At 35.6% G+C, this 72,089-nt stretch overlaps 1 protein-coding gene across 1 annotated transcript; it reads left to right on the forward strand.

Annotated features, from left to right (window-relative positions):
- The first annotated feature begins 1,037 nt into the window (after positions 1-1,037).
- Positions 1,038-59,683, forward strand: LOC149240038 (mitogen-activated protein kinase 6-like). Its single transcript, XM_089370039.1, has 4 exons — positions 1,038-1,610; positions 58,655-58,987; positions 59,153-59,333; positions 59,516-59,683. Exons 1-4 carry the CDS (start codon positions 1,038-1,040, stop codon positions 59,677-59,679), a joined length of 1,251 nt encoding a protein of 416 aa, XP_089226165.1. The 3' UTR covers positions 59,680-59,683.
- Positions 59,684-72,089: the final 12,406 nt, after the last annotated feature.

A 72,089-nucleotide genomic window follows, 5' to 3' on the forward strand; every position in this document is an offset into this window, starting at 1 on the left:
GTGAAGACCGAAGATACAGATGGAGAACGAAGAAAAGGGTCAAGTGGAAGCTATTGCAACAGAGGTGGAATGGCAAGCTGATAAACGAGTTCAGGGAACTTGAAAAAATTCATATTGATTTGTTAGAGAAGGAGAGACTCAAAGAAATGGAGTCACAGCAAGAAGGATCTGCTGAAATCCAGAAGATCTATGATGGAAGATTGGTGCTTGAAGCATCAAAAGAGGATGAAAGGTATTGTATTTTGAAAACTGAAAATTGTTGTGTGTTTGCAGGTTATGTAAACTTGAGGGAAAACAAGCAGTTATTGGAAACTGTCATATCAATAGGTGGAAAGATGACTACCCACATCCATATGAAGAATAAGGAGAAAAGTTACAGTAAAGTGAAGAATGATGTCCAGTCAGGTGACATCCAAAGGATAAGTCAAAAGGAGGATGGCAAAGGAATTATTGAGATCAAAGGAATGTTTGGAAAGGAAGAGATCCATTTATTTGAATATAGAACAAAGAGTTTCCTCAGGGAAACTAATGAAGCTAATACAAAACAAATGGAGAATCTTATGGTGTATTCAGAAAGATACACTGAAGTAAGGCAACTGTTTAGTGTTGTCATAAGGGAAAGGAAAAGCAATGATATGATTTTTCAGAAGTTAGAAGAAGGAAATTCACATAATCTTGTGATGCAGAGGAAAGAGCAGCTGTTAAACATGGCTGTAGAGAATTATGCAGATATTGGACAATTATTGAAGGCTGAAGCTAAAAGAGAGCAACTACTGAAGGTTGATATAGAAGACTTTGTAGATATTAAATAGTTACTAAAGATTATTTACCTTGAAGAAAGCCAGAGTAAAGAAGGACTAAAGACAGATGTTGCAGACAATGAAGTTAGTGAAGATCGTGCAGAGCTCTTGGGAGAAATTCCAAATGAGATGGCAGATTTGTGGCATGAGTCAAGTCTTTTGAAGAAGAGGCAAGAGAACCAAGGAATAAGTGATCAGACTGTACAAACATAACTGAATGGGAATGAAGAAGTTGTCATGGATGACAATAATGGAAAAGAAGTTGTCAGAAATGTTGTCATAATGAGGAAACATGGTAAAAAATTTGTGTTTAATGAATTGATTGATTCTCGTGAAGATTTATATGCAGAAACAATGCAATGTGAAGTCAATTTGAAACAAGGAGTTCATTCTGAAGATCAGATCGAAGTAAGGATGGGTGAGAATAGAATGCCTCAGAAAGATGGAATGATGTTGAATTTACAGTATGGAATTGTTGAACTGGAGATGAGTTCAAGAGATGATAGTAACATGATTAATATTGTGCAACAAGGAGTATTTGATGAAGAAGAGGTTGAAAATGAAATTTCAGAAGTAGACAGATATGATGCCATAATCCTTAAGGGTGTAGAAATTAAGTTACTAGAAGAAGAGGTATTCCAAGTACCTAAGCAAGCAGGAATAGTTCTTAGTTATCAAGAAATTTGTGGAATTGCAGGTATACTAGGAATCGAAGTAAGAAGTGATGAAGCCATGAATGAGAAACCAGAAGAACGAATTGGAATTATTGCAGGGGATCAATGGAGAAGGAATTGGCATAGGGATTATGATGTTCTTATGAAAGAACACATCCAGTTGCAGGAGAATAGTATTCATCAGCTGAGAAGTGAAGTGGACAAAGAAATTGATGAGTTGTGGGAACTCATACAAAAAAATTCCAATAAACTAAATGGAGGACAAAAGAAGGAAGGAAGATTGGCTGGAAAGAATGGTACAGGTGAAGGTAATGGTAAACTGCAAATTAAGGTGGGGAAGTCTGGCATAAATTGTGATGATGAGCAAAAAGCAGTAAGATATATGGAAGAGACAACAACAGATAGTGAGAGCATAGCTAATGGGACAATGCAACATAAAGTATGGAGACCTGGAGAACAAAAAACACCAACAACAACCAAGGACAGACTATCGAACAAAGTATGGGATCCAGGAAGACACAGATCAGAAGCACATGATCAGGAGATCATGATTATTTTAACCTTAGGAGTTTGATGCAGGAGCATCTAGGCCTAGCTAGCAATGTGATGGTGTGGTCACATGTTGTGGCTAATGAGAGTTTGGAGGAAGAATTGGTTGTTTAATTTTATTAATTGTAAAGTATGTAAGTAATTAATTGTTTCCTAATTCTGAACAGAATTGGGAATAAGTGGCAAGTGATCCTCCTTGTGTGAAAATCAAGCCAATTAGTTATATTGATTAGTTAAGGTAGGATTTGATTTCTTAAAATATAGTGAATTCCTTCATTTGTGGAAGGAAACTGTTAGATAGAACATATATGTAATTTCCTTTCTTTTCTGGAAGGGGAATTCGAGACAGAGGGACAGAGAGAGAGAGAGAACTCGAGAGAAATGTAATCCTATGGGCATCATAGGAGGAAAAGGCCACTAGCTAGAAATCAGGTCAGAGAAGGGTTGGAGAGCCTTAAGATGTAATTACGTGTTTGTATGTTTATTACAGAGAGTTGATTCTAAGTGGGAATTGTGCATTTATGAATTTTGTGTTCTGTTGTATATATGCTCCGTTTTAATGATCCATTGATTAACCGGTCAACTATTATATGAAGGTCGTATTTAAAAACCGGAGTGTGCATAGGAATGCGTTTTAACACGGAAATAATCAAAGGCAAATGAAACCAATTCAAAGGGAGAATAGATGAAGCAACACACAGTAACCGTTGGATCCATAAGATCAATGGTCCAGATCCGATTGCGGAATGGAAGTCTATTATTATCGCATCGGCGGAAGTTGTGATATCGGGATCAGGCCCTAAAACCTTGCAATCTCCGACAGCCGATGAAGCAAGGACCGTTGGATCACAAAATGGATCAATGGTGGAGATGTGATTACTAATCGCATTCGGAAGAGTCTAGTGCGAAGGATAGCAAGAACACCGATAAGCGATATCACCGATAAGCAGATATCAGCGATCGGAGGCTTTGCTGATTGGAGATCGGAGAAGGAGTAGTGCAACGGGAAAGACTTTGGACCTAGACGGACTCGATAAAGTTATAGACGCGAATGTATAATATTTGAAGTCTGGTTTAGGCTTCTGAAGCGAGCATTCCCGTGTATTCATATTTTCGATATTATGTGTCTATAATGGTCGCGATAGTGATATTGCGGTAAACTAATGGCAAAGGGGTGATGAGCAGACCCGATGGATTTATCGATGTGGGTGAATTGGTTTTGAAGTTCGGCTTTATGCTGCAGAAGCGGGTTTTCCCGTGTTTCTATTTGTTGTGACAAAAGGTATGGTCTCGGGATTTTAAACGTATAAAATGCTTCTGATATATATATGTGTGGGTACAAAGCTTCATAAAGGACCACTAAGGGTGAATGAGTCCCGATAAGTTTAATTGGTCCTATATTAAAGAAAAAGCATATGAGAACGCTTCCGATAATACAAAATTGTGGGTATAGCCCAAGGTAATAAAAGTTTTATGAGGGATAAGAGTCCCAATAAGGTGTTTAGGGTGCGGCAGCCATATGGTTGCATCAAAAGTGCACTAGGAATAAATATGAAGAAGTTAATATGGTTATTGGAGAAGATGTAAAGATGGGAGAGGTTGTGGGAATCTTGGAGAAATTCGTGGTAGATTGTGCTAGAGGTCATTTGTTCTTAGTGGAATTCCTATGTGAATGGATTGAAAGGGAGCTGGGAAATGAGTTGCAAGAAACCCAAAAGATCATTACCTTAACACGGAGATGGTTTATGCTTAAATTTTTATTGACGAAAGTGACCAGTAGAACAATAGATAATCCATGGATTTTCAACTACACTCCAGAGTCACTGAAAAAATGGACCCCCCTTTTTGATGCCAAAAGGGAGAAAATGGGGAATTCTTCAGTTTGGGTTCGCTTACCAGGTTTATCGCCCCAATGTTGGTCTACAAATGTTTTTATATGTATTAGGAAACAATCTATGAATGTATGTGGATGTAGATTGGTCTTTTGAAGATAGTGGAAGGATGGCGATCATGAGAATTCTTGTAAACCTCGATACTTATGAGGATTTGTATCTAGAGATAAATTTGACCTTTCGGTGGGTGATGCACAAACAAATCTTCGACTACGAGGGAGTTCCTTTCTAATGTCGAAAATTCCACAATCTTGGTCATGTTCTGGATGAATGTCCCCTTCCTTACAAAGGAAAAAAATATCCTCAACTGTTATGGGGTGGTGAAATCAAGAAGGATGGTGCGTCTGGTCACAATGGACAAATGCTAAGATCTTCTCCCAAAGGGTGATCGAGGCCTGTAGCTAATCCAACAATGATGCAGGAGGATGTAGCCGTAGAGGAAGGTCTAGTATCATTGCTTGGGAAAGAAAAGTAACCTACTGATGGACCATATTATTCTGGCGATTTGGATCAGGGTAATTTCTCTCCTTCCTTTCTTGTATCTAATTTAGTTAGTTATTTCAGTTCTTTATTATGGGTTCGAGAATTTCTTTCTTTTCCACAAATATGTCCCCTTTAATCCAATCTGATTCTCATGATTTGATTTCCTGTCCTATCCCCTCTGTTCCTATATCTCTTCCACCTTCTACCCCATCCTCTTATCGAAATGAGGCATCTTCCTCCTCTTCCCCATCCACATATTTCCTCAAATCCATTTTGAAGCCAAACTGTGCTAAAGTTATAGGTGGTTTGGGCCCTTCATCCCCTCAAAATACTAGTGGTTGGGGTAGGGGATGAAAATCCAATATTTCTTGTGCTAAGATTACAACCAGTTTGGATGTTGCATTCGGGAGTCAAAAGACTAGTTTTTGGGTGCTTATAGCATTGTGAGCCCCTAATGCCCCTCCCATGCCCTTTTTCATATCATTCAAGTACAGGGATTTGGCTAGTACCGAAAAAGACTAGATTTGAAGAGGTTGGTTTTGTCCTATCCATTGACATAATTTTTATACAAGAAACTCTGGGTAATGGAGATGTTATCGTTCAAGCTTTGTAATCCCTCCTTCCAGGATGAAAGTTTGTGGCTTATGATGCCAAAGGAAGATTGAGCATACTGGCTTTTGGTTTTAACCAAAAATACATAAGGGTTATCAGTTCATGGGGTTTGGATCTGGTCCTGGGTGCATAATTTTTTCTTTTGATTTGGGAAAGCAATTGAAGGTCATTAACATATATGGTCTGCAGCAGGACAAGGCTATTTTTGGGGATGCTCTTTTTTATTTTCCTTTCTTGAAATAGGTTAACCTTGCGGTGGGAGGGGATCTAAATTTTCTATTAGGGCCTCAGAAATTTTCGGACCTTGCACCCATCCAGATCTCTTATCTGATTAATTTTCCCACAAAATAGAGGGGCACCATCTCTGTGATGTGGACCCGCTAAAGAACAAACCTAATTGGCGAAACTAAAGGATTGGTGAGGTTAGAATTATAAGAAGGATTGATCGTTTTCTTATGGTGGAACCTCTGTTGTATTGAACCCATTATGATTTCGTCAATGTATTGGTACATGCAGGGAATATGATCACCACCCCATTTATCTGGAGTTGAAGGGGGATCAGAGTAAGCTAGGAAGCCCTTTCAAGTTTATCTCATCATGGCTAAGATGCATCTTTTCGTATCTTGGTTGCTGAGAATTGGACACCAATTAAGACAGAAGGAGAGGAGACAACAATGGCAAAATTTGTTGAGAACCTAAAGAAGGTGATGTTATGCTCCTATACCAATAGGTGTCATATTTCATGATTGACTTGATGAGCTCTGTAATATGTTCATACATTTTCTTGTTGCAAAAGTTTTCCATATTTTCAAGGAATCAAAAAATTTAAAAAATGTAAAGAGGGTATACCCTAAAAGAAAGATCAAAGGGTAAAAAGAATAAAATGGTCAAAAAATGAGAAAAAATGAACCCCAAACAAAAAGACCAGGAAAGTGTGCAATTTTAAATGCCACTACTTTTTCATTTTTTGTAATAAGCAATTGTGTGCAGCTTGTTAACTTATGCCACAATTCATGAATAGTCAAACAGCTTAAGCTTGGCTAGTTCATATTTGAATTTTATGCTGTAGAATAGAGAATAAATATCTGGCCAAACAGTGTAATCTTGGTAGATAAGTAGATAGGTAGAGTGAATAAAAAGGAGCTCAACAGCTTAATCTGAGCCCTTGGATGTAATAAGTGCAGACTTAGGTAGGCTTGCCATGTAAAAGAAAAAGAGGATTGATAAGGGTTTGCCAGTCTAAGTGCACCCAAATAAAGAAGAAAAAATGTCAGGCTAAAGTAGGTAGGGTAGGTAGATGGTGTTGCAGAATTACTTGTGATGGATAATGTCTCTAAAATGTGTCAACTTTCACTTTTATCACAAGTGCAAGGCAGACATTACACTTGATGCAGTTCAAGCAAGACAAGGTCAAATAACTAACTTCCATTCACATTTTTCCCTAAAGATTTCACTAATTTCCCCTAGAGTATTAAGGTCTTTGAAAATTAAAGGGGCTCAGAGAATTTCTCTGACTTTTAAAGAGACCGAACCCTTGGCCCAACGATTTAGGAGCCTAAGTACTTGGAATCATCCATAAACCATTCATTTGATTTCATAAACTCATTTCCTAAGTAAAAATCCTACTTTACTTAGAAAAATGCACAATATCACCTAAAAAACCCCTTTTTATCTTTAGCCTAAGTTTGAATATACGTAAAATGTTTTAAATTGGCGCTTTTACACTTCATAGTCATATTAACTATTAACACATTTAATATATAACTCCCGCACTATTTTCCCTTTTCCCATATTATTTAAATATACATAAAAACCCCCCAAATTACTATATATTCCGCTCCGGTTGAATACAACCATAATCAACGTTTCAAAAGGATTAATGAGTTAATCCGTAATTCATTAAGAACCTTAATTCCCAACCGCACCAATGGGATTAATTAACCCTCTAGGTTAATTAATAACCTTCCTAACCAATCACACTGCCCCCGATACGATTAAAATATTTTTTATTGTGTTGGGCCCGCTACAATTAAAGCCCCGCCATATCCCTCGCCCGTCCGCTGTCCGATCACTCCCTGATTATCCAACGACCGATATCAATATCGCGCCCCCCCTAGTGACTGCGCTTTAACTCGCGATCACCAGGTGGTTTTCCTCCCATACCTCCGCCACGCGTCAAGTAATCTATGGAATTGTTGGCTCGAGGCTAAATACCACCCTTCCCCATAAGCGGTGCGATAGAAACCACTTACCACCTTCTACTAAATGACAAAATGTCTCATCATTCATCCTTTCACCCGCCAATACCAACCATTTACCCGTTTAAACACAAAAACCCCAGTGTTGCTCATTTTCATCTGATTGTGCACTAAAACCCTTTGTAACCTAGCTGCACCACCTGAAGCCTCTGTTAACCAATTCGAGCATGGTTTACCTCCCAAAAATCATTTTGGACTCACTCCATAGACCTCTCAAGCTCAAATGAAAACTTTTCGACCTCCCCTACAAACCAATGCTTTCTTAGCAATTTGTTTTGTTTTACAGGTGATTAGAAGACCACATCCTTGGATAAAAAGTCTTAATAATAGTCATAAGACCCATTTACTCCAAGATTGTTATCAAATCTATTCAAACAAAGATAGAAAATACTTTTCGACCTCCCCTACAAACCAATGCTTTCTTAACAATTTGTTTTATTTTACAGGTGATCAAAAGACCACATCCTTGGATGAAAAGTCTTAATAATAGTCATAAGACTCGTTTACTCCAAGATTGTTATCAAATCTATTCAAACAAAGATATAAAATAAAACATACAGTTGAAAGACAAGCAGAAGAAACATGGAATTAAAAGGATTTACTATTGAAACAGACAATAAAAACCTAAACTACACATTGAAGGTAAAAGGACACAGTAAAGAACAGTCAAAGTGTATAAGGGTTAAAGAGTATCAAATTGAAGAGCAAGTCAAGTAAATCAACTATCGTGAAGAGAAACAACAGGGAAGACAGTTACAAAACAGAATATACAAATTCATGTCAAAGTAAAGACAGATGAAAAAACAGAGCGGTAAAAGTAAAAAGTAAACAGTAAACAATAAAAGTAAACATGAAGAAATTAAGGGTTAAACAAAGATGAAAACACTTTCACCAGCTACAATTAAGTTTATTCAAAGTAAAAGTGAAAAACAATTGAAAGGAATTTAAGGTTAAAAGATGAAATTAGAATAGAAATGGTACATTCTTCAAAAATTTCCTGTTTAAGTCATAGTTTTGCATAAACTATTGTGGCCATTCCAAGAATTATTTTGAGAAACTGAAGGAGGTTTTTGTTCCCAAACGTCCCATCGAAAAAAACCTCTCTCACTTCTTACACAGGTATTACCAAGAGAGAGATAAGTGCATGTCTTCAAAACCTATTTTTCAGTTTGTGCAAAGTCCTGTTTTTGACATCTTTTTACAAAGAATATTATGAACAACGGGAGATGAAGTTTGGGAAACTGAGACAGGTTTATCTCAAAAATATTCCTATCTACAAAAACCTCTTTCCCTTTTACATATCTATTACGGATTGAGAAATAAAAGCGTATCATTGGACCCTAAGTTTGCAGAATTTCTGGGGCATAATGCACAAAGGAAGGATGCAGTTAGTGACTAGGATGCCTCATCATCAACTAAGAGTTTCTACCAAATTCGAATTTCTCTTCTTTGTCACCATATATCCATAAACATAGTTCCAAATAGATTCATTGGTTTGGAATTTCCTTTATTAAAGTTCTATTAATGTAAAGAGTTGGAGATATTTGTGAAACTAATCTTGATATTTTTTCAAGATATTTCAGTTTACAATTAGTATAAATACTTCTCCATTTGAAGTATTTTGCGGTGGATTCCTAGACATTGTTGTAATATTGATTTTTGGAATAAAGTGTTGATTGGACCAACTTTGTGTGGCTTTGTGGTTGCTTCTTCCGGATCCATCGCATCTGTTGTTTTAGTGCATCGACGTTTCGAACCAGCCACTGTGGTTCATCATCAGGATGAGAATTATTGAAGAAGTCAGAGATGGGTGAAGGTGAATAAATAGGTGAAGATGAGGGAGCGTGCAGGACTGACAAGTTCCAGATATGAGGAGAGGTTTATTAATTAAATTTAGGATGGAATTTATTTTTATTCTAATAAAGAGTTTAATACAATTTGTATTTATTCTTTTATTTATTTGATTGTGCTTTCAGTTATGAATGGTCTTATTAGTTGATTTGTATAAATGTTTATGTAAAATTATTATGTTTAATTATTATGTTTTGATGTGATTTATTGTGTTTTAATCTAAATGCAAGTACTTTATTCTTTTTTATACCTTGTATATGTAAATTGATTGATTTAATGTATTAAGATATGTATATATTGATTTATTATGTTATGATATATATTGATATATATATATATATATATATATATATATATATATATATATATATATATATATCTATATATATATATATATATATATATATATTTGATATAATATATGTTAAGTTTTAATTTTAATGTATGTTGATCTACTATATATTGTGTGGCTTGCTGGATGAAGAATTGAAGCTAAGGACTTTTCTCAGAATTCTTGAATCAAACACCGGATCAATAAGTCATCTATACCTTGTGTTTTAAAGTTTTCCTTGTTTATAATATCATCTATGTTTCACATCTGAATGCTAAACGAAAAAGAATAATCCAGAATATGCTTAATTGCACTCTATTTTCAATTGTTATTATTCTCCATGTTTTCTTCTGAACTAGTATAAACAGTGAATTCTTAATTGCTCATGTTTCCTAGTTTATTCATCTTAATCATTTAGTAAAGAATTCTTAATTGATCTTTATTGATGGTTAGTCATGTTCTGCTCTCTTAAAGTATGTTGAAGGATTCTTAGTTGCCCTTTAACCCTTTAAGCCCATCCCATATTTAAGTCTCTAATTGTTCCCTGTTTGACTACCTTGCTCTGTGAAACCATCCTTTGTTAAGAAACCAAGTCCAGTTAAGCCATCTTCTTTGACTCCATCAGCCCAATGGACTAAGCTACTCAGTTTTACCCCTTTGCTATTGAATCTCACCACCCAAACTCAAACAAAACTCCCAAACTTCACAACTAGCCTAAAACCTTTCCAAAACAAAGCTAAACCTTAAAGAGAGAGCCCTCTCTGGATATAGATTGGCTAGATTCTGTATCTAAAAGATTGGTTTGTGGTTACCTCGGACCCCTTTCCCCTTCTTACAACTTCTGGGAAAATCTGAGTGATAACATAGTGGCAACCATACTGGGGATATGAATAATTTGTTTGTTACTATTGTTTACTTTATAAGCTACAGACGGAGCCTGAAGTTAGTCAGCTAGCCTTTGAACTGCTCTTGCTTTGCAAGTGCATAAGTAAATGAATGTTGCTTCAGTCTATCTCCGGTATAGTTTAGGGATTGAACATCTGGTTTCAAATATTTGATCAGTTCCTCTTGTCAAATAAGTCTTTAAGAAAGTTTAAATCTCATATCTGAAGCCTCTTAAAGAAATCATAGAAGTTGTTTTGAAAATTCATAAAAAAGAAAAGTAATCATAAAATACTCAAATTTTGGTTTCCTGGAGAACTAACTTTTTCTTCAGAATTTTTTTACAAGTTAAGATTTGATCTATGATGGTGGATAGGGATCAGACATACAAAGGTTAAAATCATCCACTTGGCGACTCCAAAATCAATTTCACTACTAAGACTCCATTGGCGGAATGAACCTGAAAGAACAAAACAAAAAGATCAGGTTTTTAGCTTGGATTCTTATCCAAGACATTATGTTCTTTATAAATTGATAGAGTTTTCCAATGTATATTGTATTTTAGAGAAGATTTTAGATTAATTTTTTAATTATTTTCCTTTGAAAATTGTAAATATATATCATCCTTTTGAATCTTATGATGATCACTTTCCAATCGAGAAGCCTCAAATACTCGAGACTCCCTTACTAAAAGAATCCATAATTGTTGAGAACGTATGGTGACTCAATTTTAGCATTAAGTGTCTTCAAGATGAATTTAACAAATCAACGCAGGTATGCTCCTTTGGACAGGTCAAAGATTCCAGGTTTTCCAAACCCTTTGCCCAAATTTGATTGGTCAAAAAATATTCCATTGTTTAAAGATGAAATAGGAGATGATGTTGCTTTACATTTATTAAAATTTCATATGCACATTCGAAAGTTTAAAGTCAAATTCCATGAAGATTGTCTTATGAAAATATTTATGGTAACTTTAGAAGAAAAAGCTAGATCTTGGTATGAAAATTTACCAGCCTCTAGCATATGTTCTTTAAAGCATTTTCATGCTACATTTCATGACAAATACAAGGAAAGTTATTCATCTCTATTGCTAATTCAAGACTGTTGTGACAATTTTGAAAGTTTTATTCAATATCTTGAAAATTACTATGATGATGATGATCAATTCATGGATCATGAAATATTAGAGGTTTTAGAAGAAAAGCCTTTTCAAAAAGTGGAAGCCTTGCTTGAATTATCTTCCCCTCAGAAAGAAAAAGATGATGTATGTTGTTCAGAAACCCATGAAGTTTCCCCATAGGAAACAATTCTTGTAGCACAACAAACTAATCAGAATAAAGAAGAAATTTAGTTCCCTAAACTTGCTCAAATAGAAAATAGCAATGAAAACCAACAACAGTCCAGAGATCTGGAGGTAGAGGTGATAGAGCTTAAAAGTATTGAACCACAAGACCATCTTCAACAAGTAGTGGTTTCTTCAGAAATTAAAGACCAGTCAAATTTATTTGATGAAAACCATGTCACAAATTTTCTTTCCTTGCATGTAAATGAAATAAGACAACATAATTTGATAGATCATGATCGTTCATCTAAAATTAATGAGAATTTGCAACTCCCTTGCAAGCTTTTATATGTCAAAGATAATGATAAGGATTTTCCTATTGTATGTGATAAGATTGTTATATTTGATGAAGATCAAGAGAATTCATAGCATTTGGTTACTGTAGACAATAAGGAGGAGAAACAATTGGCCAATCACTTAAATCAAGCAGAAGTTTGGAATGAGGTTTGTTTTCCTGGTACAAATCATCGAGAAGATCTTATATTGCAGGATTACCATTATCCTTTGGTCAATATATTGCAGCCTTCAATACAAGAAGAGATTAAGAATCATGAACAAACTTCTGCTAATTCCAATTACCATAGATCAGAAGATAGATTTATAAAGCAATATGTGGAGGAGAAAGCTCTTGATCTAATGTGTATGTTTGATGAGATTACTTCTTTTGATGATTTGCCCAAATATGATCAGTATGATGATAATTATGTTCTACAAATCCAAACTAACTTTACAGAGCAATCAGAGGCTAGTTTGGGGAATAAGGAAATCTAGTTTCACCAACTTGAGAATAGTGATTAGCTTGTTCATTTCAGCTATGAAAGTGAGGAAGAAAATGCAGAAAATTTGGAAATAAGTGAAGCTTCTTTGCCTCTTTATTTTGAATCATTTCAGTTTTTAAAGGGAATGTGGTATCAAATCTCTAAAGAGAAGGGTAAGCAACTTGTAGAAACTTATGAAGTTCCATTTAAACCTATATGTAATAAGTTGCATCAATCCTTCCAAGTTTTTCATGATCCCATAACTGATGAGTTTGATAATGAATGCAATCATACTTTTTCTCCATCAACAGACTATGAGAGTCAAAATCAAGATGATAATGGTTTCACCAGCCACACATTTCAATCAATAGGAGTATCATCACAATGCTCATCTGAAAGTCTGCAGGTTGGTAAAGATGAAAGTGACATTTCAGTTTCATGGCATGAAGGCTATCTAGAACAATTATATAGTTGTTTGAATCAGTTTAAAAATAGTGTGCACATTTTGGAGGATCCTTTTGTATAGTTTTTGGAGCCTACAAAGGAAAGCCAGTATTTACTTATCTTATCTTTGGTTGACAAGGGTATATTTGACTTTAGGATCTCAGTTTCAATCACAAACAAGCCCAAGCAGCAAAATCCATCAACATATATACTGCTTGAGTGGTTGCATTGGTTGTTTCATTTTACCTAACCAATAGTTAGAAAGCTAATTAGAGTAAGTAGGTAGGATTTCAGTTTGATTTAATTCAGTTTTCAGTAGATTATGAAACAAATCCTTAAAGATTTGAATCCAAGCAAAAAGCCCTAAGGTCTTGATGATTTACTAATTTGGTTTGAAGGTTGCAGCACCTTTTAGTTTCAGGTCAGATCTCAAGTTGTGCAGGAAAAGGTTAAAAATGATTTTGATAAAAAGACCAAGACTGAAGATTCCTACCTATGTTACAAGGTGCTCAAGTGGGATTCAAATAGGAAGAATAAAGGTTTGGTGTTGATTGGATAGTAACGTGTCGGAGTTGAAGCCCGAAGAGAAGGCCCTAAGCTTCACAAGTGGTACTATCATACATACAATAAAGCAATCAATAGAAGGAGATTTCAGAGCACAGTCAAAGTCATTCAGAAGGCCATCTGACCTGCTGTTCTTGACTTTCCACCAGGAAAATCCATCCCTAAGTGGAGCTAGTGTTATGCTCCTATACCAATAGCTGTCATATTTCATGATTGACTTGATGAGCTTTGTAATATGTTAATACCTTTTCTTGTTGCAAAGGTTTTCCATATTTTCAAGGAATCAAAAAATTTAAAAAATGTAAAGAGGGTATACCTGAAAAGAATGATCAAAGGGTAAAAAGAATAAAATGGTCAAAAAATGAGAAAAAATGAACCCCAAACAAAAAGACCAGGAAAGTGTGCAAGTTTAAATGCCACTACTTTTTCATTTTTTGTAATAAGAAATTGGGTGCAGCTTGTTAACTTATGCCACAATTCATGAATAGTCAAACAGCTTAAGCTTGGCTAGTTAATATTTGAAGTTTATGCTGTAGAATAGAGAATAAATATCTGGCTAAACAGTGTAATCTTGGCAGATAAGTAGAGAGGTAGAGTGAATAAAAAGGAGCTCAACAGCTTAATCTGAGCCCTTGGATGTAATAAGTGTAGACTTAGGTAGGCTTGCCATGTAAAAGAAAAAGAGGATTGATAAGAGTTTGCCAGTCTAAGTGCACCCAAATAAAGAAGAAAAAATGTCAGGCTAAAGTAGGTAGGGTAGGTAGATGGTGTGCAGAATTACTTGTGATGGATAATGTCTCTAAAATGTGTCAACTTTCACTTTTATCACAAGTGCAAGGCAAACATTACACTTGATGCAGTTCAAGCAAGACAAGGTCAAATAACTAACTTCCATTCACATTTTTCCCTAAATATTTCACTAATTTCCCCTAAAGTATTAAGGTCTTTGAAAATTAAAGGGACTCAGAGCATTTCTCTGACTTTTGGAGGGACCAGACCCTCGGTCCAATGGTTTAGGAGCCTAAGTACTTGGAATCATCCATAAACCATTCATTTGATTTCATAAACTCATTTCCTAAGTAAAAATCCTACTTTACTTAGAAAAATGCACAATATCACCTAAAAAACCCTTTTTTATCTTTAGCCTAAGTTTGAATATATGTAAAATGTTTTAACTTGGCGCTTTTACACTTCATAATCATATTAACTATTAACACATTTAATATATAACTCCCGCACTATTTTCCCTTTTCCCGTATTATGTAAATATACATAAAAACCCCCCAAATTACTATATATTCCGCCCCGGTTGAATACAACCATAATCAATGTTTAAAAATGATTAATGAGTTAATATGTAATTCATTAAGAACCTTAATTCCCCGCCGCACCAATGGGATTAATTAACCCTCTAGGTTAATTAATAACCTTCCTAGCCAATCACACTGCTCCCGATACGATTAAAATATTTTTTATTGTGTCGGGCTTGCTACAATTAAAACCCCGCTATATCCCTCGCCCGTCCACCATCCGATCACTCCTTAATCATCCAACGACCGATATCAATATCGTGCCCCCCCTGGGTGACCGCTCTTTAACTCGCAATCACCAGGCGATTTTCCTCTCGTACCTCCACCACACATCAAGTAATCTATGGAATAGTTGGCTCGAGGCTAAATACCACCCTTCCCCATAAGCGGTACGATAAAAACCGCTTACCACCTTCTACGAAATGACAAAATGTCTCATCATTCATCCTTTCACCCACCAATACCAACCATTTACCCGTTTAAATACAAAAACCCCAATGTTGTTCATTTTCATCTGATTGTGCAGTAAAACCCATTGTAACCTAGTTGTGCCACCTGAAGCCTCTGTTAACCAATTCGAGCATGGTTTACCTCCCAAAAATCATTCTGGACTCACTCCACAGACCTCTCAAGCTCAAATGAAAACTTTTTGACCTCCCCTACAAACCAATGCTTTCTTAACAATTTGGTTTATTTTACAGGTGATTAGAAGACCACATCCTTGGATAAACAGTCTTAATACTAGTCATAAGACCCGTTTACTCCAAGATTGTTATCAAATCTATTCAAACAAAGATAGAAAATAAAACATACAGTTGAACGACAAGCAAAGGGAACATGGAATTAAAAGGATTTACTATTGAAACAAACAGTAAAAACCTAAACTACACATTGAAGGTAAAAGGACACAGTAAAGAACAGTCAAAGTGTATAAGGGTTAAAGAGTATCAGATTGAAGACCAATTCAAGTAAATCAGCTATCATGAAGAGAAATAGCAAGGAAAACAGTTACAAAATAGAATATACAAATTCATGTCAAAGTAAAGACAGATGAAAAAACAGAGCGGTAAAAGTAAAAAGTAAACAGTAAACAGTAAAAGTAAACATGAAAACATTAAGGGTTAAACAAAGATGAAAACTTTCACCAACTACAATGAAGTTTATCCAAAGTAAAAGTGAAAAACAGTTGAAAGGAATTTAAGGTTAAAAGATGAAATCAGAATAGAAATGGTACATTCTTTAGAAATTTCTTGTTTAAGTCATAGTTTTGCAGAAACTATTGTGGCCACTCCAAGAATTATTTTGAGAACTTGGAGGATTTTTGTTCCCAAAAGTCCCATCTACAAAAACCTCTCTCACTTTTTACACAGGTATTACCAAGAGGGAGATAAGTGCATGTCTTCACAGCCTATTTTTTAGTTTGTGCAAAGTCCTGTTTTTGACATCTTTTTGCAGAGAATATTATGAACAACTGGAGATGAATTTTGGGAAACTGAGAGAGATTTATCTCAAAAAAATTCCTATCTACAAAAACCTCTTTCACTTTTTACATATCTATTACGGATTGAGATATAAAAGCGTATCATTGGACCCTAAGTTTGCATAATTTCTGGGGCAGAATGCACAAAGGAAGGATGCAGTTAGTGACTAGGATGCCTCATCATCAACTAAGAGTTGCTACCAAATTCGACTTTCTCTTCTTTGTCACCATAAATCCATAAACATAGTTCCAAATAGATTCATTAGTTTGGAATGTCCTTTATTAAAGTTCTATTAATGTAAACAGTTAGAGATATTTGTGAAACTAATCTTGATATTTTTTCAAGATATTTCAATTTACAATTAGTATAAATACTTCTCCATTTGAAGTATTTTGGGGTGGATTCCTAGACATTGCTGTAATATTGATTTTTGGAATAAAGTGCTGATTGGATCAACTTTGTGTGGCTTGCTGGATGAAGAATTGAAGCTAAGGACTTTTCTCAGAATTCTTGAATCAAACATCGGATCAATAAGTCATCTATACCTTGTGTTTTAAAGTTTTCCTTGTTTATAATATCATCTATGTTTCAAATCTGAATGATAAACGAAAAAGAATAATCCAGAATATGCTTAATTGCATTCTGTTTTCAATCGTTATTATTCTCCATGTTTTCTTCTGAACTAGTATAAACAGTGAATTCTTAATTGCTCCTGTTTCCTAGTTTATTCATCTTAATCATTTAGTAAAGAATTCTTAATTGCTCTTTATTGATGGTTAGTCATGTTTTGCTCTCTTAAAGTATGTTGAAGGATTCTTAGTTGCCCTTTAACCCTTTAAGCCCATCCCATCTTTAAGTCTCTAATTTTTCCCTGTTTGACTACCTTTCTCTGTGAAACCATCCTTTGTTAAGAAACCAAGTCTAGTTAAGCCATCTTCTTTGACTCCATCAGCCCAATGGACTAAGCTACTCAATTTTACCCCTTTGCTATTGAATCTCACCACCCAAACTCAAACAAAACTCCCAAACTTCACAACTAGCCTAAAACCTTTCCAAAACAAAGCTAAACCTTAAAGAGAGAGCCCTCTTTGGATATAGATTGGCTAGATTCTATATCTAAATGATTGGTTTGTGGTTACCTCACCCACTTTCCCCTCCTCACAACTTCTGGGAAAATTTGAGTGATAACAGGTGAAACAAACAATGATAGCATCGTCATCCCAAAAAAAGAAGAGGGAGGAGGAGGATTTTGTTAGGATATTCTGATACATAGGAAATAGTTAAGTATAACTTGGTCTAGTGTAGAGTTAGGTAAAGTGTGTTTATTTTCTATGTATATTTGTAACTTACAATGTGACGGTCACAATATGTTCTAGACATGAAGTGATCCAACGATTCATTCTCTCCTCGGTATTACCGACACTTGATTTGTGGCTTAACACCCGATTGGTCCATGATCTCTATTTAAAGAGAATGGAGGGCCATTTGTAGGGTGACCGTTCATGAGAGAAGCTTATGTAAATTTTCACTCTTTGATTAATAAATTGCCTGAAGTGGATGCGTTGGCTGAGGCCATGGACTATTTCCCTCTTTGAGTGTTTTAACCACATCAAGAATACTTGTGTATTGATCTGTGATTTGTTTGTGAGTGGTGTGCTTTCGTGACCCAAATCTGAAGCCGATACAACTGCATCCGATTGTCATTTCCTAGATCTATTGTTTCTGACTGGTTCCAGGCCGAGAGGACTACTCTATTGTATTAGGAGCACCTGTTCTAGTGATGAATCCATTTCGTTTCATGTGAAAAGTTTTCTGGTAGCCCTAGCTACGTCATTTTTAATATCTGTAGGTATACAATTTTTTTTGCAGTTCTAGTTATTCATCTCTCTGTTTATTTCAATTTATTTAGCTATTTGTTTTTTATTACCAAATCTATACCTTTCATTTTTGTGTTTTCTCTTTGCCCTGCGAATCTGTGTAATCTGGGCAAATCAGAAATAGAAAGGAAGGATTTTTCTCATGCGTATGCTCTTTTTTGCCACGCCTTAGTGTGATCTCGGAAAATCAGAAACATTGAGGAAAATATTTAGTTGACGGCGAAAGCTAACTTCAAGCCATAAGGTTTGGTATTTTTTTGCATGTCCGTGTTGGGTTATGTCGTTTTTTGTTTTGTAGGCAAAAAGATATTTTTCAAGTAAGCACGCACCCCAAAGCTTCAGTGAAAAAAAAAGACAACAACCAGCTCACTTGGTCTAAAGTTACTTTATGAGAATAGAGGTCTTGGGTTCAAGTCTTTCTTTTTGTTGAGTTACTTTTTCAAAAAGCACATGTAACTTATGTTTTAAAGTTACTTTATGTAAAAATGTTCTCGCCCATTATAAAAAGTGAGTCACTTATAATTCTAAAGTCTCTTTATCTTTAATTTAAGTTACAATTTAGTGAGTAGCTCATAAAGTACCATTGTAAAAGTGACTTTCACTTATTTATAAAAGTGGGTCACATAATATTTTTTTTAAAGTGAGCTAATTAGATTAAGTTTGTAAAGGGGGTAGGGAGGGGAGGAGATGTTTTTTAAAATATAACATTATCTTTCACTTCTGCACATTCACGCACTTTGTTGGCATCTTCAACAACTTTTCTTCAAAAAGCCATAACTTTTTCATCTGGAAGCCGTTTTCAGAGCCGTTTTTTTTAATAGGCCTAATATTTCGAGATCTTTCCATTGGAACACTTAGTTTCAGCGTATACAACTTTAGTTTCTGTTAAAATGGAAAGTCCATGCCAAGTTATTCTTGATAGCACCAACTACTTTCAATGGTGGTCCTACATTATGGATTTACTTAGAAGTAAAGTTCTTTACAGAGTTGCCTCAAGCCAAGAAACTAAACCTAAATATGAAGATAAGACAACCAAATGGGAAAATAGGCAAGATCAAGCACATGGGTTGATAGGGATGTCTATTTCTCTAGACCTTAAATTCCATATCGCAGAACTTGATACCCCTAATGAAGCAATGAAACAACTCACTAAAGTTTTTGGAATTAAAAATGAAATTAGAGCCCATCAACTCGAAAATGAGTTGCTTATGTTGGACCCCAATAATTTTCTTCCATTGAATATTTTTTGTCCAAGTTCAAGACCCTTAAACTTCTCTTGGAAGGTGATAAGGTTAAGAAAGAAGATGGTAGCATTATCTATTCCATTCTTACTAAGTTGCGACAAACCTACTCTGTGTTTGTTTCCACCTTCCATTCTACTAGAGAAGCCTTTATTTCTCAAGGAAAAGACTACAAGTCCCCCTCTTTTGATGCCTTTTGTGATTCTTTAATAAGAGAACAAGAAAAAATCTTACATCTTGGTCTTCTTAATCTTGGAAACTCTTCTAAGAAAGCCTTAGCTGCCCAACAACAACCAAATTCAAAGAATCCTAAGAAGCAATATCCTAAAAAGAATGGTCCTAAACCAAACAAGGGTCCTAAGAAATTTCAGTCTCAAAATGAAAAATCATTTCAACAAAATGATAAGGCAAATAAAAACAAAGGGAAGAAGACTGATAGACATTGCCACTTTTGTAATCGAGATGGCCACTTAGAATCCAAATTCTTTAAGAAGATGGAAGCCTTGGAAGCAACAATGAAGAAGCATAACATCCATTTGGAGCACTCTTCAACTTCAACTTCATCTTCAGGAATAACACTTTCTGCATGTGGTTGTCAAACATCTCAGTCAGGTTATGAACTAAATGTATCTTCTTCTTCTCATTCTCATGAGTGGCTCATTGATTCTGGAGCTTCTTATCACATGGCCAAAAACGAAGCCATGTTTTCTTCTTTAAATGATTGTAACACCAAAAATATATATGTTGGTGATGATAGATCTCTTAGTGTTGTAGGGACTGGAACTATTCATCTAGACAATGGTCAATGTAATGATGTATTATGTGTTCCAACCTTATCCCGCAACCTTCTATCTGTATATCAGATAACTCATTCAGGTGAAGGTAAAATCGTTGAATTTTCACCTCATGATGTTGTAATTAAGGACCCAAGGGATCCTAAACAGATTTTAGCTACTAACATTACTGATGATTCTACATGGTTGTATAAGTTTAACAACTTTGGGTCATCAACCCTTCCCTCGGTATTTGTTGCTCATAATGATGAAGTGAGCAAACTTTGGCATGAGCGATTTGGTCACTTAAACTATCGCTCCCTTCAAAATCTATGTAAAGAAAATATGGTGACAGGTCTTCCTATGGTATCTTGCAGAGATGGTGTATGTTCCCGATGTGTACTCGAAAAACATCATCAAGATTGTTTTGAAAAATGTGCCTCTTGACACGCCTCAACCCCTTTTGTTATGCTCTTAACCTGCAAAGCGATACCCAAACATAGAATTTGCGAAGAAAAGATACCGATAACGCAAAATATGCAAAAAAATATACCCAGAGCACAGAATAGCAATGATTTTATTATTCAGAGAGAAATGTTCACAGGCCTCTTCGAGGGGGCAACCTCCAATAGAGCAGAGCTCGATTACAAAACAAGACATAATGCTCCTCGCAGGGAGTCTCTACCCTTTATATATGACTCATACATGCAATACCATAAGCCAATATCGTGGGTTTTATTAATACCATCTATCTAATACTACCGCCCATTTACCATCTAACTAATACTACCGCCCATTTGCAACTAACTGTGGTCCCGTAATTAATTGCGGGTTAACCACTTACAAATATTAATATGGGCTTTATTGACTCTTGACTATGACGTGATCCCATGACATAAATAAGGGGGTTAGGGTGGGACCCTAACATGCCCTCCCCCTTAAGACTAGCCTTGTCCTCAAGGCTGAAGCTGCGGAAACTGCTGAAGAATAGCGGCTGGTTCCCAAGTTGCATCTTCCGGCGAGGTATCTTTCCATTTGACGAGGACCTCCTTAATCAAGCGGCCGCGTAGGTGCTTGTCTCGAGTGTCTAGAACCTGTTCAGGTTGAAGCCAGATTGATCCTTCTTCATCCAACTCAGGTAGACTGGTTTGAACTCGGCAATTGTTCCCAATCACTTTCTTGAGACACGATACATGGAAAACTGGGTGGATTTTTGCTGTAGGTGGCAAAGCCAACTTGTAAGCCACTTCTCCAATGTGCTGAAGTACTTGATATGGTCCGTAGAATTTTGGAGAGAGCTTTTGACAGCCCTTGTCTTTGAGTGATGTTTGCTTATATGGTTGCAGCTTCAAAAAGACCTGATCCCCTTCCTGAAATTGGCACTCTGAGCGATGTTGGTCAGCCTGTTGCTTCATACGGTTCTGAGCTTGATGAAGATTCTCGCGCAGGTGGGCAAGCATGGTTGCACGGTGTTGTAGGAGTTGATCCACGACTTGTACTTTGGAGCACCCCGTGAGATAAGAAGTGGGGGACGACGGAAGTTGTCCATAGACTGCTTCATAGGGAGTCATTTTGGTGGTGGCATGATAGTTGGTGTTATACCACCATTCCGCCAGAGGTAACCACTGTACCCAAAGGTGTTGTTTTTCTGAAGTGAAACACCTAAGGTAGGTTTCTAGACATTTGTTGACTGCTTCGGTTTGGCCATCTGTTTGCGGATGATATGAAGTACTGAGTTTGAGTTGAGTGCCATGTATTCTGAAGAGCTCCTGCCAAAAATTACTGGTGAATATTGGGTCGCGGTCGGACACAATAGAAGTGGGCATGCCATGCAATTTGAAGATTTGATCCATGAAAGTTTGAGCAACCAAAGTGGGTGTGAATGGTTGGGGTAGGGCGCAGAAATGAGCATACTTCGACAGTCGGTCCACAACCACCATGATGACTGATTTGTTCCCGGACTTTGGAAGACCTGTAATGAAATCCATGGAGACCTCCATCCAAATTGACGCCGGAATGGGCAATGGTTGTAATGTGCCTGGTGTGTTGACGGTTTCCCCTTTGTGGCGTTGACAGACGTCACATTCTGCTACAAAAGTAAGGATGTCCTGTTTCATGTCGGTCCAAAAAAATGATCTTCTGGTGCGAGCGTATGTCTTCTGAAAGCCCGAATGTCCTGCAATGGGGGATGAATGCAATTCTGCCAAAATGCGACTTTTGAGGGTGGATGTTGGTGATATGACGACTCTGTCCTTATAGCGAAGAATATCATTCTGCCACGAGTAGCCCTTGCTGGAATTAGGATCTGCCTGTAATTGAGAAATGAGTTGGGAGAGCCCAGGATGTGAAAAGCATTCCCTGCGAGCCTCTTCAATCCAGTGTGGAATGGGGAGGGATATTGCGAGCAGAGTAATTTCCTCCTCAAATTGGCGCGACAATGCATCTGCTACCCTGTTGTCTTTCCCTTTCTTGTAAATGATCTCATAATCATATCCCAGCATTTTGGCTAACCATTTATTTTGTTGGGGGGACGATAGGCGTTGCTCCAAAAAATATTTAAGACTGTGATGATCTGTGCGGATTTGGAAACGTCGCCCCAACAAGTAGGGTCGCCAGGTCTCAACTGCATGTAAGATGGCCATCATTTCCTTCTCATAGGTAGATTGGCCCAAGTTCTTCCCACTTAGTTGTTGGCTGGTGAAGGCCAATGGTCGCCCTTCCTGCATTAAGACTGCTCCAATACCTGTTCCCGAAGCATCAGATTCAATGACAAATGTTTTGGTGAAGTCCGGTAGTGCTAAAACCGGAGTGGAACACATGGCAGTTTTGAGAGCGGTAAATGCCTGTTGTGCTTCTTCGTTCCAAAAGAAGGAATTTTTCTTTAGAAGTTGCGTCAGGGGCTTCGCTATGCGGCCATAGTTGCGGACAAATTTACGATAATAGCCTGTGAGACCCAAAAATCCTCTCAAGCTTTTCAAGGTCTTAGGTTGAGGCCATTTTTGCATTGCTTGGATCTTTTTGGGATCCACCTTGACACCTTCACGCCCCACAATGTGGCCTAAATAATCAACTTCTTCCATGCCAAACGCACTCTTAGACATTTTGACAAATAGTTTATGCGTGCGGAGCAGTTGCAAGAGGATATCTACATGCTGAAGATGTGCTGCCCAAGTGCCACTATAGATGAGTATGTCATCGAAGAAGACCAGGAAAAATTTTCTGAGATATGGTTTGAGGAGGTGATTCATGAGGCTCTGAAAAGTAGAGGGGGCATTACAGAGACCAAATGGCATGACCAAGAACTCATAATGGCCTTCATGAGTTCTGAAAGCTGTCTTGGGAATGTCGACTTCCTTCATGCGAATTTGGTGGTAGCCTGAGCGAAGATCCAATTTAGTGAAGAATTGAGCCCCATTGAGTTCGTCCAGCAAATCGTCAACCACTGGGATGGGAAATTTATCTTTGACTGTTAACTTATTGAGGGCCCTGAAGTCTGGACACATCCGCCACTCCCCATCTTTCTTGAGGACCATGACGACTGGAGATGAATAAGGACTAATGCTAGGACGAATGACACCTGCTTCCAACAATTCCTTGATGATTTTTTCTATTTCATTCTTTTGGGTGAACGGATGTCTGTATGGCCGCACATTTGGGGGTTGGGCCCCTGGAACCAATGTGATGCTATGATCATGTTCCCCTCGCGAGGGTGGAAGTTCATGAGGTTTGTCAAAGACCATCCGATGTTTATTCAAAATCTGTTGCATCTCAGGATGAATTGGCGAAGACATGGTGTCTACTACCTGGATGGCATTAAATTGAGCTACCACTCCATGATGGCCCTTTTTTAACAATTTTTCCATCCTATGCGAGCTTATGATAGAGGGGGCTCCCGCCTGTAGTCCACGGAGGGTATGTGTGAAGTCGTTCTGCTTAAAACTCATATATAACTCCTGGAAATCCATTGTGATTGGCCCAAGAGTGCGGAGCCATTCCGCATCGAGGACAATGTCGCAACCCCCCATGTGTATTGCAAACATGTGGGTTTTCAAATGATAATCCCCCATTTGAATTTTGACATTTTCACAGCGACCTTCACATTTCATTGTGCCCCCATCTGCAATCTGGACTTGGAAGTTAGAAACTGCCCGGACAAAACAATGTGCTTCTTCAACGATCTTTTGGTGGATGAAATTATGGGTACTTCCACTATCAATCAAGACTACTACTGGGCGATGTTTAAGAAAACCCCTGATTTTGAGAGTTTGAGGGGAAGAAATTCCTGCCAATGCATGTAGCGAAATCATTGGTTCATCAGATACCATCTCCTGTTGGTTATCTTCTTCGGTGGCCTCCGGTTCCTCAAGTGGTGGATCTTCCTCGGTGGAGCTGTAGTCAGTGGCATCTATTTGAAAAAACTTGTGCTCTTTGCATTTATGACCCAGGGAATATTTTTCATCACAGTAGTAACATAGTCCTTGCTTCCTTCTTTCGGCCATTTCTGCCGGTGACACCCTTTGAATCTTAAGTGTTTGGGTCATATTGGGAGCCTGTGAGGGACGACCTTTAGTGGGGAAGTTGGGGCGGCTGGATTGGGCTGTTAATGCACGTTCCACCTTACGGGCTACCTGGCAAGCCTCGGTCCATGTGGGGGGGTGGTGGAGTAGAACCTGAGCTTTGATGGCTTCTTTAAGACCGCTGATAAAGCATTCCATGTAGAACTCATTTGTGAGACCCTTAGTGCGGAAGGCTAAAGCTTCAAAAGCAGTCATATATTCCTCCACTGTACCCGTCTGTCGAAGCTTAGTGAGACGCCCCAAAAAAGAGTCTTCCTGTTCAAAGCGACTGCGGAGAGTTTTGGCAAATTGGGCCCAATTCTGAAAATGTCCATTGGTGCCCACCATAAGCTTAGTTCCCTCATCTGTGATATGATTCAATTGGAAATACTGCTCCATTTGTGCTAGCCATGTTGACGTGTGAGAACCATCAAATTTCTACATATCCAACTTGGGAGGACGCTGACTGGGTGGTGGACGGGAGTGCCAAATGTGAGGAGAGTGGCTAGACTCACCCTCATGGTAGTTATGGCCATTATACCCCTCCTCGTGGGCTGGCTCCTTGCCTTCTGGGAATGCCTGTTGTATCTGGTTAGTCATTCCTTTAAGCTGAAGTTGTACGAAGCTACTCATTTCTTGAAGCTCACGTGTGATCTTGGACATAGCCGTTTCGAGGGTCTCCATATGGTTTTCAATTTTGTCGATCCGTTCATTGGCCATCGCTTGGGTGCGAGTTTCTACCATACACCAACCTGATGAAAATTTGGGACCGCCTAAAAATTTTTACTAAGAAATTGAATGGTACCACCTTGCTCAGCTCGTCGTCCTGATACTGATGGGCTAGGTCACCAATAAGCGTCCCGGAAGATCTCAAATTTTTTTTTTTTTTGGAAAACTCCTAACGGAGTTTTACTCCTTCCTGATCAATACTGCCGTCGCCAAATCCTCAAAATGTCAATGCCACCAAAAGTCCTGCGAAAATTATATCCGGTACAGGAACCCTTCCCAACTACTCCAATCTGGTGAATCTGAGAGATCTGAATGGTGGAACAACTGCTGCTGCTGATCTGAAATATCCGATCCGGTGGATCTGAGAGATCTGAATGGTGGACAACTGCTGCTGCTGATCTGGAATATCCGATCTGGTGGATCTGAGAGATCTGAATGGTGGAACCACTGCTGTTGCTAATCTGGAATAGAAGATGTGTGATCCCCCGATAGAAAGGGAACTAAGGTCTTGGGGAGTGTCAGGTGCTACAGATCGCAATATACATAAGGGTCTGACAGTAGTACTCGGCCCAATGTTTCAGGGCTCTAACGAAGGAGGATCGACCGTACCCTTAGCCGTCAACCCGACTACCCTATCCTACGGGCGAGTAATCTCTCTGAGTGTTGTTCTCGGTGTACTGTAGCCACAAGACGGCCGAAGGTTTATCTATGGCGAGGTTTCACGGGAGCTAGGGGGCTTCCTATATACCCAGAGGGTACGTGGAAGACAGTCCGTGCGCGGTTCTGTCTAATGCGCTACTACTCGAAGGGGTACCCACAGGGGTTACAAGGGAGTCCAACAGACGTGACCACCTCTTGTGTTTCCTGCATGCATGCCTCCCCAAATCCACAGGTTTATGCGCTTAACGACAGATCCCGTGGTTTAAAGACGCCGGAACACGTCTCTAGCCTAAAAAATTTTGCTAAAATTTGGAGATCCCACCGAGCCCTGGAAAGTGCTCTGATACCACTTGTTATGCTATTAACCTGCAAAGCGATACCCAAACATAGAATTTGCGAAGAAAAGATACCGATAATGCAGAATATGCAAAAAAATATACCCAGAGCACATAATAGCAATGATTTTATTATTCAGAGAGAAATGTTCACAGGCCTCTTCGAGGGGGCAACCTCCAATAGAGCAGAGCTCGATTACAAAACAAGACACAATGCTCCTCGCAGGGAGTCTCTACCCTTTATATATGACTCATACATGCAATACCACGAGCCAATATCGTGGGTTTTATTAATACCATCTATCTAATACTACCGCCCATTTACCATCGAACTAATACTACTGCCCATTTGCAACTAACTGTGGTCCCGTAATTAATTGCGGGTTAACCACTTACAAATATTAATATGGGCTTTATTGACTCTTGACTATGACGTGATCCCATGACATAAATAAGGGGGTTAGGGTGGGACCCTAACACCTTTACAGCTTGTGCATAGTGAATTATGTGGTCCACTTCCAGTTGTTTCATTCTCTGGCTACAAGTATTTCTTAACTTTCATTGACGATTTCTCCAGATGCACTTGGGTATACTTCTTAAAACTCAAGAGTGAAGTATTTAACATGTTCTTGGCCTTTAAGGCCTTTGTTGAAAAACAATCTAGACACCAAATTATTAAGCTAAGATCTGATAATGGAAGAGAACATGTTAACAACAAATTCATCAACTTTTGCACTGAGCATGTAATTCAAATGCAACATACTTTTCCATATACTACACAACAAAATGGTCTAACTGAAAGGAAGAATCACACCTTAAAGGAAATGGCTAATTGTATGCTTCAATCCAAAGGACTTAGTCTTATTTTTTGGGTAGAAGCAATTAACTGTGCTAATTACATAGTAAATCTCACTCCTACTAAGGTTTTAAAGAATATCACTCTAGAAGAAGCATGGAGCTCAATTAAACCAGATGTAAGTCACTTTCGTGTTTTTGGAAGTGAAGCATGGGCCCATATTCCAGATGAGAAACATAAAGCTTTAGAACCTAAGAGTGAAAAATGTATTTTTGTTGGATATTCTGAAGATGTCAAAAGATATAGACTTATTCCACTTAAGTCCAAAAGCGTTATCATTAGAAGAGATGTAAAGTTTGCTAAAAATATATCGGCCTATGAGCCTAGTTCGGCGGATGTGCCACCTCTCTCTATCCCTTCTACTTCTGAAAATAGTTCTTCTTCAGATGATGAAAACAAGGATGACAATCCTCCCGCACCTTCTCGGGATCCTCCTTCAACTCCTTAGATTCCCAAATGGGTCCGCGCTACTCAGGATGTAGCAAGTGCTCTTGCAGTTGATCCTACAGATCAACATCACAATCGTTCTTAGTTTTATAGAGCCTCTTCTTTACTGGCTCAAGCTCCAACGAATTATGATCCTGACACCTTTATAGAAGCTTCAAGCCATCTAGATTGGGACACAACTATGAATGAAGAATATCATTCATTATTGGCAAATGATACATGGGATCTTGTTCCTCTTCCAAAGGGATGAAAACTTGTTAGATGCAAATGAGTTTACAGAACCAAGTTTGGACCAGATGGATAAGTTGATAAACATAAAGCTCGTCTTGTTGCTAAGAGATTTTCATAAGTTGAAGGCATTGATTATACTGAAACCTTCTCCCCTATTGCCAAAATTAACTCTATCCGCCTTGTTCTTTCCCTTGTTGCCTCTTTCAAATGGGAAGTCCATCAGATGGATGTTAAATATGCTTTCTTGCATGGGGACTTGCATGAAGAAATCTATATGGAACAACCTCTTGGCTTTATACAACCAAACTCCAACCTTGTATGTCAGCTTAAGAAATCCATTTATGGTCTCAAGCAAGCCCCTCAGGCTTGGTATGCTAAAATGGATAACTTTCTTTTAGATACTGGCTTTTCTAGGCGTCATTCTGACAATACTGTCTACACCAAGAAAGTGGGTAAGTCTCTTATCATTATTGTTCTTTATGTTGACGATATTATCCTTACTGGTAGTGATCCCAACCTTATAAACCATGTGAAGTCCAGCCTTAAAAAGCAGTTTGAAATGACAGACTTAGGACACTTGCATTATTTTCTTGGTCTTAAGTCTTGCAATCCAAGGAAGGTATTTCCCTTTCCCAGTCCAAGTATGCCTGTGATATTCTACGCCACTTTCACATGGAAGACTGTAAGCTAGTCCCTTCTCCCTTTCAATCTGGAGCCAGACTTTTAGTCACTTGTACTTCCCCTAAAGTTGATGCTACCTTATAACATCAGCTTTTAGGAAAACTTTTGTATCTGACCCATACTCGTCCTGAACTTTCCTTTGTTGTTGGCCTTATTGCTCGGTTTATGAAAAACCCACATGAAAGTCATTGGAAAGCAACTAAAAGAATACTTCATTATGTTCAACGTACAGTTCAGTTTGGGATTCATTACAGTGCAGAAGCATCTCCTCTATTGGTTGGTTTCACTAATTCTGATTGGGCTGGTGACCCTGATGATCGGAAGTCTACTGCAGGTTATGTGTTCACTTTTGGTTCTAGACCTATTACATGGGATTGCAAGAAACAAAGTGCCATTTCTCGTTCTTCAACAAAAGCATAGTATCATGGCACTGTAGAAGCTAGTAAGGAAGCCTTGTGGCTTCGTCAGATCTTGTCAGAGTTTGGTTTTCAACAGCAACATCCGACTACACTTTGGTGTTATAATCAAAGTGCCATTCAACTATGAAAAATCCAGTGCAATATCAGCGTAGCAAACACATTGAACTACACATGCACTTCATCAGAAAGCTCATTCATGACCATGTTCTTGAAGTGCAATATTGTTCAATCGATGATCAAGTTGCAGACGTCTTTACAAAGGCTCTCACAGAGGTGAAGTTTACTAAACTTCAATTTATGGTTGGAGTTCAGGGAGTTGTCATTAAGGGGGGATAGGCTCTATTTCCCCCTTCCTTCTCCTATTGTGTCATATTTGTACATTCTTCATTCCTATCCCAAGTTGTTATTAAGGGGGGATGTTAGGATATTCTGACACATAGGAAATAGTTAAGTATAACTTGTTCTAGTGTAGAGTTAGGTAAAGTATGTTTATTTACTATGTACATTTGTAACTTAAATTCTGACGGTCATGATATGTTCTAGACATGAAGTGATCCGACGGTTCATTCTCTCCTCTATATTACTGACACTTGATCCGTGGCTTAACACCCGATTGGTTCATGATCTCTATTTAAAGAGCATGGAGGGTCATTTGTAGGGTGATTGTTCATGAGAGAATCTTATGTAAATTTTCATTATTTTATTAATAAATTGCCTCAAGTGGCCACGTTGGCTCAGGCAGTGGAATGTTTCCCTCTTTGAGGGTTTTAACCACGTCAAGAATACTGATGTATTGATCTGTGATCTGTTTGTGAGTGGTGTCTTTTGGTGTTCTATTTGAGGAACTTACCCTGTAAATTCCTACAGATTTGATGGCCATTGAGGAGGATTGGAGAGATTGGAAGCTCCCAAAACCCGAAAGGGAGGGATTTCTATATGATGAATATAACTAGAGGATTATACATCTTGAATCTTCCAAAAGAAAATCTTGGAGGAAAAGGAGGAAATATGGCATCTGAAAATTCATGCGATCTAGCTCAAGATTGGTGATGAAAATACAAAGTTTTTCCAGTAGTATGCTAAGGGTCAGAGAGTTAAAAATAGAATTTGGGCCCTAGAAAACCCTAAAGGTGGAAGACATTCATCTTTGCTGAACTAGCAGCTATGGGGAAAATCATTTTAGCAATCTGTACAAGGCCCCTCCTGAAGTGACTATTACAAAAGTCATATCTCTAGCAAGGGTATTTTCTATATTTGTCGAAAATGAAGAGAACGAAACCCACATGGAACCTGTCTCAAAGGCAGAATTACTAAAAGTCCTCCATAGTTTTCAGAGGGAGAAAATCTTGGGTCTTAATGGATGGTCAGTTGAATTTTTTATTGAGCATTATGACATCATTGGACATGAAATATTGAGAGTTGTGGAGGAATCCATGATCACTGGTAGAATACATGACCCTTTTAATGCTACTTTTATAAAGTTAATTCCAAAATTTTACTCTCCTCTATCCTTCGATGTTTTTCTACCCATTTCGCTTTATAATTGCATATATAAGGTTATTGCCAAAGTCATTGAAATAGGTTGAAGTTAATCCTATCAAAGATTTTATCAAAGGAATAATTTGTTTCTTTGGAAGGACAATAGATTCATGAGGCTATCAGGGTTTCTCAGGAAGGGATACATAGGTTAAAGGCGAAGAAGCTAAAAGGGCTGGTCATCAAAATTGACCTCTCTAAGGCACATGACAAGGTCAAATGGATATACCTCAACTTTCTAATGACTCATATGGGCTTTGATATTCCTTTCATTAGTTGGGTCATGAATCATATTTCATTTGTATATTTTTCTGTTCTCACAATGGTGCAATAACCTCTTTTTTTCCATGCACAACAAGGTTTATGATAGGGATATCCTCTCTTGCCACTATTGTTTATGTTAGTTGTTCAATGCCTTAGTAGGATCCTATTGGAAGCAAAAAGGAGGGGGGGTCTAAGTGGTGTCGTTATGGCAGAGGAATGTTTCATCACCCATCTTTTATTCGTGGATGATATCCTATATTTTTGTGATAGAACCACTCGGACTTGGCGCCCCTTAAGGAAGTTCTTTCTCTGTTTGAAAAAGGCACTCGCATGCAAGTAAACCACCAAAAATCATCTCTTTCTCCTCTCAGTTTATCAAGGGTTGAATTAATAAATGCACATAATCTCCTTCCATTTCAATCTAACACTTTTGATGAAGGTCTCAATGATCTAGGAGGCTCTAGGAAACCTCAAAAATCAAAGTTCTCAAAATTTGATGGAAACAACGTCAAGTTGTAGAGTTCGATGAGACCTTTCCAACAGCATGAACGACACCTCACACTGAGTGTGTATGACAAAGTTATTGTAGTTTGAAGATTTTAACCAAAACAATAAAAAATTCAAAGTCAAGGTCAAAGGACACATGGCATGTCCATACGGGATTGATGTGGTAGGATTAGACACGTGGTAGAAAAGGCTGACATGGCAGGCTCTAGGCGCTGATGTGATAGGTGTTGACTAGCATTAGAGAAATTTTACGGTATAAAATGGGCCTAAAAACAAAAATGTACAACCAAAATAAACTTTATAAGAATTGATAGGATTCAAGATGATGATATCAACCATGGGGGATGATTCACCATTTTTGGAATAAAAATGTAAAAAGATTAAAAAAAACTAGTTTTTCAACTCTTATTTTCAACTAATCTCCCTACGGTTTTACTCAAATTTCGAGCAAGAACACTCATTGAATATATAATTTAGTTTCTCATCCAAGGAGTACCCATGTTGAATACTTTCTATGGACCCTTCTACACGAAAATTGAGAAATACATGGAAAATGTGCTTGCAATCACATTTTTTCATGTATTTCTCAATTTTTGTGTAGCAGGGTCCATCAAAAGCATGCAACATGGGTACTCCTTGGATGAGGAACTAAATTTTGCATTAAACGAGTGCTCCTGATCAAAATTCGAGTAAAACCGTAGGGAGATAAGTAGAAAATAGGAGTTGGAAAAGTAGTTTTGCCCCCCTCTAAAATTTGATGATGTAATGTAATCTTATTTTATTATTTCCATTATTATTTTATAATATTCCTTAGGACGCCCATTTTAGAGCTCAAAATTTCTCTAATGGAATTGACATAGTGACACATGGCAACTGACTTTGTGTAGGTGATGTGGCATAGCGGCATTGGCCAATGAATGGTCACCACATGGACCAATCAAGTGGTGCCACATGGCACCCCAACCAGCCAAAGTGGTCTAAAAAATCGCGCCATACCTCCATGAATTTGTTAATGTATTGTTTATGAGTTTTTGTTTTTATCCATATATAGTTATATGAAACTATATATTGTTATAATGTTAATATATAACATTGTATTAAATCCAAAGAGGGAGGCCCACAGGTTTGACCCTGGAACCTCTCCATAAGACCATTGACTTAATACAAGATTTGCAAATCATTCTTCTCAACGGTTTTGTTGGGATATCCGCCCACCAAAACATATTTAAACTGTAGATTGTTCATTCGCCAATAGAGGAGTATGAGCGTCGAGGGAAGCGTGGCTAGGTCGAGCACAGGGGATGAAGTGACACATGGCCAAAAGTAGGCATGAATATCAAGGTAGGGAATATTCTATAGAATATTGTACCAAAATATTCCTGTAATATTCTACTGTTGTGGCACAATCTATGATGTCGAGATTCTCCGAGGGGTCCTACGGTGAAGGTGACAACCATATGAAGTTTATAGTCATTCTTCATGATTTTTTGAGAAGATTCCACTGGTGTAGTCAGAATTTGGATTTGAGTAGAAAATATGAGGGCTCATGGAAGAATCCCACATGTATCATTCATTTCTTGGCATAAGTTTCGAGGTAGAGATGCACTTCTTAGAAGTTGGTCATGTTTACAATAAAAAGTTATAGAATTGCGAGACAAACTTGTTGATGTTTTGTTTGAGGCTTTTTGAGCATTGGATGGATCATTTTGGCACGAAAACCAATGTAAGTCTCATGTATTGTTGATTTTCTCCTTTTCAAGATTTGTAAAAGGAAGAACATGTATTTGCAGATATGCTTGAGTTTGAACAACAAATTAAAAGAGGACCTTTGCCACTTGTTGTGAGAGTCTAGCCCCTTTAACTTGGAAAAAGGGAGAACGACTTTGCCACTTTATGTGAGAGAGTTCAACCCCTTTGAAGGGAGGACAATTTTATGCCACTTGTTGTGATATTTCATTCTTTTGTATTGTCGAAGGAGAACATCTCTCTAAGGAGAGACATTGCCTCATGAGTGAGAGTTTAGTCCTTGTATCAACAAAGAAGATCCTTATTGAAGAGAAGCTAATTAAGTGGTTACGTAGTTGAGCAAAGCTCAGAGACATAACTCACACATTATGGGTGAAATCTATTATCAAGTTCTGGTGCATTTGTCCATAATTTCATTTCTTCATGTGTTCTTCTTCATGTTTGATTGCACTTATGGTTATTTCCTACTCTTTATGTAAATCATTTTGAATTCATCAAAATAAAGATTTCAAATCATGTTGGTATCAAAGTAGTCTTCTTTGATGTTAATTGTGAGTGTGGCTACTTACCAGGGCCAAGCTCAAAGAGGGTGAAGGAAAACTTAAGTCTTTTAAGCTCGAGATTACATGTGCAACTTAAAGAAAGAAAATTGAGAATGATGATGTTCGCATAGAAAATGATAAGTCTTTCCCCAAATATTTCTACCAGATGTTAGACAAGGTAGACAAATTATTTACAGATTATGGGAAGAGATTGGGAAAGGAGAAAAATAAGAAATCCAAATTAGAGGATAATGTCTGAGTGAACCTAGAAATTGTAGGAGACCCTTCCGAGCCTCCATCTCCATTGCCAAGTTCAATTTCAAGTTCTTCTACCTCTTCCTCTCATTCTCATAATTCAAATGGTCATTAGAAAGATGTTTCTAAAAATCCATTGTTAAAGTTAAATGTAAAATTTGATTTGCCTATGTTTAATGGAGAATCTAATGTAGAAAATTTGAACAATTGGATACAGATCAAAGTTTATTGTAGCGTACATTAGATCAAAGAGGATGAGGTGAAGACCTAGTTAGCGTATCTTCGGCTATAAGGAACAAGCCTTGTATGGTGGGGAAGCAACCTTCAGAAAGGTAGCAAGCATAATGGTAAAATCCTTTTGTCATAGTATGAATTTACATCTGCATTAAGAGGGAAATTTTACCCATTGGGTTACACACAAAAATACATGATGGAATGGCAACACTTGAGACAGGGTAGAGGTGAAAGTGTGCAAAGTTTCACATAATATTTTTGGAAGCAGGCAATGGCATTGAATGTTCCTTTAGAATCACTAGAAAAAATTTGATGAAATATGTTGGTGCTTTACACAATTGTCTTCATCATTAATTGTTGTTATTTGATCCCACTAATTTAGATGAAGTGTGTGTGAAAGCACTTCATCTTGAAAATAGGGGAAAACATGAAAAAGAATACCATAGAAAGAAGACAACAACAACAAAGAAAAAGGAAGGATATCCCTCTTGCACTTATTGCAAGAAAGATGGGCATGATAAGGAGCATTGTTGGAAACTACATATTGAGCTAAATCATAAGAGATTTGGTAGCCAAGGGAAGAAATAAATTATTGCTATAATGCAACAAGACCTTGGTTCTGATTCATGTGATGAGATAAAGATCACAACTATTGGGATTTCAGGTGTTGCATCAGAGATGGGAAAAGCATAAAAGAATACATGGCTACAAGAACTCAAGGAAATTAACTAGAAAATTCATGCAAAGAATGCTGAGTTGAGGAAATTTCTACAAGAAGAAGAAGAGGAGAAGTTGAGATTGCAACTTCAATTGCAACCCATGGAAGAGGCTTTGGTAAAGTTGTAGTTTAATGAAGGATTAGAGAATCCATCCTAACCCGATCCAAAACTAACAACTGAGGTAAACACTGTTAATGATTCCTCAGTTTCATGGTATTTTCATTGTGATTATAATTTTGGTGCTTTTGAAATGCACATTACATGCATTGGCTTGAAGGTAAAGAAGAATGGGATATGAAGGAAAAGGCCTTGGAAGTAATGGGCAAGGCATTATGAATCCCATCAAAGTGGTAAAAATACCTCAATATGTAGGATTAGGCTATTGCAGATAAGAAGATGTAACATCCTCCAAGACCACCTATGAAGGAGACTCCAAAGGCAATAAGCAAGAGAGTCTTCAAGCAACAAGTATAAATTAGTGTAAGCTAAGAGAACATCACACCATTCCAACGATCATGATTACAAGTCATCTCCAAAGGGAGGTGGGCATTTTATAGGATGAGCTAAGGGAAATTCTCCTCTCGGGAGGTACACCAAAGATAACCATTCAAGGAAATTTGTGTCAACTAGGAAGAAGCCAAGATATGAAGACCCTTCTCCACATCAGAAGAAAAGGAAGGGAAAGAAAGTTTGGATGAAAAGAACCATTGTGACTACTGCAACAAGGGTAGACATAAAAAATCCACATGTTGGGAGCTCCATCTAGAGCTACGTCCCAAGAAGGACCAAAAACTTATGAAAGCATATGTGAAGAAAGCATCCCTTGTGTAGGAACCAATAGATGAGAAAATGGAGCACATTCTAACCCTCCATGAAGCTGCATACGAAGAAAGACAACTACAGGAAGAGAGCCCATTAGCCTGTTTAAGTAAGATATGGGTAGCATTTTTTAGTACTTGAGTGTGGCCACCATTGAAAATCACATGTTGCTTTTGCAGATCCCATATATGGGAGTAAACTTGTAAACGTGATGAAATGTATAACATCACTCATGAATGCAACATAGTGATGTTTTAAGAAATTACTAGATAGAAAAGGGTATGGGTTCTGTTGTAAATAAAAAAAGACATGTCTGATATATGTATGTAACTTTTGGGGTTTAAAAGTCCTACAATTGGGATGATTGATCTAGGAGGCTCCAAGAAACCTCAAAAATAAAAGTTCTCAAAAGTTGATGGAAATAACACCAAGTTGTAGAGCTTCGTGAGACATTTCCAACAATGTGAATGACACCTCAAATCAAGTCCATATGACAAAGTTATCGCAGTTTGAATATTTTGACCAAAATAATAAAAAAGTCAAAGTCAAATTTAGGTCAAAGGACAAGTGGCATGTACATACGAGGGTGATGTGTTAGGATTGGATGACACATGGCATAAAAGGTTGATGTGGTGGGCGCTGACTAGGTGTTGACATAACAACACGTGGCAACTGACTCTATGTAGATGATATGGCTCAATGACACTAAGGTGATGTGGCATTGGAAAATGAATGGCCACCATGTGGACCAATCAAGGGATTCCACGTGGAACCACCAACCAACCAAAGTTCTGTCAAAAATCATGCCAAACCTCCATGAATTTTTTAACATATCATTAATGAGTTTTTATTTTTATGCACATATGATTACATGAAACTATATATTGTTATAACGTTGTACTAAAACCAAAGAGGGAGGCCTGCATATTTAATCTCATGACCTCCCCACAAGACCAATGACTTAATATAATCTTCTCCAACCAGTGTTCCCAATAATTTTGTTAGGATATCTTCCCACCAAAAGATATTTAAATTTTAGATTGTTCATTCACCAATGGAGGAGTACGAGAACCGAGGGAAGCACAACTAGGCCAAGCGCAAGGGGCGAAGTGGGATGTGGCCCAACACGGGCATGAATCCCAAGGTGGGGAATATTCTCTAGAATATTCTACTAAACTATTCTTGGAATATTTTACTGTTATGTCATAGTCTACAATGCTGAGATTCTTCGAGGGTTCTTGCGGTGAAGGTGACATAACCATATGAAGTTTATAGTAATTATTTTTGATTATTCGAGATGAGTCCACTAGTGTGGTCAAAATTTGGATCTAAGTCACAGATATGAGGGCTCATGTCAGAAGCCTACATGTGTCATTAATTGCTTGGCATGAGTTTCGAGGAAGAGATGCACTTTTCAAAATCTAGTCATGTTTTACAGTTAAAAGTTGTAGAATAATGAGAAAAACATGCTTTTGTTGTGTTTGATGCATTTTTAGCATCCAATGGATCATTTTTGCAAAACAACCAATTTAAGTATCATGTATTATTTATTTTCTCCTTTTCGATATTTGTAAAAGGATGAACATGTATTTGTAGATATGCTTGAGTTTGAGCAACATATTCAAAGAGGATATTTGCTGCTTGTTGTGAGAGTCTAGCCCCTTTAACTTGGTAAAAGGGAGAACAAATTTACCACTTTATGTGAGAGAGTTCAACGCCTTTGAAGGGAGAACAATTTTATGCCACTTGTTATGAGAGCTCATTCTTTTGTATTTTTGAAGGAGAACATCTCTTTGTAGGAGAGACATTGCCCCATGAATGAGAGTTTAGTCCTTATATTGACAAAGAAGCGACTATGCATTTGAGCGTAGCCCGAAGACGTAGCTCATTCATTATGGGTGAACTCCGTTATCAAGTTCTGGTGCATTTGTCCATATTGTCATTTATTCATGTGTTTATTCTTCATGTTTGATTCCACTTATGGTTATTTCATGCTCTTTAAGCAATTCATTTTAAATTTCATCGAAGTAAAGATCCTGGATCACTCAAATACCTAGGTTTTCATTTAAATCCAAATGACTACAAAACGATGGATTGGCACTGGCTGCTTGCAAATATTGAAAAATGGCTAAAAGCATGGAGGTTTAGGTGGTTGTATCAAGTTGACATGTTGATTCTCACAAAATATGTGCTTGAAAATATCTTATTATTTTGGACTTCTTTTTCATGGATCTCAAAAGGCATTGTATCTTATGTGCATAAAATATGTTGCAGTTATTTGTGGGCAGGGAAAAAGGAAGGTAGGATTTTTTCCTGGGTAAAATGGGATAAAACATCTCTGCAAAAGGAGTGGGGAGGTTGGGGCCTAAAGAACATTCACTTATTCACAAAGGCTCTAGCAATGAAGGTGGGATGGTGATTTATATCCACAAGAAGTCTTTGGACATAATTTGTTCATCGAAAATATATCCATCCCTCATCTGATATTGATTGGATTTGATCCCCGGAAAATATCATGCCTAATGTCTCAATGATCTATAAGACTATGATACACTCTTTTTAGGTCACTGAAAAAGGTATGGTATGGAAAGTTAGAAACCGGTAAAAGGTAAGGATTGGTATTGATCCTTGGTTTGGTTGTGGAGAAAATTTCCCTTTTTCCCCTAAACTGATTGATTTTTTACACACCAATGAGAGGTACACATTGGCTCATATTGTGTATCATAATAGTACTTCCATATGGGCATAAGGGTGGTATGACACATATCATATACATCTTCCTTAGGAGTGTATTTAACAATGGAATCAATTTATAGTTGCTCTTAACTCATCTCATGTGCGCATCAAGGACATAGAAGACTCACTTTTTGGGCACATGCTCTTGCTGGAGAATACACTCTAAAATATGGCTACATTTTTCTTATAGATGACAAAAAACCAGAGAATCTTTCATGGTGGTGGAAAAATTTATGGAAAATCAAATCCCTGACCAAAGCATGTATTTTCTAACGGTGCATCTTGGAAAACATAATCTCAACAGGGGACAATCTAAATAAGAGAGGAATTATAGGTCCTTGTTAGTGTCCTTTATGCAAGAAATCAAATGAATCTATTAGACACTTATTCCTTTCTTTCCATTTTGCACTAGTTGTATGGAAATTTGTTAGAACATCTCTAGGTGTCACACACCTCTAGCAAGGAGCATATTATATGGATTCATGGGAGGACTGGTGGAATAATGCAAATCCAAAAAAGAATCGATGCTTGCCTCTTCTTATCTCTTGGGGAATATGGTTGGCACAAAATGCCGAAGTCTTTCGAGATAAAACAAATATTCCTGACATAGTGGCTGCCTAGACTATAGCTATCTTTTCTATGATTTCTAATTATTATCCTCCTCCCCAATATCATAATATAACTACTGAAACCATTGATTGGCCATTCCCCTTGGCATATTTTGATGGTGCCTCTCTTGCTGGGGGGGTGGGGGGGTGGAGATGTCCTATACTTAAATCAAGATCATTTTTACAAACTTAAGAGTGGGATGGGATAGGGTACTAATAATTTCTCTAAGCTCATGAGTTTAAATTGCTTATGCTATTTCCTATTGAAAAGGGAGTCCGAAGACTATAAATTTTTGGAGACTCAAATATTGTTATTAATTGGTTCAATGACACTTCTAGATGCCACATGAACACACTATGTCCCATCATTGAGGAGATCAATCATTTAAAATAATATTTTGACTATATCACTTGCTATCACATTTAGATGGAGAGAAACTTAGATGCTGACACCCTATCTAAAGAAGGAGATGCTAAGGATATGAGAACATAGAAAATTGTGGAGCACATAAATGGATAGGAGAATGAATTTTATCACCGAACCTTCATAGAGGGCATGCATCTAGATCTTTGATACCACTGTTAGATTTATTTTTTGTTGATACTTCTATCTATGTCATATGCACCAAACAATATACTTTAGACTTCTTATATTTATGTTTATGTATTCTCATTGGGGATGATGCATTTTTCTAGACTTTTTATGATGTATATATGAGGGCTTAATAGTCCAATTTTTTGGCTAGGAAAGGCCAGCTATGGTGGCAATTTTTAAGTGCACATTAATGCACATACAAAATGTAAATTTCAAACTTTAATGAAAGTTACATTTTTTCTTCGGAGGAAAAATAAAAAATATACAAAGATAATCTAGTTTAAAAAATGATATTTTATTGTTAAAGAGAAGATGTAATTGAAAGTAAAAAATAATAATGATTTCCTAAGAGGATGGAAGTGTGTAACTCATTTAATTCTTAATATAAATTGATATATAACAATTAAATAATAATAATAATAGTAATAAAATTCAATATGGGTTATAAATAAAATACTTTATTATGCAAGGTTAAGCAATATATGTGTGTGTGTGTGTCGCCAATGTGGTTCATAAATGAATATTTCAATGCTCTTGTTAAGTAAAGTATTCTAATGTCAACTCTGTATATCTATATATATATATATATTGTGTTGTGGTTAAAACATTTAAGTATTCAAACTATTCTACATTTTGGCCCATTTTCAAGTATTTTTTAATTCGCAAGTATGTAAACATTCCAATGTTAAAGGGGATTTTCTAGGGGTTGAATCCATTTATGCATTCAAAAATTCAATTTAAACAATGAAAATATGCACATGGTGTGTGTGTGTCTAGCCCCAAGGGTTAGCTCAATTGATTGAGTCCCTGTCATTAAAGCACCTTTTCTATTGAGAGGTCACAAGTCCAATTCTGTCAACAATCTCGGGGTTAGGCTCCATGGTTGAGCCGACAGGAAGTGATCCCTTCAGGTGGATCTACCCAGTACAAATATTCTGTGGACATAGTGGTCACCTATCTTTTGGGTCCACACACACACACACACATAACACAACCTCAAGGGTTAGTTCAATTGGCTGAGTCCCTGTCGTCAACACACCTTTGCTATTGAGAGGTCACAAGCTCAATTATCTCAAAATTCTCGAGGTCAGGATCTATGGTTGAACTGACAGGAAGTGATCCCTTCTGGTGGATCTACCTGGTACAAATATTCCATGGATGTAGCAATCATCGATCCCTCGGGTTAGTGAACCATATAGAAAAAACACATACACACAATGTCAATTCATATTAACCATGGATCTATCAAGCATCAAGAGGGATCAAATCTCTTTAGGTGAAAACCTTTTTTCAAGTTTTGCACTCTTAAAAAGGTTTGCACCTCAAGAGATTTGATCCCTCTCAATCCTTGCTAGATCTGTGGTTAAGATGGATCTATATTGATATATAGATAATTATATATTTTGAAGTTTTTAATTATGTATCAAGCTTTTATAAAGATTGAATTGTATTAAAAGAGAAAAATTCCATTTACATTAAATTATTTGAGACTAGATATTCACATTCAGTCATACAGGTGGCGAAAAAACTCTTTTCCTATTTTAGGGCGGGGAGGGGGGTGGGGTTTCTATACTATTATTTGAGTGTTGTATATACATTGGGGTTAAATCCTTGGTGGCTTTGAAGGGTGCATCGATGATCCTCCACTTAGAGATGGATGACTTTGATGTGGCCTTCAAGCTAAAAGTGGATATCGAATTAACTATTGCTAAAGATATTTCCGAGCAGTCTTAAGGTCAGTGTTGTAGAAGTAAAGAGGAGGTAAATAGAATTAGAAAACACAACAAGAAATATGGCCAATGAAGTTAAAAAATCAAAGAGATAAATCTTCTTCGTTTTTCATTATTCATAAAACAAGTAATACATTCATATATAGCCTTCATATTTCTATAAATTGTTACAAATGATATCACTAGTCATCTAAGAATAATTCTAAGTAATCATTTATGAGTAGTTCTGACTTAACCCTAATTATTCTCAACACTCAAAATTTGCTCACAATTTTGTAAGAATTAAATTGTTAGCAATTACATATTACAGTTAATAATTGTCTTCAACACTCCCCCTTAATGAGGCGATTTCAATCATGTTTCTCATGTAATAAATATTTTCTCTTACTAGTGCTTTAGTAAATATATTAGCAAGTTAATCTACTATTTTACAAAACTGTATCTTAATTTCTCCTTTTGTCACACGATCCCTTATGAAATGATAGTTTCTATAAATATGTTTGGTATGACTATAAATTAATATATTTTACTTATGTCATTTGTAAACATGTTATCACAATAAATCCTTGTTCTTTTGATTTGAGATCTGTTAATGTTCTCTTCAACCAAGTTGCTTCACATGTTGCAAATGGTGTTGTAGTATAATTTTCTTTGTAAAAGATAATAAAATAGTTGACTCTTTTTTTGAAGACCATGATAATGCACATGATCCTAGGAAGAAAACATAACTTGAAGTATGCTTAATATCATTATTAGATCTATCCGAGTCACTATCTATATAACCAAACAACCCAAAAATGTTCGTTGAAGTATACCAAATAACAATATTGCTTGTTCCATGGAGATTCCTCAAAATTCTTTTCGCTACTCCAAAGTGAATCTTACTTGGATTTTGCATGAAACTTACTACTTGCATAATATCAAGTCTAGTGGTAGTTGGATAAATGATACTTCCTACCAAACTCCAATAGGATTTAGCTTCTGCCTTTTTAGTTCCATCTTCTATATAAAACATTTTGTTTGTATTCATGGATGTGCTCATGGGTTTATTAATTTCCATTTTCCATTTGTGAAGAATATTTGTAGCATACTTTTATTGTGAAATAAAGATACTATTATTCATTTTTCTTACTTCCATGTTAAGAAAATAATGAATCAAACCCAAATTAATCATTTCAAATTCAATCATCATAGCTTAGATGAACTCTTCCAATAACTAATATATATATATATATATATATATATATATATATATATATATATATATATATATATATATATATATATATATATAGATATATATATATATATATATAGATATATATATATCTATATATATATATATATATATATCTATATATATATATATATATATATATATAGATATATATATATATATATATATATATATATATATATATATATATATATATATATATATATATATATATATATATATATATATATATATATAAAGAAAACAATTGAGAGATCGTTACCATTTGACTTGATATATAATGTAGTTTCATTTTCACCTAAAAAAAAAATAAAAAATTCTTATACCAGGCTTGTGGAGCTTGATTAAGCCTATAAATAGTATTTTTCAATTTGTAGACTATATGTGCATTTCCTGTAACTTCATATCCTTGGAGCCATTGAACAAATGCATCTTCTTTCAATATGCCCTTCAGAAAGGTTGATTTCAGATCAAACTGATAAACCAACCAATTATATTATGCTACTAATGCTAAAACAATTCTTATTGTATCCAATCTTGCAACATGAGAAAGTGTTTCATTGTAGTTAATAAAACAAACCCCTTTGCCACTCACCTTGTTTTATGATTTTGTATAGATTCTACATACTTTGTTTTATACACCCATTTGACCTCAATGACTTCTTTTTCAATAGAAGGATCTACAAGCTCCCATGTTTTGTTATTTTTAATTGTTGCAATCTCTGCATCCATTGCTTTCCACCAAGTTTTCTCTTTTATCGAATCTTCAAAATATGTTAGCTTTACTTCAATATGATACATTAAAGCAAAATTAGTATATCCATACTTTCATTTAAGGATTTTACCTTTCTTGGAGGACTTGGATTTGAAATAAAACTCAAAGTTGAAGAAGATGATAGAGTAAATGTAGTTTGAGAAGTGTTTGGAATACTTGTTGGATTTTTAGAAACAAAATATTCATCTTCCTATACAATAATTCTTAGATTTTCTTGTTGCACACCTTGATTTAACATCCATTCTTCTTTTTCGTCAAAAAACACATGACAACTAACCAACAAAATTTCAGTTTATGTGTTAGTCAACCAATAAGCCTTTATCTCCTCACAATAGCTAACAAAAATACATTTCACACTTTTAACATTTAGTTTTATTTTTATAGAAGGAACATGAGCATAAGTAATACAACCAAAGATTCTCAAATAGGAAACACCAAGTTTTCTTCCACTCCATGCCCGCATTAGAGAAATTTTGAGGTCTAAAATGGGACTCAAAACAAAAATGTACAACCAAAATCAACTTTATAAGAACCAGTAGGATTCAATATGATGATGTCAATCATGGGGGATGATTCACCATTTCTAGAGTAAAAAAAATAAAAAATAAAATTGTTTTTCAACTCATATTTTCAACTTATCTCCCTACGGTTTTACTCAAATTTCGAGTGGGAGCACTTTTTGGATGAAAAATTTATTTCCTCATCCAAGGAGTACCCATGTTGCATACTTTCAATGGACCATGCTCCATGAAAAATGGGAAATACATGAAAAAATGTGATTGCAATGCAATCACATTTTTTCATGCATTTCCCATTTTCCGTGTAGCAAAGTCCATCAAAAGTATGCAACATAGGTACTCCTTCAATGAGGAATGAAATTATGCATCCAACGAGTGCTTCTATTTGAAATTTGAGAAAAATCGTAGGGAGATATGTTGAAAATACGAGTTGAAAAATTAGTTTTTTTCTTCTTCTTTTTTTCCCTCCAAAATTTGAGGATGTAATCTAATTTTATTTTATTATTTCCACTATTATTTTATAATATTCCTTAGAATGCCCATTTTAGACGTCAAAATTTATCTAATTTAGAATCATATGGAGTCATATTTTGCACAATAATTATTAGACATATATTTACCAAATAAACATATGTAGCTACAACTTCAAAATAAAAATGTGTTTGGAATAATTTTACTTTTCAACATGCTTCTAGCCATCTCACATTATCTTCTTTTTGCATTCAACCACATCATTATACTGGGGACTATAACTAGCTGTAATTTATCTTTGGATTTTATTCCTTTTGTAATAATCATTAAACTCATTAGAAGTAAATTCCCCACCGTCCCCCCCTCCCCCTTTAGCTACACATAATGTCCTTAAGTCATAACCACTTTGTTTCTCAACAATAGCTTTATATGGGTACAAAATAAAAGAGACATTATATTTTTCTTAATGAAATCCACACATGTTCTTCTACTAAAACTATCCACAAAAATGACAAAAAACTTACTTTTGTTGAGTGACAAAATTTGTATAGGACCAAATATATTTACATGTACTAGCTCCAATGATTGTTTTGCTCTCCAAGATTTTCCTACTGGAATATTTATTGCTTACCAAGAATACATCCTTCATAGACTTTATCAACAAAATCATAAGAGGCAATCATTTGACTATTTTATTATTATGTAATAATTTTAAGTTTCTTATATTTAGATGTCCATACCCCATGTCTCGTAGCCAAGAATTATCATCATAGTCTGCTTTTAATGTTTTATGAACTTCATAGGAAACAATGAAAGAAAATATTCTATTTTGTAAAATATTATTTTTGGCTATAATTTGAATATTATTTTCTTAATCATAGACTTTGCATTCATTGTTCTTAAAAACAACAAAATATTCCTTTTGAATAAGTTGGATCACACTCAACAAATTATATGGTAAACTAGGAACATATAAAACATTATTAATATGCTTTATTTGTCCTTGCTCTATCTTTACTGCAATTGTTCCTTTACCTTTAACTTGCATGGGCTTGTCATCTCCTAAGAGAATCTCATATTTAGTAGATCCATCCATCTTCTCAAAACTATCTCAGTTTCCAGTCATGTGATTGTCGTAACTACTATCCAAAAGCCAAAACTCCTTGGAAATTTTATTAGCTGAATCAGAAGTTCAAAAAATAAACTTCCCACTTCTTCCTCGACTTTTTCCTCCTCTATATGCTTGTGCTCTTCCTCTTCCACGAGTGTTCAAATTTTCTCATGGGAGAAATTCTCAACTTCCTGATCCTTATCATTTTTTTCTCAACATATCTATTCATCTTTTGTTCATGATATTGAAGAGATCTCATTCAAAAACAACTGAGTTAAATATTTAGACTCTTCAATAACAACAAGAGCATCAAATTTTGCATGAAGACTTCTTAAAATATTTTCAACATTTTCTTGATCTCTTAAGTCTTCTCCATAAGGTCTAATTTGATTCACTATTTTAATAACTCCAATGAAAAATATTGCATGGAATGAGAATTTTGAACACAAAGAATTTTAAATTCCCTTATGAGACATTGTAATTTAACAACTTTTATGTTCCTTGATATGCTTGTTGTAGCACATCCCTGTAACATTCCCCGATAAACCTCATGTAAAAATACATAGGATTAATTTTACTGCATTACTAGCATGTAATATTCCCAATGACTTATTCCATATTCCTTGACTAACCATTAGATAAAATAACCGTCATTACATAAAGTAACTTTAGAATCAAAATAGCAAGTCACATAACGTAACAACCATTGTTGCAGCATGTTACATAAAGCTTCCTATTGTAACCTTGCATCATTATCATTGGTCATTTAGTTAGGCTAGTTAATCACATATTTGATTATGTAAGTGTCAATGACATGCAAGATAGCAATATCATCAAATGAAAAAAATAGGCAGACACATAAATAAACACTGATATAACCTAGAAACCCCAAAGGGAAAAACTAGCAAACACTTATTTTATTAAATGTTTCGTGAGGGTGTTCACCCCTCACTCAATGGCAGTAAGGGAGTCCATCTCTTGTCCATTTTTAATTTTTTTACAAAGATATTTTTTTTTTTTTTTTTTAAAATTCAAACATAACTAACTAGAATTCATTAAATTAATCATGATGTCATTTACCCCACAATTCCTCGAGAATTGTCTTTGTGGCCTGGTTGTTTTCGACAGTGTATAATCCTGTGTTTGATGATTCTTCATTATGCATGCACCATTAGTTCATTGCATGTCATAGTGTTAAGTATTACTAGTAAAAAATGGGGAAGTTAGTGACTAGGTGACTAAAAACGTTAGTCACCACAACTTTTCCAAGTGATATACTACCAAAAATGAGCAATCTTAAGTGACCCAACTAAAAATGACTAACATAAATGACTAATTTAGTCTCAGGTTAAAATATACGACTAGATAATAAATAATACAACTAAAAATGAGTAATGTGGATGACTAATTTATTCTAGGAACAAAAATATGACTACCTAACAAGTACTACAATAATACAAGTCAATCATTTGTGTTAGTCATTTTAATTAGGTCACTTCAACAATCTAAACCTACAAGTGATAGGGGATTCAAAGGCTATTATAGATTGGATGAAATGTTATATTTCCTTCAACACTTATCTATTGGATCAATGGATGATTAGAGTTATGGAGCTGATTAGAATCTTTAGGGTCATATCCTTTGATCACATTCAGAGGGAATTAAATTCAAAGGCTGACAAATTATCCAAAATGGGAGTGGGAAGACACCTCCTTTTGTAGCATGACCTAACCACTTATATATGTTGCAACAACCTTTCCAACTTCTTTAGTGGGTTGCACATCTATTTCACATTTCTTCTTTGTCTTGCAAAGTGGCAGTAACAAGGAGATGGTATCAAATTTGATCAAGGAATGTTCACTTAGTACCACTGCCAAGTTTCCTTCGTGCAACTTTTAAAATGTCTTAAGTTTTCTTCACAACTTCTCATGGTGCTTAACTTAAAGGGAATCCAAGCAACCCTTTGTCAAATCTCTTTGTTGGTGGATTCAGGGAATCCAAGCAACCCTTATCTGCAACCCTCTATCTATATCAATATTATTAGGGTGTTTAATTTTCTCAAGGTTCTCTCTCACTTGACATTTACAGTAATGGTTTTCTTTTTCCACAAACTCATTGCCCTCAAGTTCAATGTGATGAAAACATACTGTGAATTGTCATGAGCAACTCTCACAACATTCACTTTCATTTTGTGCAATCTAGGGTTTGTTGTTGCAAATTGAGAATGGATATTGATCATCAATAACTTATGACCAATGTATATGAAAGCTATTGAATAAGATCCTTGAATTTGAATGAAATTTTATTGTCTCTTGTTTGATAGATATTATTGCTTATTTGGAGATCCTCACATGTTAAGATCTTGGTTTATTTTTAATACTAAAGACATGTTGTCCTTTACTTTTTTATTTTTTCAAGGAAAAACTAGGTAGGAAACCCGAAGGATGCTTCCCCACATTCATGGATGACATCCCTAGTAAACTCATTGACATAAAATAGTACATTCAACTTAGTGAGATTTGAACTGAGCATTTTCTAGCACATATCTAGCCAAATTCCCAACGAAATTGGTACAACTAGTTGAACTTTCCCCTCATGTTGACATATTGTTCTTTTTATTAAAATACTCGCTTAATAAAAAAAAAATTTATTATGTGCCCCACATCCAACTCTAATTCTATATGAAATCACTTATATTGTGCCAAATGAGGATCAATATCTAAAATTAGGTCATGAAAAATGAGGAACTACGAGGGAAAATAAAACTCACTACAAGACACATTACATTAAATGAATGAAGAAATTCAAAAAAGAGAAATAGGGAGACTGAAGATGGAGACATGTGGGAAATGCGAAGGAGGAAGATATTCTAGATCCCAACCCATACGTCCGTGCTCTCTTCTGTAATTTCAATGAATGATACTTCAGAAACTCTTTAGGCGCATGCACAGTTAATTGGAGTTCCAAGCGCATGAATTTGTAAGAATTACCCTACCAGATTACCTTGTTTTCCCTGTACATAGGTTTGTCAAATCAAAATTTTCACCATCATCGATCCTCGTTGAAATTTCGATGCACTAGAAAATCAATATGTGCTCTAAAATTTCTTTATGGAAAATGACAATTAAAAGAAATTTCATGAATCGATGAACAAAAATTGTGATCAAATTTGTAAAATTGCTAAAGGAAACAACAATTAGTGACTTCTTGATTACTGCAACTTTTCTCTGGTACATAGTCCGTAAACAGTGTATACCAAGTGAGTCTTTAAGGATCATGAGAATTCTGTTACCTAAATTATATACTCTAGAAGGGAATATTTATCCCGGGAGTGAATTAGGGGTTAGCAAATAGAAGAGCCTGACTTATTTTTAGCACTTGGATTATTTGCAAGCAAGTAGCCCTTCATCCTTGAGATATGAAGCTTCGAAAATCTGAATAAAATGAATTGGTCTCTAGGGTCTAGGTTTTTTATGGCAATTAGAAGTACAAATTTATTTTAAAATCGGATCTATGAAACATTGAGTAGAACTTTAACTTCTAAATGTTTGAAGTTATATAGAATTGCAAAAACCCTGATAAGTCAATGGGAAAATTCTCTAGAATGCAAGAGGATTCATCGGTTTCCTATCAAATAGAACAATTTAAAATTTTAAGAACAATTATGCAAAGAGAAATCGAGTAATTGTGAAATGATTGAATGGAATAGAAGTTGTACTAAATATTATTCTACGGGAGAAAAGAAGGACAATGTTAAAGGGATTCAAGAAGGAATGTAAAATACCACCTATTACAGAGGAAATCTAATTTAATCTGACATATATTCACTACTGGCTGTGGTTAATTGTGTTTATCTCGGGCAGTGAGGAGGAATGATTGTTATCCTCCTCACCTAGGTTCAACTCCCACAAGCAATATATTGAGCTCATATTAAGTATATTGTTGTAAAAACTTTGAATTTTGTTGTTAAATGACCCTATAGCCTAAATATTCCAAGGTTTCACCATCCTCAAAATGAGGGAGAGTATGCTTTTCCCAAATTTTGTCACTTGGAGAAAAATGTTCACTACTGAGCATAAATGGCTAATGAGTGGATGCTGGGAGTGTTGAAGCATCACCATGAGAGTTGTGAAAGAAATAAAGATAGCTATGTTGCAAAAATTTTTGAGATGGGGATGGGAGAATGAGTTTTGAGGACAGTTAAAAGTTTCTCTCAAATTGGCATCATCTAAAAAAATGATTTTTTTTTTTTTGGTATAATTTGTGTACGGTAGGTAGAAAATATGTATTGGATCATATCAAAATGAGTAATATCAGATAATCTTTCTATGCTTACTTTCCCATCACAAGGGAAACTAGACCAAATACATAACATTAATGTTATTGTCCAAATAAAAGGCCTGAAATTGATAGAAAAAACCCATTACATTGTACCTACCAAAGATATTATAGCCAATTTTGTAGGCTTGAGACCCTATTCTATCCTTATTTTTCATTAAAATAACATAAACAAGTGCGTTGTAAGCTGCCTGTAGAATTTCCATGAAATTATGGTCTGCTAATAAGAACAATGTGATTTTTTCTTACAAACACAAAATTTCTCTACTCATTTTGCAGTGGAATTAGGAACATAAATAAAACACAGTCACACATTTTTATTTTTTTACTAGGGAACCCAACCTAAAAAACCCTCTGCTTGATGAGAATTTTATTGATAGCAAAAACTGAGCAATTAATCTCTTACAAAATACAATTGTTTCAATCTGAAAGACACACTTGTCTTTCTTGCTTGATCTAAGATTGAAACCCTTGCAAGACTGTTGATCTCTGTTTCCCTCTACCAACCTGTTCACAAGCTTCTTTTGCACATTCTTCCTCTCACAAGCTCCACACACAAACATGTGCTTCCTATTGCAGTCTCACCAACTCGTGCTCACCAAAATAATATGATTAAAATTGTGCCTTTGTTCCTTCTTTTAAAGGAAATTTGAATGATTAAAATTAGCTAGTTTTCTAATCAAGGGATGCTTTTGTTATTGATTGAGTTAGCATGAGTTAACTGCTCATGCAACTCATCCTATTTCAAGTCAACCACTTGAAACTCAATCACTTGTGTTTTTCCTCAATTAACTCACACTAGAAAATCAAGAACTTGATCTTCAATTTCAACACATTAGTTACCTGCCACCTAACTCGTCCCAATTTTAAGGGATTGATTCCTAAATTAGAGGAACTTGTCCTAATTTATAGGGAATATCCTAATTTTTAGGAACTTGATTCATGCACAAAAAGGAACTTGTTTTGGCTCCTATGATTACGACACAAATCAAGGAGCCATTTTCTCGTTAATATTTTCAACACTTCCTCTTAGAGAGGAAGGTGTTCCTGGAAGAACCTCATCCACCTAGATTTGTCTTCAACTCTACCAAGTTCTCTGCTGCTGCAGCTACTCCCTCTAAATTAGAAGACTTTCTTTCTTTCTTCTGGGAAACCTGCTTTGAAGTCCTGTTTTTTCCCATCATGCCCTGCAAGCCCACCACTTTAGTTATAAGTTCCATGTACCTTGTGTATCCCTGCAACTGCTTCTTGATTATGAGAGGCTCAACTGTCTTATGATATCCCTTAACAAAATAATCTACCCACCTAGCTTGAACTCTCCAAATACTGGAAGTCTTTGACTGAGTGGATGCCTCTACTCCCCCTAGGCTATGGTCCTCATCATCATCATCCTGCTAGTCAGCCCAACTTCCAACTAGCTTAGACTAAAACTGAGATACTGGATAAGGCTCCATCTTTAGAGCTCCATCTCGCTCTCTCTCAACCATCACTTCTCTACTCTATGCACTACTTGCCTTGCTTCTCAGGGTTGCACTTGTCTCTACCTGAAACTTGTAGAGATTCTTCACCCTCAAACCTATCTGCTTCTTACATCCAAAAGTTAAGTGTTGGAGGTACGTCTTACCTCTGCTGAAGATGAAATCATATCCCTTGTCCTCAAGGGTGGCTACTGAAACAAATTTTTTCCTCAATCTTGGAACATAAAGAACATCTCTGAGGTGAATGGAATTACCTGACTCCTCTAAAATCTAACAGTACCAACTCCTCTAGCTGCATACTCACCATCATCTCCTAGCTCAACTTGAACCTATATTTCCTTCTCCTTCAGGTGGCTGAAACTCTTCTTATTCCCGGTCATGTGGAAGGAAGCTCCTGAATCAATATACCACATAATTCTATGTTGAGCTTGCCATGCAAGCCATCAATGAGAAATCCTTCTCGAACTGGGCAGAAAAGTCATCTACCTCCTCTAATGCAACAACATGATCCTTCTTGGCCCTCTTCTTCTTACCAGGACACTTAGAAGCATAATGTCCAAACTCATGGCAATGGAAGCACTTGATCTTACTTAGATCCTTCTTCTTTCCCTTCTCATTGGACATAGCCTCTCCTTGGCCCTTATTTCCCTTAGCCTTGCTATCCTTCCTTGCTAGGGCACAATTCCCCTCATCCTCTGTCATAACCAATCACCAGGTTCTATGGTTCCTCTTTGGATCTCTTCCTCTATGCACTCAATCCAAAAACTTTCCCACTTTGGGAAGTTCTATCTCCCAGTAACAACATCTTGGAACTCTTTCAATGACTTGTGAAGTCCAAGTAAGGAAAAACTCACAATATCATGATCAAATACAACCTCACCCACCCCACCTAGTTCATCTCATGCTTGAGTGAACCTTGACAAATATGGGACGATGGGCTCATCATTGCTCATCTGGATACTCCTCAACTTCTCCTTAAGAGCAAGACTCCTGGTATCGCTGGTACTCTGATACAACTTCAGGATTGTATTGTACATCTCATATGATGTCTTATTCTCATGGATATGAGGCCCTATTTTATCTTTGAACCCTTATAGAATGATCCTCTTTGCCTTGATATCATTCTTATTATGTTGGGCCAATTTCTAGGGCTCTTGAGGTTGTGCTATTGCCTTCTTGATCTACTCTCCCACCAAGTTATCTTCCATCACTATCGTGATCCTCCTTTTCCAAGTTATGAAGTTCGATGCTCCCTCTAGATAGATCTTCTCTTAACCCTTGGTAAGTCTAAGAAGTGTGCCCATTAACAATCTTGTAGTCCTTCACAAGAAGCTACACTTAGGGCTAAAATAATTATGCCTCTCCTATTAGTCTTGTAGTCCTTCACAAGGATTGAACTTAGGGATTCTTTTTTCAGCCCCCTAAAAATTTTCCAACCTGTACACAAGGTCTGTTGAAAAAAAAAACTTATACAAGAACCTTGTTGAAAAAAAAAGAAAAACATGTACACGAGTTGCCCACTTCTGTCCAAACACGACCTCTACCAACCTAGCATCAAACAATACTTGAAAGGAGGAATATCATACTTGAAGGATCAAATTCTTTCTCAATTATTATGGGACTTTTCTTGTACAAGTGTCAACAACCTTTGGCCTTGGTTAGGGCTACTGTAGCAGCTTCTACAACGCTCCTCTTGCCTTCTATTGCCTTCAATACCCGCGCTGAGCCTTCTTCTAGCACCCTTTCCACTTGTGTTGTACCTGGGTTCAATTAGGCCCCTATAGAAACTTCTTTTTATGTCTTACGACCCTCCCAAATCTCTGTTACGAGAGCTCGGTCTATCTCCAAGAGACAAAGTTATTATGGCATGTTCTGAAGAGATTATACCCACTAATCCTGCACAGAAAACCTTTCAGACTTCAACCTTGTCACACAACCACCACCTTCCCAATCTCTTCTACCCTGAAACACAAGAAGAAACACTATCTCGACCTCCTTTCACTTCAGACCAACACCTAAGGGATTTGGATGCCACAAACCTCCTTTTCCTTGTGTGATGCACTTGTGATGATCTTAAATCTGTTCCAAGAGCTCTGATACCATGTCAAATTTCCATGAAATTCTGATCGATTGATAAGAACAATATGAAAAAACACCTTTTTCTCACAAATACAAAATTTCTCTACTCAATTTGCAGCGGAATTAGGAACGAAAATAAAATACAGTCACACAATTCAAGACATTTTTTTTACTAGGGAACCCAACTGGGAAAAACCCTTTGCTTGATGAGAATTTTATTGATAGAAAAAACTGAGCAATTGATCTCTTACAAAATACAATTGTTTCAATCTAAAAGACACTTGTCTTTCCTGCTTGATCTAAGCTTGAAACCCTTGCAAGACTGTTGATCTTTGTCGCCCTCTACCAACCTGTGCACAAGCTTCTTTTGCACACTCTTCCTCTCACAAGCTCCACACAAAAACTTGTGCTTCCTATTGCTTGGTCTCACCAACTCGTGCTCGCCAAAACAATGATTAAACTTGTGCCTTCGTTCCTTCTTTTAATGGCAATTCGAATGGTTAAAATTAGTGAGTTTTATAATTAAGGAATGCTTTTGTGATTGATTGAGTTAGCATGGGTTAATTACTCATGCAACTCATCCTATTTCAAGCCAACCACCTGAAACTCAATCACTTGTGTTTTTCCTCAATTAACTCACACTATAAAATCAAAAACTTGACCTTCAGTTTCAACACATCAGTTAATTTCCACTTAACTCGTCTTAATTTTTAGGGACTGATTCCTAAATTATAGGAACTCGTCCTAATTTATAGGGAATCTCCTAATTCTTAGGAACTCGAGTCATGCACAAGAAGGAACTTGTTCTGGCTCTTATAATTAAGGCACAAATCAAGGAATCCTTTTCTCACTAATAATTTCAACACTGTTGCTGTAAAGAGAAACTCTCAAGAAGGAATTCTCATATGATTCTCTGAATTCCCAATTAGCAAGCTATCTTGCAATTGTTTTCATCTTGATATCCACTTTTCAATTTGTTTTCGAGCCTCATCCAGGCATAGTAGAATCTCCTGTTGCTCCTTCGATTGCTCCATCAACACCTTGTCCATTATGATTTTGATTTGTTAGTAAATATCCACCTTTTGCATGTATCTGGTGTGCCTCGATCTTGTGCTTCCCATGTCTAGAATCCAATTGCCAATTTTCTCCAGGACCTTTTTAGTGGCAATAAATCTATGTTCAATTCTGTATTCCCTCTCAGCATCCTCAATTTTCCTTTGGATTGTTGGTGGGATATTATTGTAATAGACTTGTGCCAAGTGCTCCACTATTGTTTGTGCCCAGGAGGTTGATGGGCCATTACTATTTTGACGACCTCTTCTACTGTGAGAGCCTCTTACTTGAGGCATGGTATTCCACCAGCAAAGAGAGAAGGACCTAGTTTAGCCCAGACCCAAAGACTACCCACCACAGGGCCAAAACCAAAACCATCTTTTGACTGAGGATAAGATAACTAGAGAGTGAAGATAAATAAAGTATGAAGGAATTGAGAGTGTAGGGATTCAAACAAAACCACATCCATAGGATCCTTGCCGAACTATTAAAGTATGACTTGCCACCCAGAGGAGAATACAAAGTAGATCAAAGTCAAAATCAGGAAGAGAGCCTAGAAAAACTTTCCATGGAAGTAGTGTCAAAACTGGTAGGTAACCACTAGAGGAATTCTTGGGGCAAATTCAAAACCTTTGATCACTGCTGTGAAGCTTGGATAACAGAGAGAATGAGCCATTATTGACTAGGCTCCATGGAGAATGAAAAAAACCATTGAGTCAGACAGAGTCAGTAATATAGAAGCTTGAAACTTCAAGAGGGCCTAAGCTAAACCAAAGTGAAACAAAGAACATCATGAAGAGACTAGAAGGAGACTCGAAAGAAACCAGAGGGGAACAAAAAGAGATTCATAACCTCTAGTCCATTTAACATCCAAACCTTGGAACTTGCAATTACGTTTAAAAAACATTTTTCCAAGGGCAACTGATTTATAGTACTAATGCAAAACAATCCATAAAATCCAAGGGATGTGGATACGTTGAGTGATATGATTTTTGGGAAAGGTTCGTGTTCTCGTCATCCAACATTATTGCAAACCAAATTCCAAAATGAAATTTCCTATTTCCTCCATAATTGTCGTGCTATCAAATCTCCTTCGAGTGCAATGATTCCCTTTGGAGTGGAGCCCCATCGCCATACAAAACCAACCTAACTCATGAACCTCTATAATTACTAGTACATTGTTTGCAAATAGTGCATGTTGATAATATGCATGCAACTACTAGGTGGAGGAGGAAACTATAATTTGATTGTTTTGCACTTGACCACTGATCATGCACTTAACCTGAAATTAATGCTCACCCTCCATGGGGAAAATAATGAAATTAAAAAAAATCAAGATATTCAAAATTGCTTCAAAAATTAAGCAATGAGTCAAAATAAACATGACACAGATACACACCATTCAAATTTTATATAAAATATATAAAAAATAAAAAACCAAAATGATATTTTAATAACATGACCCACATACATACCATTCAAATTCTATATATAATATATTAATAATAAAAAAACTAAAATGATAATTTAGCTATTTAAAGTGAGCGAGTGGGTACATAGTTCAAATTTGAAAAACACGTAAATATCATTTAGTCCAAACTTTCTGTGCACATGAAATCTTCACTACAGACCTTTGAACCTCTCAAAAGGTTGAGAATGGTTGCAACTTCCTATGCATGATCCAAAGATCAAATAATTCGTATGCATTGCTTGCTTGTTGGTTTGTGTGCTTAGCAGACCAGTTATAGATGTCTTCTTGCCTCCAGAAACATGTCAAATAACATTTTTCTATTTTTGATCTCAAGTTTTTTGTTCTTTCACTATTGTATTCATCATTTTCCAAGTTGACCTCATAAGGTATCACTCTTGGTTGAGTATACACCAAAACAACTTGTTTTGGCACTTGTTGGGGCTACCAGGTTGAGGGATGCCCAATTGTCCCTTGCACATCCTTGATTTTGGAAAGGGACAACTTGGGGGGATGTCCATAATGAAAAGGGAGTGTCCTCATCCTTGGTCAATTAGCTTGCAACATGGGAATCCCATGGATGGGTTCCCTAGGTGTAGGATGTGTTCTTGTCTAACATTGAATGAAAGATGACATAAGTAGTTTCAAAAGAGATAAAATCAAATGCTAGAAGCCCCAAAAGTAAAAATGGGAAACAATTAAAAGAAAGAAGTCCTATAGGTGTTAAGCATAGGTTTTCTTAGCTCCAAGGCAAAGAATAATTGGGCAATGAGATTCTTGTGGTTCGCTGATTGTGTTTCTCAATTCCACTTTGCATGAATGGTATAATATTGAAGACTTGCTTATGACACCTCTAGTGGTTAAAGTTGTCTGGAAGCTGGAAGTAAGAAGGAATGACCCTACAATTAGCATAACAATAGGAGAAGATTGTCCTTTGAGAGTTTTTTTTGCTAATATTACAAACTCAATAAGATTCTAAAAGTAGGACCCCACAGAAAGAGAACAAATACATCATGTTTATCCCCACTGGAATACTGCTTTGGCTTAAACAAAATAGCATGGAAATGAAAATAATTAAATTTATAGGATGAATAATGAATGTAAATGGTGCTGGATATTGATTAAAACTCTTATCAACATTTAGCATAAGCATGTTAACTATTGTTCGAGTTTCTCATTCTGTTTATCTTGTGGTTCCATTTAACAATTGGCTTAGTTGGTTATATATATATATATATATATATATATATATATATATATATATCTATATATATCTATATATATATATATATATATATATCTATATATATATATATATATATCTATATATATATATATATATATATATATATATATATATATATATATATATATATATATATATATATATATATATTGTTCCGTGAATCCATTGTGGACACTCACTCCATTTAATCCTTGTTTTGGAATCTTATGCAACATAGGTCCAAAGACCAGTTCTAGCTCAAGCCAATTTTGGGATTTCTTGGAACTCTAGTCAAATCTGTTGTAGATCACATTTCCTGGTATTTATGAAACACATTTCTAGGTTTTAAATCAAAATTTGTTCACATTATTGATGTAAGGAGATCCCAACGATTGCAAGGTTAAACGAATTAAAATCTTAATCTTGTTTGGTTTTACATCATGATTTTGATATTGCTAGAACTACAATGATTGCAAGGTTAAATGATTTAAACTCTCATTCTTGTTTTGTTTTGTTTCATGATTTTGATATTGTTACAACTATATGTATGGCGTGTGGGGACCTTGTGCTGTCCAATATATGAAATATCTTTATCGGGGTTAATTGTGTAGAGTAAGGTATTGATGCATGAGCCATCTCTCATGAGAGCAAGTCAAAATGATCAATTCATGACTAATCCTGAAGTGAGATGTGTCATGCATTATTAACTTGCTCTACACAGTTAATTCCAAAAATAGCAATTTATATTTAGAGGTTCTCGTCAACTTTGGCATTATGATAAATTTATTGTTATTTTTTTTAATGTTTTTTAGGGCTAATGTTCGCAGAAGGTAAACTTCTGTGTTGCTATTTGCCAACTGAAATTCTAAGTTTTTTCATTTTCTTCAGTGATTAGGACCAGAATCCAGTTGTTTGGAAATTTTGTTGTCCAATTGTCAATTGGAAGTTGTAGACTTAGGGATCTAGCTTGCTAAATTAACAGGGAACCTGTACCACCCACAATTGAGAAAATGAAAATTTCACTAAATTATTTCCTCTGAACATTCAAGCCAATACACTCCATATTTGTTTTGGCAATTCTGTTAGAAGGTTAGTGTGTTACTTGTATTATTTGTAAGTGTATCATAGTGTGGATTTACTAAAACTAAAGATAGTAACATGAGTTGTATGCCATAATTATCAATCCATCTTGTTTGTGGTGTCTTGAGATGTTGCTTAATGACTTTTCAGCTGGCAGAGTAACTCATATTTCAACCAAAGAAAATTCAGTGTACCAATGCTTATATTTTAGCTTTATCATTTGTCAGCAGTCCACCTTCTCTTGTGAAGATATCTTTGCTTTGAGCATGAGATTTGATAAATTATACTTTCATTATTTGGCTGCTCTGGATAAGTAAATATATTTGCAGTTGCTTCATATTGAAGTGGATAAGGGTCTTCACTATTAGCCATGGGGTGTTGGTAGGAACATTATCTAATAGGAAGTTAGGGAAATATCCATTACAACTTGTCAACTACATTATCTGTCAATAATAAGCATGGTTATGCATCCTGACATGGATGTCCTTTTGCAGTTTTTCCTATATCAACTATTGAGAGGGCTGAAGTACATACACTCAACAAATATTCTGCATAGATATTTAAAGCCCAGTAATTTGCTTCTAAATGCAAAATGTGTTCAAAAAATATGTGATTTTGGGCTTGCACAAACTACTTCAGAAATCGACTTTATGACAAAGTATGTTGTTACTCACTGGTATCGTGCACCAGAAATACTATTGAATTGTCCCCGGTATACAAAAACCATTGATATTTGGTTAACGGGCTGCATTTTTGTGGAGATACTAAAGCAGAAGCCTTTGTTTCCTGGTAAAGATTATGTTCAGCAATTAAGGTTGATCACTGAGGTAACTTCTTATTCATTCAATTTTTTACAAAGATGGGCAAGTTTATGCTTAAAACATAAATGATTTGATGTCAATGATAAAAATTGAGATACAAATTGAATTGGGTTACTTTACCTATCTTAAATCATCAAATGCTCATCTCTTCTATTTTTGGTTTCTTAACAGTTAATTGGTTCAGATGACTCCGATCTTGGCTTTTTACTGAGTGACAATGCAAGAAGATACATTAGGCAACTTCCACAGTTTCCTAAGCAACCTTTTTCTCAGAAATTCCCTAACATGGCTCCAACAGCTGTAGATTTACTTGAAAAAATGCTTGTATTTGATCCAAGCAAACACATTACATGTATTTTACTTGTTTCTCCTATAATTGGCTAATTATTATTGTTTTCAGATGTGCTGTGATAGGATCAGATTTTTTGCACCTTAGAAGGGAAGTTCTACACTGAAGATGTGCAATATGATTTTAGTTTTTCTTATCTCATCTTCAACTGAATCATGTTATATGTTATTATTGTGTTGCCTTAGTTCAAGAGGCCTTGAGTCACCCTTACTTGTCAAAAATCAATGATGAAACCAACTGCCCCACTCCTTTCAACTTTGATTTCGAGCAACCCTCGTTCACTGAGGAACATATAAAAGAGCTCATTTGGAGGGAATCTCTTAAATTCAACCCAGACATGATGCAATAGCTGGAGCAGAAGGACTTGCTATTTATCTTGTAATCCCTCTTTACTGGTTATGTTATTATGTTTTTGCAAGGAAATCCTTCTCTTGGTTTGTTATTGCCTTCTGAAGGTTTGCATAACATTGTGCAGGTGTGAAAACTTGTTTTATTAGACTTATGTTTTCTTTTATTCTTTGAAGGTATGGTAAAATTGATGGATATGCTTACAGATCGATTGTGGAAATTGTGTATTCCTAATCTGAGCCAGCTATTGGCCTCTACTTTATTATCATTGGACATTAAAATGTAATTGGGAAACTTAATAATCTAAAGTAAACACCAAAGGAATTTCTAAGTTTTGTCTTGCAAACATGATTTCATACATTTGGATTTCCAAGTGTGACAGATTACTTGAAAATGGTGCCATCTTTGGTACTAATAACATTTCTTGGTATTTTGTACACCACACTCTTGAAAAATTATATAATCTAGGAGTTATATCCATAACTGGAAATTTGGAATAGGGAGTTGGTCGTATGGCTGAAAATTTTGATAATATTTGATTTGGGAGTTGATCGCAGGAGTTAGAGGTCACTTTATTGTGCTCTTCTTTATTGCAATGTATACCTTGGTCTTGATGTCCTGTAATTAATTCCTTAACCAATGTCTGATTTATGGTGTAGAATTCTCAGTTAATTGGTGGAAATGAACAAAGAAGATTGTTTATGAAAGATATGCCAACACATTTTTAATGGTTTTGATTGTTTAGAGAAGTTTTAGTACTACTGTAATGGGCAGGCAAGGAAATTTAGGGTCCTTGGTGGTTTATGTCAACGAAGTTCATGAAACTGAGAAAGTATGAAAAAGTTGAGGTCATCATTGATAGTGTTACAAAAAAACCAGGATCTCAACATGCCAACTCAGATGAAAATATTTATAAAAGCAGGGAAATCATAGAAAAACACATAAATAATGAATTTGTGCTATTAAAATGCCACTAGAGGTGCTTGTAAAATGAAGTAAGATTTTCTGAAAGTTATTTACTTCGTACAAATTGCCTACTTTTAACAGTATGGATTGTGTTGATAAAATGTAGTGTAGATCCTATATTTGTCCACCAATCTATGATTTTGATGCTGGTGCTGGTTATTGAAGTACTGAAAGGATGCTTCAAGTGAGAATCTTGAATTTTCAACAAGGGATTATAGAGCATTTGAGGGTGTGCAGTCACTCTCTGTCTTGTGTGTACAATGCACATTCATTGGAACAACCTAAGATGAGTACACATGTGAAATCTTCATGAGTGGAGATTACAGATTACTTTGAAGTCAGTAGAGTACAAATAATATAGATAGATCCAAGATAACTGGAGGTGTGATATGAATTAGGCTAATTGGAATTTAACAACCATTTTTTTAACTCTTCCTTTTGCTTTAATCAATGCTTTTACTTGGAAATAAGTGGTTTTTTTGTCCTATGATTTTATTTGATATTTTTGGCAACCATTTCTTGCATTATGATTCAGAACTTTTAGTCTTTGTTGCTTTTTAATGCGATATGATTTCCACGAATTTGTGAACTATATCCATAAAATGTAGCATGGCAACTGCGAGTGTAAATGAAGTTTACTTCTAACATTTGAGAAATTGGATGTGTTATGAATTGCAGTGTCAAATTTGCGGAGACCTGATAAAGAGGGTGATGAATCGATGACCTTCAACTTCAGACTGTATGAGAAGGGATGCTCATAATGAACTTTGTGTTGATGTTAGTTTCCATTGGCACTGGTAAGACAAATGATTATTTTATTTTGAGGTAGCTCCCTTATTTATATGATAACAGACTATCTATGATGCCTCCTATTAATATGTTGTCTTGATGCAAATGGGAAAAGTTATGTGCTTGTATTAACTTGCAGACATCGACAAACTTGTGGTGGGGAGTACATAAAGATAGCTGAACCACCAGGGTATCAAAACAAAGGAAAGCATGCTAAAAGCACTGGCAGGTAAATAATAGCTTTTGTTGTCCAGATTCATCTAATATTAATTGAAAGAATGCCAAGTCTTTTTCTTGAACCTAAGTTGCATGAAACTTGAAATAAGGTATGGGTCGTTGAAACAAGAATGTTGGGAATATGTGACCCTAAATAGGTTGTGTACACAGATACATATATTACAAGAAAATAAGAATGATACACATCAATAACAATCAGGCAATAGAAAACACCGAAAGGAGGAGATACAATCATTTTTCTTTTGGTGGGGATCAGGTTAGTAGCCTTGGAAGCATAATTGATAGAAATGATAAGAGAAATTTAGACTTTGTGAAAATTCTTTAGGTCTAGTGATGTTGGTCTTGGTTATTTAGCAGTTTAGCATAGTAGAGAAGCAAAGCAAGCTAGGAGAGATGGAATTGGCATTGTCTCTCACACAGATAACAACGAAGGGTCTTTTGCAACATAAAGAATCGAGATAATGGAAATAAGTTTGTGGTGAATGAGGTAGGATAAGATGGCATGTGAAACAAGTTCAGAGACACAAAAACTGGCAGGAAGATAACCATGGAGGAGTTTGAGAGAATCGTTGGGAATTATCCTATTGTCCAGGAAAACATGCATTGGGAAAGTGTGGAACATGCAGAGGAGAAAGAGGATCCTGACTCAAATGGAAGGGCTTAGTTTCAAGTCCAAAAAGAAAGGGGGTTGGTTAAAAACTATCAAGGTTATTTTCCACACAATTTGGGGGACCAAATATAAGAAGAGAAGTGATGAGAGGGGCACTTCTTTCGAAAAGGGGGGAAGGAGATCTAGTTTTGCTACAGATGATAGTCAGAATATTCTCCTGTATATTCCACAACAGATGAAAGTGCGTCAATATGGAAATTCTTGCAAGGAATTAACAGTACTTTACATGCATCAAGAAATCCAAGCTCATCATGGCTGTATTTGGACGATGAAGTTCAACGTGGATGGTCATTATGTTACTAGAGTTGGTCAAGACCCTGTTATTTATGTGTGGACACTAGAAGGTGATAGAATCAGACCGCAAATTTGCTGCATCTGCCAATAAACCAGATGATAGTGCCTCCAATGCCCTATTTTACAATCAATGGTTCACCAGAATTGGTTTCCTTGAATATTGAAAACCTTGTAGATAAAATGAAAAGAGGAAAGGCCACCTCTGGTAGAAAGAGATCGATAATGGACTATGCTTTGCTGCTGGAAAGTGTATTCTTGCTTTCGGAAAAACCAGTTTATTCTTTTGAAGGTCATTTGGATGATGTCTTGGACCTTTCATCGTCCCATAGTCATGTTATGATGTCCCAGAAAAATAGAAAATTGTATGAAGCCATGCAGGCACTATGTGTATTCTCATCTTCTTATGTAAATAACATTATGATATTAGATCAGCCATAGAAATGTGGTGAGTTTGTGTTTGTTGGAAGATATTTTTAACTAATTCCAAATCAAAGATGGTCCTTTCATGGCTTATCATAATATGCCTATGGACATCTTAGCTGTTTCTGAAATTAGCTCTGATGTTGGCTGTTGTCTGTGCCCTGAGGAGGCTTCCACCAGGACACTGCTGAAAAATGACAAAGAACTTCCCTAGTAGGCCAAAAAACTATTTAAAATGGTTGAGTTCCATTGGCACCTTTTTCATCCAGCGCATGGTATTGTATTTTCTAGGACAATTTGGACATGACAACTATTTTATTAGTTAAACCTAAGTGTTTCATTTAATGAATGTCCAAAACAAACAGGACATTAATGAGAAATCCATATAGGGTAAATATAATGTATTGAATATATAGATGAGGGAGAAACTTGGGTTGGTGGAGAGCAATTGTCTTGCGAAAAGTAAGGGTTAGTTTTGTAACTTGTTTCCATGGATCTTTTCACCTTCAACAGATACAACAACCTACATCAGATCCAACTGTCATGGCTCCTGTGTGTGGCAGAGGTGTTTGTAGTGACAACACAGCTCTGGTCAAGGATCAAGAGAGGTGCAACAGTCTTATAGAGTGTGATCAATCATAGGAGTATATACACTAACCTTAGGAGCAGTGTTATCCTTAGCATAGTGGCTATTTTAGTGTGTTGTTCCAGAGTTAGTTGTGTTCTTTTGTTAAGCTTTAGTCAACTGTTGTTCTAGATTTGGATTAGGCACTAACCTTAGGAACAATTTTATCTTTAGCGTAGTAGCTACCTTAGTGTGATCCCTTAATTCAGTTAATGACTACCATGCAACTGAGGTTCATACTGAAGTTGTGACAACACACAACCTTAGGATGGGTTTGTTGGAGGTTCTAGAAGCCAAGTGGTTGTGACTTCTGGAAATGCCCAATATCCTAAGGCTGAAAACCCATCCTTGCATACTAATACCACCCTGCTCATGAGACATAGCACCACCTACAACAAAATTCCAAGGCACTTCTACTGAAATTGTGACCTATGGCAGGATTTATGAATCTTTTCTCCAGTTGGAGGTCAGTTGGACCCTGTACATTCAGTTGAATGAAATAGAATTAAGGCACGTTGTGTAGTCTTTTTTCTTTTCCCATCTCTTGGACTAACGTGTGAACTACTGAATCATCTAGTACAAATTTTCCTCCAGAAGTTGTGAAATTAAGCTCGCCACATCTTCTTTTGCTGAAGTATTGGCTTGAAAGGTGTGAACCCAACCACTACTCTTTATCAAGTTATTACTTATTGGTGTTGTTGTTTCTAGAGTGCACATGGTAAATTACCAAGTATTCATTAAAAGGTGTCAAAATATATTCAGAGTTGAGTTTCCAGTTGAGTTTCAAAGGTCTATACAATCTGTAAAATGCATGAAAATTTGAGAAATATCATGGAAAATTTGGATATCAATTCAATATCTATCTGTCTAGGCTTAAAGTGTCAAGATTGCCTTCTTATTGTGACTTGATATACATCAATAGTACCATTATACCCAACTTTAGGTTTTTGTTTATTATATGCTAAGTGGCCAATGTCATGAAGATCAGGAGTTTTCTAAACTCAAGGGTATATAAACTGAGCTCACAAATAGATTTAAAGTGTTATATGGTTTAAACATGAACACCACTTAGTTCGACCATTTTATAACAACTATTTACATTTTCTCATTCGAGCACTGATAACAGTGTCATTTTCTTACTTCCTGTTGATGAATATTAGTAGAGAATTTAAAATTATAGATTTTACTAAGATTAAAGTTCAAATTCACAATGAATTTAAATTTCAGAGGCATTGATTTTTTATTTTTATTTATTTATTTTTAATTTTAATTTTAATTTTAATTTTTTTATTTTTTTATTTTTTTATTTTATTTTTTTATTTTATTTTATTTTATTTATTTATTTATTTTCTTCTGCATAAGTATCCGTGTTTTCAGAATAATTTTGAACAACCCCATCTTAATACCCTTCATTTTAAGTTTTTATATTTTACCTCTTTGTATTACTTAACACTTAGTATAGATCCATCTTAACCCTAGATTTGTTAAGTATTCGTATTGATGAGAGGGATGGGCCATAGGACTACAATTTATGGTTAAGGTCTCCTGGAACGGTGGAAAAATATGTGCGCTATAAAAATGAACAACCCCATCTTAATTCCCTTCCTTTATAGTTTTTATATTTTACCCATTTGTGTTTCTTACCACTTAGCATAAATCCATCTTAACCCTATATCTGTTAAGCATTGAAAGTGATAAAAAAATATCGAGGTGCAAATATTTTGAATGCTCAAGTGGTGGGGTTAGAATAGATCTATACTGTAGATCTATAGGGATGTTATTGTTTGACATTAGAGATTGGATGTTAAATTTTAATTTTTATCCAATGTTGACATTAGAAGTCAGATGCCAAATTTGTTCCATTTTAATTGATACACATGACACAAAGGGACATGTGACACATCTCCTCCACATGGGGTGTAGAGTGTACAACTCCGTGCAATGAAGGGAGAATGGACAAGTGCATTGTGATTTTGGTTTTGTAGCCTTAACTGCATATGCAATCACATCCCCTACAAACTTAACCTAACAGGGTATCAAACTGAATGCTTCAACCCTTGTAAAGTTCAATTCAGATGATATAGAAGTTTGGAAGCATGCCATACTAATGTGGTGATCCATTTACTCTCCTAATACTTTGTATTTCTATTATTCTTTGAGTTTAGTATAGATCTGAGAGTTTGAAATTACTAGATTGCAAAGATTTCTCGAGGTTTTAGCTTTCTTTTCCTTTCATGTGTATTATATCTAAATTGTACTCACACGCGATTGTGTTTAATTTCATTCTGCTTGCAGTTTCGAATGCACAAGGTGATTTACAGGAAATATGTAGGCCTCTTTTTCTCCATGTGTGTGGACATCACTGATAATGAACTAGCTTATTTGGAGAGCATTCATTTATTTGTTGAGATATTGGATATAATGATATTTCCCATCTGGCAAGTAAAATGGCTTCTGACATTTGGATTAGTTTTATTTTTTTCTAAAGAATTTCTCTTTGTATTATGTTAAGTTATCATCTAATAAATTGAAATTTTGCAATAATGACGCTTGAAAATTTTGGCCATAAAGTGAATGCTTAGGCTAAATCTAAAGCATTAAAAATTTCACCTAGATTCTTATCCTGATGAACTCCCCGACCAACTTGAAGATCCTGCTTCCAGTATCTATTGATTTTGACCTTCATTAGGCTGCTATTGAGGAATATAACAACATCCTTGACTCTACCATCATGTTTTATATCAGTGCATCATGTTGGAGAACTGAATTGTATTACAATACTACATTAGAGATCTAGCTTGCTTTTTTGACATGGATATAGTCCTTTGTATCTATAACAAAGTCCTAGAGAACTACTATCAATTATTACTATTAGGGAATTAACATTGGAATCCATGACCACAAGCACTAAGCTTCTAGTCCTCAATCATCAATGTGCTATATTATTTCCACTTTTGTCATCATTACCCCTCATACTGCATGAGGATTGTATGTGTGATTTTTATTAAACATTACAGGGATTTGCAGGATGATAGGTTTATGAGAAGTGATTACTTGGAGATGGTAATTCCATTAGGTTGCTTCAATATTTTGGATTGGATGAGATTATTTTATCCCTTTGGGATCAATGGTAATGGCTTATCCATTGGTTTTCTATTCAGGGTGGCATATCTATGGTTGATGGATTAGTATGCTATTGAATATTTGGTTATGGTGCTTAACTTTTCTTCATGTGACTATTCTTAGCATCATGATGTTGTTATTGGTATGTTGCTTATTATGTTTAGAGAGTACTACACCTATGCTTGTGTATGATGGGTCTAATTCCCCAAGGGATTGGCTATGGTGGTGATGATAAATCATTGGTTGATTTATTAGGAGGGTACACTTCACATGTTCCCCTTCTCTTATGTTGTTAATCATCACTTGGAACTTGGTGAGACCTAGGTGGGGTGATATCTGATCATTTTGTTTGTGGAGGTTCCCTAGAACTTATTGGTTTTTTTTCCTATGGTCATCACATGTTGGAAAGGATCCGATCACATTTGAGGAAAGTGTTTGACACGTTCCCCTTTGCTCTCTTGATTTATTATTGGCGTTGCATTGGCACATGTGAAATAACATATTATTATTTTGGGGAAGGCAGTCCCTTTTTATACCATGGTGGGCACATACTTTACAACTTGTACTATATCTTGCACATTATATGGTATAGTCCTACCCTTGTTTTGAGCTTCCCATACATATGGTTGGCCATACTCTTTATCCACAAAAAATTTATTTACATAGAAACAATATCATATTCATTGGGGTTGTACATCACTATTTCATGGAGTTGTGGGTAAACATGCCTAGCCCATGAATTATGAAGAATACACTATTTATCACATGGGTTGTTCACCTTTTAATATTATGGCGTTGCCATTGTGATGTCACGAGTCCAAATGTTCACGTATTGTCATAGTGGTGGATGCATATAGTATGCTATAGAATTTTTTTTGTTTCTTGGCACATGGACCCATCATGTGATAGCTATTCATGTGAATGGAGCTATGTCTTTGAGCTATGGGTTGACCTTTCCATTACTTAGCCCATGACCTTTAAGGAGGACTTGTGACACTTTAATTTAATGGATTTGGATTTTTATTATGTTGACTTGTTGAGCCTGCATAATGATTGATTAATCGGTCACATGTATTGGGTGTATCACATGAATCTACCTTGAATTGGATCCATTGTTTGGTTGGTGTTTTGGGTCCTTCTTCACACTCAAGTGAGTAACTATATTATTTTAGCATTGTTGGCTTATCTAATGGATTTGGCTACATAAGAAAATTTCTGAATTTGTTTTCCTTGGATATTTTATTAATTATTCTAGGAGAAGTAAGTGGACCTCAACAACTTACTGTTATTTCTAGTAAGGAAGTTGTCGAGGGGGTTATTTTATTGTATTCCTTGGAGAACTAATGGATCTAGGAAAATGGTTACTTATTTATGTTGAGATGTTCCTGAAGGTTAAATATTAAGTTCCTAAGGTGTTCTTTTCTATGGTGACGTTTTATTTTCTTTGTTTATATAGGTCATTTGGTCACCTAGTGGCCACTATCGCCCAACTAAAGAAAACTTGTTCGAGTTTCTTGCTTTTCCGGAAAAATGGCATTGACATTGTTGATGTTGAGGTATATGTCGTATAAATCCTTTATAGTCTACTTTATTTTATATTTTAGTGTTCATTTTATTTCATGCCTTATACTTTGAATTGTATCTTCTTTCATTTTCAGAAGAGGAACTCAATATTGATGGTTAAAAGCAGGAATTGAAGAAAGAGGAGAAAAACAACACTAGAGCGATGAATGTAGAAAAATAGAGAGAAGAGAATTGATTTAGTGATACCCTTAAAGACAATATCTTGCATGAGATCTAGACTGATGGTAAAGTCTTTAGAGTTGCTAAATTCCCCTACAATGCCTTGGCAACACAATGTTAATTTTTTGAAGTGATGAAACAATATTTCATGTGTAAATAGTAGTCCAACCAATATTGAGTAGGAAATTCATATTGTAATATTGGACATTTCATATAATATAATTTATGTGGTTGAAATTATTTATAGTTGTACTTGATATTATTTAGTATTCCCATTAAAATATGTAACTTTGCGTTTTCATATTAGATGAACATGTACATTGTATGATTTTTTTTTTTTAGTCGCAAAAGCACACTAATTAATGTATGTTGATTAATAATGAACACAAAATTAATCTAAAACTACTAAATTAGTACTTTATATTGATTAAAGATGATCACAAATAAAATGAATATACAACAACTAAATTAGTTGTTTATAATGATTATTAATGAAAGTAAATGAAATGAATATAAACTACTAAATCAATCATTTATATAATGAATATAAAACTACTAAAAAAAATATAAATGACTACAGTAAATGATAAATCAACGATTACAAATGACGACTAAATTTTGCATGTATACAACTATTAGTAGTTAACTTACAATATCTTATAACACGACTAAAATTTAGTCATATTTATTTGGTCATTAATTGTTTTCAAATGATGACTAAAATTTGCATATATATGACTATTAGTAATTAATTTATAGTATCTTATAACACTACCAACATTTCGGTCATATTTCTTTGTTCATTAATTGGTTTTATCGGGTGATCATATAGTAGTATATTTTGTTGTATATTTGATTATTAGTTGTGGAAATTAATGAATAAATCAATGACTAAATTAATGATCAAATTTATGACTAAATATAGTACTTGATGATAAATTTGAGACAATCAATTAATGACTAAATATAGTACTAGATGATAAATTTGAGACAATCAATTAATAACTAAGCTAAATATGACTAAAAGTTGGTCACGTTATAAGATACTGTTAATTAGCCACTATTGGTCACCGACTGAAAAATGGTTGTTTATATGCAAATTTTAGTCATTTTTTTAGTAACTAGTTTGCCATTTTGTACTAGTGTATAATCCATCTTTCGGTTGAAATATAAGGGATGTATTAGACAATATTGATTTATCCTTCACATAATTCACATTTCTTCCTGCAATTATTGTCTTAAGCAACTCTGACATCATGAATATATAAAACATTTATCAAATCCAAATAATAAGTCTCTATTAGTTATGCTTTAAACATGTTTTTATGTTTCGTTTTTTTGAACATGCATTAATTAAACGTACATAATTTCACAAAAATGCCTATTTATCCATGCATGTGTATGACTATGACACATGTCTATCCATCCAATTCTCACATGCATAAAGTAAAATGTATAAAGATTACCAAGGCTGCTTATCTATCTACACTTCACATGCCTCTACCTACAAGAACAAGATAATACTTTAAAATACTCACCATGGCTATTACTACCTCTTTGTACAAGAAGAAGGAAATCCTTCCAAAAGATAATCACCACATCTACTATTACTTCTTCACACAAGAGCACATTCTTTCCCTGTAAAAAGACTACCACAACTACCCATATGTTTTTTTTGTAAAAAAAACTAGCACAATAACTATTACCTTGTGCATGTAAGCACATTCGTTTTCAAGAAAAAAACTAACATAATAACTATTATAATTGCGCATATAACCACATATTCTTCTTTTTAAGAAATCTAACACAATAACTATTTTTTTTTGTGCACAAACACTTATTCTTTTTCACGGAAATTAGCAAAATAACTATTATCTATGTGCATATATGCACATATTATTTTTCAAGCAAACTAACACAATACCTATTATTTTTGTGCATAAACACAATATTTTTTAAGAAAAATAACTATTATATATGTGCATAATAACACATTTTTTTTTTTCAAGAACTAGCAAAATAAACACATATTGTTTTCAAGAAATTATCATAGTTACTTATCTTTTCAATGACTGGAATTTGTTGATGGTGTCAATTATTAACATATTTAATTGGCATATTATTTTAGTCTAGCTTCTTCTATAGACACATAATTCAACACATTGACATCTTGCCACCGCCGCCTATTGAAGTCGATGGTGGTGTCTCCATGACATCCATGTCCTTGACCACAGAGTAATTGCTGTAAACAAGACCTAATCCAACAACTCTCCAACTACAAACTATCGCTATCACAATGGAAAATTTTGACCTTATAGGTGTTCACTTTCTCTTACAACAAGTTCCTATCCGAGGTCTGCGCTTATCAATTCTCTCATGGTTTCATCCTGCATGTGATATCTCGATTCTATTCCATTCCATAGGGCCTTGACAATGGGCTCTCTGTATGGCTCAGGCTCCCTCATGAACATTCCTATTGGCTCTCTAAAGCCATATGGGACAATGTTTCTATGCCATCACCCAAATGTGTTCCAAACGTGTCAACGCTGAGGCATCCAAAGTTGCCTCACAAAAGACATCTAAATGGTAAGGGAACAACTTGCACAAGTAGATGGTGATAGCGGAAGTGATTTCTAATTGCTTAGCTCAGTTAACCATTCTTCTACAATCGAAACATAAGAAAGAGAATAAAGCTAAAACTAATATCCCTTCTTCTTGGACCACTGAACAATCTAGTGACAAACGGTTTTGTAGCAGTTTCCTGTTATCCCTTAATTTATTTTATTTCATTTGTTAATTTAACTCTCCTCCCTAAATAAATTATGGCGATTAGCCACCTCTAAAACTCCCAAATATTTTAGCTTGGAACAAATCATAAGGTAATTTCAAACCATTTCAAAACTCTAATAGATTCTTGATGACCAATATTCATTATACATATTAAATTAGTAATATTTTCACAATATATAAATACATGTACAGACATGGATATTACAATCCCATACATCCTTTGATTTTGTTGTTGCAAGTCTTGGAAAAATCCATTTGTGCATTGGTGAAAAAAGAGCTCTTGAGTCTTTTTTGTTATGTTTTTTTCTTCCCTTTACTTCTCTCTTTGAACTTGGGTCTAACTAGCTAGCATCCACTAGTTCTATAGAACTAAATTTCACCCAATCCTACAAATCTTGTGAAAGAAACAATTTTTTCATTTTAATGCTATTGGTTTTAGCGGTTGAGAAATGTTAAGACCCAATTTATTGGCCATTCTCTCAAACTTTGTAACATTGTTGTCAATAAAACTACATATCTTCGTCATTGGTACCAAATTTTAATTTTACCCACTAGTGTAACTTGCTCTAATAGCAACTGCAAAATTAAAGAGAACATGAATAGAATTAGAAAAAACAACGCAAAGTATCAATATTCTAGTTTCATGATTCATTGGTAACAAATTTTAATTTTACTCACTAGTATAACTTGCTCTCATACCAAATGTAAAATTAAAGATAAGGTAAATAGAATTAGAAAAAACAACACAATCTTT

This window comes from Pinus tabuliformis, chromosome 8 (assembly GCF_031772625.1).
Source record: "Pinus tabuliformis cultivar Carrire ecotype Pingquan chromosome 8, CPIR1, whole genome shotgun sequence".
Taxonomy (NCBI): domain Eukaryota; kingdom Viridiplantae; phylum Streptophyta; class Pinopsida; order Pinales; family Pinaceae; genus Pinus; species Pinus tabuliformis.

What these genes read in the sequence shown, in the direction of transcription:
- LOC149240038 (XM_089370039.1), top strand. Translation starts at nt 1,038, where the DNA reads ATGGATGACAATAATGGAAAAGAAGTTGTCAGAAATGTTGTCATAATG. An exon ending in ATTGGCATAGGGATTATGAT is followed by an intron (nt 1,611 to 58,654) that starts GTTCTTATGAAA and finishes GTCCTTTTGCAG; the next exon opens with TTTTTCCTATATCAACTATT. An exon ending in TCCAAGCAAACACATTACAT is followed by an intron (nt 59,334 to 59,515) that starts GTATTTTACTTG and finishes GTGTTGCCTTAG; the next exon opens with TTCAAGAGGCCTTGAGTCAC.